The sequence below is a fragment of the Helianthus annuus genome, chromosome 5 (assembly GCF_002127325.2).
Source record: "Helianthus annuus cultivar XRQ/B chromosome 5, HanXRQr2.0-SUNRISE, whole genome shotgun sequence".
NCBI lineage: Eukaryota > Viridiplantae > Streptophyta > Magnoliopsida > Asterales > Asteraceae > Helianthus > Helianthus annuus.
In genome coordinates this window covers 177,158,949-177,230,613 of record NC_035437.2, presented here as the reverse complement: position 1 = coordinate 177,230,613, position 71,665 = coordinate 177,158,949, and the positions used below count along the sequence as shown (strand labels likewise).

At 36.9% G+C, this 71,665-nt stretch overlaps 5 protein-coding genes, 2 long non-coding RNA genes and 1 pseudogene across 13 annotated transcripts in view; 2 read left to right on the top strand and 6 right to left on the bottom strand.

Moving 5' to 3' along the window:
* The window catches only part of LOC110942416 (probable ubiquitin-like-specific protease 2B), an 11,968-nt gene extending 10,732 nt beyond the window's left edge, over positions 1-1,236 (top strand). For 4 of the 6 annotated variants that reach the window (XM_022184174.2, XM_022184173.2, XM_022184170.2 and 1 more), the window contains exon 16: positions 467-1,236. In XM_022184174.2, the coding sequence (XP_022039866.1) occupies positions 467-1,075 (609 nt within the window). In that variant the 3' untranslated portion in view covers positions 1,076-1,236. The remainder of the gene's footprint in view (positions 1-466) is intronic. The other 2 variants (XM_035990452.1, XM_022184172.2) reach the window with 1 other exon arrangement.
* Positions 1,237-2,799: 1,563 nt separating this feature from the next.
* On the bottom strand, positions 2,800-6,930 carry LOC110942415 (O-fucosyltransferase 31). Its single transcript, XM_022184168.2, has 10 exons — positions 6,697-6,930; positions 5,997-6,059; positions 5,449-5,530; positions 5,295-5,365; positions 5,137-5,225; positions 4,823-5,026; positions 4,473-4,710; positions 4,148-4,375; positions 3,205-3,402; positions 2,800-3,103 (listed from the first exon to the last, which is right to left on the bottom strand). Exons 1-10 carry the CDS (start codon positions 6,823-6,825, stop codon positions 2,891-2,893), a joined length of 1,515 nt encoding a protein of 504 aa, XP_022039860.1. The 5' UTR covers positions 6,826-6,930; the 3' UTR covers positions 2,800-2,890.
* Positions 6,931-14,645: 7,715 nt separating this feature from the next.
* On the bottom strand, positions 14,646-17,716 carry LOC110942414. The gene is made up of 3 exons (XR_002594826.2): positions 17,578-17,716; positions 16,177-16,261; positions 14,646-14,878 (listed from the first exon to the last, which is right to left on the bottom strand). It is a non-coding gene; the product is annotated as an uncharacterized LOC110942414 (long non-coding RNA).
* An 11,341-nt stretch (positions 17,717-29,057) lies between these two features.
* Positions 29,058-37,378, top strand: LOC110942413 (kinesin-like protein KIN-4C). Of its 2 annotated transcripts, none has more exons than XM_022184166.2 (28): positions 29,058-29,184; positions 29,288-29,441; positions 29,574-29,720; positions 29,893-30,039; positions 30,151-30,398; positions 30,647-30,825; positions 31,127-31,251; positions 31,338-31,374; positions 31,510-31,601; positions 31,680-31,796; positions 31,879-31,992; positions 32,072-32,155; positions 32,254-32,440; positions 32,525-32,625; positions 32,832-32,930; positions 33,006-33,119; positions 33,279-33,395; positions 33,491-33,571; positions 33,766-33,837; positions 33,921-34,014; positions 34,102-34,127; positions 34,214-34,299; positions 34,405-34,476; positions 34,713-34,931; positions 35,010-35,145; positions 35,833-35,928; positions 36,016-36,639; positions 36,730-37,378. In XM_022184166.2, the coding sequence occupies exons 2-28, from the start codon at positions 29,313-29,315 to the stop codon at positions 37,141-37,143; spliced, it is 3,957 nt and encodes a 1,318-aa protein (XP_022039858.1). In that variant the 5' UTR covers positions 29,058-29,184; positions 29,288-29,312; the 3' UTR covers positions 37,144-37,378. The 2 variants fall into 2 exon arrangements, with proteins under 2 accessions (XP_022039858.1, XP_022039857.1); XM_022184165.2 differs by having other exon boundaries at positions 36,016-36,642.
* Positions 37,379-38,513: 1,135 nt separating this feature from the next.
* On the bottom strand, positions 38,514-42,920 carry LOC110942412. The gene is made up of 6 exons (XM_022184164.2): positions 42,663-42,920; positions 41,408-41,600; positions 40,424-40,510; positions 39,956-40,333; positions 39,663-39,810; positions 38,514-39,183 (listed from the first exon to the last, which is right to left on the bottom strand). The coding sequence occupies exons 1-6, from the start codon at positions 42,716-42,718 to the stop codon at positions 38,645-38,647; spliced, it is 1,401 nt and encodes a 466-aa protein (XP_022039856.1). The 5' UTR covers positions 42,719-42,920; the 3' UTR covers positions 38,514-38,644.
* A 2,937-nt stretch (positions 42,921-45,857) lies between these two features.
* On the bottom strand, positions 45,858-47,532 carry LOC110944236 (annotated as a pseudogene).
* A 1,645-nt stretch (positions 47,533-49,177) lies between these two features.
* LOC110942411 (succinate dehydrogenase subunit 6, mitochondrial) lies at positions 49,178-52,753 on the bottom strand. The gene is made up of 3 exons (XM_022184163.2): positions 52,449-52,753; positions 51,155-51,257; positions 49,178-49,466 (listed from the first exon to the last, which is right to left on the bottom strand). Exons 1-3 carry the CDS (start codon positions 52,626-52,628, stop codon positions 49,312-49,314), a joined length of 438 nt encoding a protein of 145 aa, XP_022039855.1. The 5' UTR covers positions 52,629-52,753; the 3' UTR covers positions 49,178-49,311.
* Positions 52,754-64,211: 11,458 nt separating this feature from the next.
* LOC110942410 lies at positions 64,212-65,738 on the bottom strand. The gene is made up of 2 exons (XR_002594825.2): positions 65,343-65,738; positions 64,212-64,593 (listed from the first exon to the last, which is right to left on the bottom strand). It is a non-coding gene; the product is annotated as an uncharacterized LOC110942410 (long non-coding RNA).
* Positions 65,739-71,665: the final 5,927 nt, after the last annotated feature.

Below are 71,665 nucleotides of genomic sequence, written 5' to 3'. Positions count from 1 at the left end.
ACCCAAGCTAAAATGCTGAAAACTAAACCCCCCAAAAAACCTAAAAAAATCTAAAAAAATAAAAAAAAAAACACACAAATTATTTTATTTTATTTTTTTAACATTTTTTATTAAAAAATCGCTACTTTTAGTAGCAGCCAAAATATATATATATATATATATATATATTTTTTTTTTTTGCTAACGAAATGTAGCGATTTTTTAATAAAAAATGTTAAAAAAAATTGTGTTTTTTTAGGTATTTTTGGTTGTAACTTTGATAGTTGGTGGTAATTACAAAAATGCCACCTTGTCTTTTTGGGTTTTCCTTCAATTTGTATGTTTAGTATGTTAAGATTATTTGTATTTGATCTTTTGCCAAATAATATATAATTTCAGGTTTTTTTTATTTCCAAAGTCTTATGGAACAAACTGATGTTTGATGCATTAAAAGGTAGACTTTGGTTGACTTTTGTATTGTGGTTACTTGAAACAGGAAGATGTAGAAACTGGGGAACAATATTTTTTGTCTGCAACAGGAATCGATCTCCAGCAAGACAATGGAACATCACCTGAAATCCCATATTCCTCTTTGGATTACAAAAGCGACGAATTTTGGCTTCCGAACAGAAATTCTGAAACATCAATTTCAGGGTGTGAAGATTCATTGGAAGGTGTCAATGGAAATAATCAAACCGATCAACTAAGATTATCGTTAATGGAGCCTGTTGGGATGCTTGATGATAATGAAAATGGTAATCATATTGATCAACAAAGATCACCATTAATGGAGCCTGTTGAGAAGATAGATGATGATGATGATGATGATGATGATGATGATGATGATGATGATAATGGTAATCGAGTTGATCAACCAAGATCACCATTAATGGAGCCTGTTGGGATGCTTGATGGTAATGGTAACGATGCGGGTCTGGTATTATCTTCTAACTGCTTTGACATGCAAGCCAATGGGCCCACGGGTCTTGCATTATCTGCTGATGGGTCGTCTGTGTTGGAATCAGATGAGCAGCATCCTATGAAAAGGATGCGAATGACGGAACCCCTTCTTGAAGGCGGGCCCACCTGTAGCTGAATATAGTGTTTGTTATAACTAATTTATGTTGAAATATATGTAGTAGTTCTCGTGAACAACCCGACACATATTTTATTGGTATCGACAGTTTACTTTTGTTTCTAGTGCTCAAGTTATGGGTGGTTTATTTATTAAAGAATAAGATTGTTTAATCGTTTAAATGTTTCTAATATTCTAGTTAAAGGCTTGAAGTGGTTATGACATATAGTAATAGGCACAAATGTAATCAAAGGGATCGGAAGTCATGGTGTAATTTAGATTTGATGTAATTTTGTAGGCGGCCCCTGCTCTCTGTCTTGGAGACTAGGTGGTTTAGCGTGTGTTTAGTGAAGTTTACGTCTAGTTAAGTTCGGTTAAACTAACAGAACATTGACTAAACTCTTAACATAAAACATAACTCAAACATCAATTTTGGTCTAACATAACTTACACTCTAGACTTAATTAAGATTAATAGTAAAAACCAATAATATAAGATAAAATCAAATTATTAAAAATGTTTTTTCGATTTAAGATTAATAGTGAAAACCAATAATATAAGAATATAAGATAAAAACAAATTATTAAAAATGTTTCTTTGATAATTATTTCTTGAGTTATGGATCATTTTTCACCATTCTTCGCAGTGGCTGACCAAAATTTTCGAGGGGGCGTAAAGTGATGGGACCCAATTTTTTTTTCCCTATCGTTATGTTTTGGGTCAGGTCGGGTTGGTTATTTGATTCAAGTCGGGTCAAATAATAATAGTTCCAAATAAAACAAAGTGTATATTTACCAAACTACCCATCATTTATATACAAAGTTTATAAATATTTAGGATATACAATTTAGGAAAAATAATCGGAGGGGCGATCCTATATAATTTTAAAATTTTTGGACGAAAAATCGGAACTTATAAACTTCTAACCGAAACATTGGGGTGGGCGGGTGCACCCCTGGGCACCCACAATACTTCGCCACTGATTCTTCGGTATTCCCATCGATTCGCATACGACTTGATACGAGTCAGCCATTCGAGTTATTATGTGTCCGTATAGGGATACGGCCTTTTATACGGTTGTATAGCGCTTGTATACGCCAATAAAGCGCATGCAATGTGATGGTATACGCTCATACAAAGGTGTACGGGCATACGTTCGTATCGGTATGACTAATGGATTGATGTGATGGCTAGAGGGCGTGCACCCTGCATCCCGTCAAAGGGGGTTGCTTATGCCACCCTTACCCTATGCCATGTCACTAAATCATACAAATACATTAAAGAGTGAAAAAAAACTTAAAATTTGTGTCAATGACTCATGTTCAACAACAAACTGCAGTTAAACATTTATAATCGTTTCACTTTTTGACAAAATTTACAAATTTCAAACCTCTACTTTAAAATTTAAAAAGAAGAGTTAAATGCCATTTTAGTCCCTGTGGTTTGGGCCATTTTGCCAGTTTAGTCCAAAGGTTTTATTTTTAACCTGTGGGTCCAAAAAGGTTTCACAGGTGCCATTTTAGTCCACTTGGTTAACTTCATCCATTTTTTCTGTTAACGAGAAGGCCAATTTGGTCATTTTGTATGTAATTCTGTTAACTAAAAGGGCAATTCAGCCATACAAAATGACCGAATTGGCCTTCTCGTTAACAGAAAAAATGGATGAAGTTAACCCAATGGACTAAAATGGCAACTGTGAAACCATTTTGGACCCACAGGTTAAAAATGAAACCTTTGGACTAAACTGGCAAAATGGCCCAAACCACAGGGACTAAAATGGCATTTAACTCTAAAATTTAAAAAGAAATACAAACAAATGAAGGAAGGAAGGAAGAATTAATTTTGTTGACACATGCAATCAGGTATCGGATACGTATATACGGACTGTGTTTCTTTTCTCAACCTAATCTGACCTTGTCTATTTTTATGCCCATTTTCTACAGCCTGCTGAAACTCGGCCCACTCGATGCTTTCATTAAGAAAAAGCTGGCTCAACAGCACCATGTTTGGCTTTATAGTCTTCATGTTTCTGTATGCTCGATATCCTAGCTGGAAAACGAAAACCAACCAAACTTTTTAAATGAGAAGAAAAACGCAATTGTGTGAAGATCACTTTTCGAATTTATATTTTGGAGGTAACGCATACATACCATTGCATTGTGCATATTGCCCGGAGAAGCAGAAATGAAGATGTCGGTGTGCATACTGACATAATAATCAACAGCAGCTAATAAAGATGCCTTTTTGTCAACTTGAGCCCGTTCTTCGTCGGATGCAAGACTTTTTTTATCCTCCATAAGTGGAAACATCTTGCGCAGTGTAGATATCCTTGCTTCTCCACCATAAACCTTTAAATAAAAATACTCTTTTTTTTCAGGGACAGCGCAAGCATTTTATGCAAAAGCTTCTTCGATTGTTTTTGAGTAATTGACATGTTAAAAAAACCATCATTGGCTTTTCAATGGTAGGGAGTCGAAAACGGGTAACTTAGACCCGTAAACACTTTTTCTTCCAATTTTTTATATTTTTTTATAAAATAATGAGTGTTTCAGATATGATTAAATAATAGAATATCATTTCAATAGTAATTAGTGTTTTTCGAAAAAAAAAAACTACGAAATTTTCATGGGACAGGTTATAAATAGGGGTCCAAACGAGCTGAGCGGCTCGCGAGCTGCTCGAGATCGGCTCGAGAAAAAGCTCGAAACGAGCCAAGCCTTATCAGCCCGAGCCAAGCTTGAGCCTAAATTAAAGCTCGTTTATTTATCGAACCCAAGCTCGAGCCTGGCATGTGAAGCTAATCGAGCCTTATCGAGCCTAGTGTAATATTAGTTTTTATTAATGTTTAATAACATTTACCCGTTATTTAAAGTTGTCTAGTAAACGAGCCCGAGCTTCAGTTATCGAGCTTGTGTGCCTAAACGAGTCTATTATTTATATTATTTTATTAATATAAAAATCAATAGATAATAAACGAGCCGAGCTCGAGCTTGAGAAACTACCAACGAGCCGAGCTCGAGCTCTCATAAGTTAATCAAGCTCGAGCTCGGGCTTGGCTCGGCTCGGCTCGTTTGCCCCCGTAGTTATAAATACCTTGTGGGATGCGAGATAGAGGCGTGTATTGTTGTTGAAGCCCAAAGCTCTCAATAGCAGCCCGATCTCTTCAGGAGTAAGCGGGCAACGTCCTTGTTTTCTCAGCTCGTCATTACTGAACTGAGTTTTCATGACACGCCCCTGCCAAATTACTTGACGGTATTTTGCAAGAGCCAACTTCTCTGCTTTTCCACCACCAAAATCACAAGCTGAATGTGCAGCCATATCCTGTCGAATAATATAAACGTTGTAAAAAAACAATGAGAAATAGGATCAGGTTTACGTCCTAAAAGATGGTGATGAGAAAATACGGAAAGAAACATACTTTGTCGAAACGAAGATGTAAAACGATAAACTTTCCACTTCCCCTTTCATCCTTTGTTCGTTTGTTTGTACTAGGAGAGCTTCTAAGGCGTTGAACCAGGTTGTCACCTAGTAGCTTTATATGAGGAACAAAAGCTAACGCTTGGAAGTTAACCTTACATCTTAGAAGCTGGATCTCTTTCGGCAAGTTATCGAAAGCTAAACGGTGCGAGAACGGGGCAATAGCAACAATTCCATGACTGAAACAATAAAAAATAAAATATACCAAAATGTGAAAAAGGATAAAACAATTCAAGACACATATCCAAACACCTTTTAAATATTGTGACGAATAAAACAACAACCACAGACCTATCTAGCATAGGCAGCACATTTTCGAGATACCAATTAGCGGAAGCATGAAGAGGGGCCGTTTTGATTCTAGTAGCACGTATGCCTGTGGCATAGTACTCCCTTGTACTCCAAGAATACATGCTGGGAAGCTCTTTAACTATTGAGATTTCGTTGCGCAGCACCTCCATAAAATGATCAACATCAAATATATCCGTAAAAGTACTGCAAAGTAAAATTTAACTTTTTACCAGTGATAAAGGAGTTAACAATAAAATCAAAAAAAAAAAAAAAAAAAAAAAAACTATGATAGTGACCGACAATTCAACAAATACCTTGAATCTTGCCAAACAGGATTTACTTCAAGGTGTGGAATTACTAGCGTTGCGTTTAAGATCTTAGCGACAGCAACTGCATCACAAATCTATCCGAGAAAAGATTTAAAGAATAAAACATGATATAAAAACCAAATGGATAAAAGAAGAGCGCGTACCCCCATTCTCTGTTGGTTCAATCCTCCATCAAGAAACACCTGAATATATCCCCGAGATTTCTCTGGATTGACTTAAAAGAACAAAAATGCGATTCAATTATAATATATTAATATCACGCTTGAAAATATAAATTGTGTAGTTTAAGGGACTCACATGGAACGACAGCAGAGTCGCGACAAGGTTTCCATCCTTGGTAAACCAATGGAGACCATAGATCCGACTGCAGTTTCTCCGACTGAGCATAGAACATGTATCAGGTTACATAAACAATAAAGGTTTTTTTGCATAGTATTCCAACTAACTTTCACTTTTGTCTCGTTTCAGTCAATTCTACTTGTTTTTTTAACATACAAGTCACTAAAATACGGTTTTTGTCCCCTTTGGATCATTATAGAGTATTAAAAAAATAACCCAAAAGGGACAAAAACCTTAACATCTAGTCCACATAATGACCTAAATGGTACAAAAAGTCCTCATAATGAACCAAACTGGACAACTAATGAGTGGCTAAGGTGAGTTAGGTGCACCTCTCGACCAGTGGAGAGTACATAGAAATGACTCAAATGTACAAAAAATCCAATGACTAAAACAGTACATGAGTAAAAGTACATTCTTTTATTTCTTTTTCTTTTTTTGTTTTTTTAAAAAAGCCCTATAATAAATGCGAAGGTGAGTTCCATATAAATACATTCCTAACTCACAATTTCTTGATGCAGCGCACCCTCTAATAGACGAATGTGCTTGGCACTCGGAGCAATCCATTCCTGCAATAAGAAAGAAGTCGCATAAAACACTTGCAACCTTGACTTCACATGAAAGTCGTATAATGATCATCTAACCAGTTGCACTTTATCTGAATAATGAAAAGAGACTATAAAACTTTCATGTAAATGAACATGAAGTTCATATATATATATAATGTACCACCTAAAAATGCGAGTAAAGCCTATCCGAATGTTGCCATACGAAGCTACCCAATCATGAGGTTTACATCCTTTACTACTCATTTTCCATTATTTTTTTCTCCAGTGAGCATACACTGTCACTCACAATAGAGAAAATTGAAATGAAGGTATGTTATTGTTGTTGTTATTCATTATTGCAATTTGAGCATCACATAAATGGCCAAAGCTCTCATCATCACTCTCTCCATAGTTTGCAAGAAGTAGAAGATCAAATCATCCTTTGTTGACAAAGATTTGTGGTAACTGCTCATCACGCATTTACACTTGTTCTTCACAAATCACAGTAACCATACCCAATCAGTTATAAAATCTCAACTTTTGTTAACCCTACCTACCTAATAGAACATACATACATACTCCGTCAGTTAAATTAGATTGTTGTGGAAATGAAATGAAAAGTAAACCCTAATAAAGGAAAGGAAATTAGAAATCTTACGGAAAAGAGAGAAGGATAAGCACGACCTAGCGGATGAAAGAGATTGGGGAAAAAATTGGGAACAAGGATGAGGAAAATTCCGGCCAAGGCAGCTCGGTGTGATTGGCTTTGGAAGTAGTGGAGCTTCATCTTCTTCTTCTGTGCATATGTATGTATGACACTCGATCGATCTGGGTAAGTAGACTTACTTACTTTGAGTGATTGATTTGATAAATCTTACCGATGCAACATCTGTCGGCCAAATGCCTTTTTTCCTCTTTACTTAATCGGATCCTGTGGTTTTGTTTTGTTTTGTTTTGTTTTTTAACGGCAAGCAGTGCGTGCAACTGGTTGGACTTTCAACGGGACACCCGGAGTACATCATTTAGATTTGAGATGTGTTTTTTGTGACGTGGCAAATTTTTTGGTGTTTTTATTTTTTTTTTTTTTTTTGAACGGCAAATTTGGATCACTGACGGACCACTGGAGTATCATCGTGCCACCAGCAGAACCACCCGATCATATCCATCTCCACTAGGCAATAATGCCTATACACCAATTCAGGAGGAAACCCAATAAATCTGGGAAAACCCCCTTTGTGAGAATCGAACTCATGACCTAATGGTCATAAGCCTTATCCCACCACCAAGATACCACTAGGCTATAATGCCATGGGTTTTTTGGTGTTTTTATTATTGGGTGAAGTTGTTTTTAAGAAGAGAGAGTGTGTTTTAGATTGTGGTGAAAAACTAGAAAATATGAGTTATCTGAGTGTATGGAGGAGAGAGGAAAGAGAGTGGTGTTTTACTGTTTTTAAAGAGAGAATTTGTTGTGAGTGAGCATGAGAGAGAAATGAGTTGGGCAGGTGCCATGTCACTCATTTTTTCTCCCCTTATTGTGGATGCTCTTAGGGCAGTATCATCCAGCCCTTCAATCCATCTATTGTCAAATGCATACAGCAATGGATATCATTAGGCTCGAAAGTCAAACGCAAACTAGTGGCTTGTGTAAAACCAGGACGCTTAAAAATTGCACTGAGATTGTTAAGATATCTAAAACAAGTTCCTGGTAAGGGTGTCTTAATTGGCAAAGGTGTGTCTTTGAATTTAAAGGCTTATACCGACTTTGACTAGGCTAAGTGTCTTGATACAAGAAAGTCAGTTACTGGGTACTGTGTGTTAGGGGTGTGCATGGGTCGGTTTGGGTCGGTTTTTACTATTAACCATAACCATAACCGCTAGTTCGGTTATGGAGTTTTGGTAACCATAACCATAACCAAACTTCGGTTACGGTTAATCGGTTATGAAGTCAGTTATGGTTCGATTTTGGTTAATTTCGGTTAAGTAACCAACCAAGGTTTGAAATAAATAGGGTTGTGCACGATTTGAACTTAGCTTGAGCCTATTTTATAAGATAACGGAGACTAAGGTGCTGTTTGTTTTTTTGTTAGAAGCTCTTCTGAGCACTTATGTCTGCGTCGCGCAGACACGCGCAGACCTTCAGATCCTGCAGCTTGTTTGTTTTCTTGAAGAGTTTCTCACCAAAAACATCTTCCCCACCTCTTCCCCAAGTAGACATGAACCCAAGTCTGCAAACCTCTTCAAACATCTTCTCCTCTTCTCCCACCAGCTGACACCACCTCCTCTGCCAAAACCTCCATCTCCGACACCACCTCCACCTCCGCCCACCTCCACTCCGCCACCACCTCCACCTCCGACACCCACCTCCTCCGACACACCACCTCCTCCGACACCCACCAACCAACCATCATCTTCGTTTGCAAACAAAACCCCCAAATCGAAACTTCTAAGAACTGAAAACCAATCCAAAACATCATCATCTTCAACATTTCGGGAAACAAAACGACATCATCTTCAGCAAATAAAAGACATAAACAGGAGGGAGGGGTTTACCGTCGTCGGAGACACCATCAACATCACCGAGCCTTCCTGAGACCACCGTTGCCGCCCTCCGACGCCGGCTCCATCTTCGTCTTCAGTCTCTCTCTCTCTCTCTCTCCATGATTTCTCCTCTCTCTCCTGTATTCTCCCTCTCTCTCCTCCTCGTTATACCATCGCCGCCGCCACCAGACAGTGGTGGTGGTCGGCCGTCCAGTAGCTCGAGGGGAGATGGGGGTGTGGCTGAGGGTTAGGTTTTGTTTGTGAAGATGGTGATTTTTCTGTGTTTGTTCTAGGTAATAGAAAGAGAGAGTGTGGAGAAGATAATGTATGTGTTTCATTTGTGTGTGTGGGTTTGGTTGTAGATAAGATGCAGACAATGAGAGAGAGAGAGGAGTAAAAAAACAAATCCTCTTCCCCTTGCAGACTGCAGACCTTTGGTCCACCTCTTCTTCTGCAGATGCCTGCAGATGTGGTCCGCAGACTGCAGACCTTTTCCTACAGAAAAAACAAACACCACCTAAACTTTTTGGTTAAACTACCGATTTAGAGTTCTTTATAATAAGCTAATTCTCAAACAAAAACAATTATGGCCATAACACCTTAGTTCTTTATCAAAACAAATGGCATCTACATCAAGATCATTTTGTTACTAACATACTTTCATATTAGTAAAAACCCTCTATATGGTTTTGTAAAACACAAATCTATTAAATAAAGTTAACATCACAACTTCGGTTCGGTTTCAGTTATATTTGGTTAACCAAAGCTCCATAACTATAACCATAACCGATTGAGCGGTTATACAAAGTTTCACAACCATAACCATTGGTTATATTGGTTATCGGTTATTAGTGGTTCAGTTATGTTGGTTATGGTTCGGTTATCGGTTATGGTGGTTAATTTGCTCACCCCTACTATGTGTTATTGAGAAATTTAATGATATATTGGAAAAGTAGAAAACAAAGTACCATATCTAAGTCTTCAGCAGAAACTGGATATAGATCTATGTGTGTTGTTACTTGTGAAGTTATGTGGCTCTTAAATGTGTTGAAAGAATTGCAAGTGCATGTGGACTTACATGTGCCACTTTGTTGTGATAATACAGTTATTATTGCTATAGCAGCTAATCCAGTATTCCATGAAAGAACATAATACTTTGAATTGAACTTTTTTTTCAAAATGTAAACAATTAAACGGTGTTATAAAAAACTGTGGATGTTGAGTCTATAAATAAACTCGCAGATATTTCTACAAAGGGACTTCTCATAACTCAACATGTTGAATTATGTGAGAAGTTGAGATTATATGATGCCTTTGGTTATTGAATTGTAGGGGGTGTTGAAAAAATAATATATCATATACAATTCAATAACTAAAGTTGTTAATATATGTGACTAATGTTGAGTTTTATTTATTGTGACAGAATAACAGGTTTGGATGTTGTTGAGTTGTTGTGTTGCGGCACGAAAATGTTGCCAATACAAGCCCAGGATAAGATAAGGCCCACAAGAGAATAGAAAGCCCATGAGCATTGTAATTCGGGTTTAGTGGACTCGGGTTATGGGTGGTTATAAAAGAACAGGTGTTAAGACTTCTCAATCATTCAGTTCGGTCTCACACCTAATCACACACACACACACACACACACACTTTCTCTCAGTAAGATCTTAACACTCATCCATCGTGTTGATTAGTGCAAAGGTGTTCATGATCTTTGTTAGTCATAGTAGATTATCGTTTTGATAATTAGTAGGTGTTCTAGTGTCTGTTGATCAGAAGTATTTAGAGTTGTTTAGGGTTTGTTATCAATAAAATAGTAGACTCGTTTCAATCTGTATCAAATATTGTTGTTCTAAGTTGACTACCATACTGTGACAAATAAATAATCCGATGACATGATCAAACATAAAAGAAACTAAGTAGAAACAACCTTTTTCTAACATAAGCTATATTGCGTGTCGACAATGTACCGGTGTCATGACGAACCAAATTGATTTTGTAAGAACATTGGTACTATCAGTACCATTGCTGATAATCGTTTTTATGGTTTCGATCTGTGTCGATATTTTTGTTATGATGTATCCAACAATAAAGAAAAAAAAAAGGCAAAACACCTAAAATATAAAATAAAGACAATAAAAACAGTATCAAAATTGATGATGTTGTACTAGTGCGTAATTCTTGCCTTTTTAGTTCAATGATACCATAGCATAACATTTTTCCTTCTGGAGAGGACTATCACTTTGAATGGTTGTTTAAGTACATTAATGTCGCTTTTTAGCCTCAACACGCGCTAATGTTACTTCTTAGCCTTAAACTGGGATATTTTTTATCGGGTTATAGTATATAGACAGACACGTAATAATTTGAAACCCTAATGTGGGCTATATCTTTTGCAAATCGATCAAATCACTTTTTAGGTAAACACTAAATGGCCATTCTCGTGATTTCAATTTATAAAAGCAATTTACATCGAATCCTAAATGTAGTAACCAAGCGTAAACGAACATTAAGATGATGGAAACCATTTTTAGCACATCAAGTTGGTGGTTGCATTTTGGATCAAACAACTTCACCTTGATGGTGTGGCAACTACAATTGATAATAGTGCAAGGATTGAGTTCAAACAATGTAGCGTATATCTAATATGTCACAAGAAGATAGGTGCAAGTTTAGGGTGAGCAACCGAGCATGTGTAGAACTCAGTTTGGTTAGGCCAAAAAATGAACATATTATCAGCCCCTTTGGTTTTTAGATTTTCACAACTTAGCGTTTCGGCTACTGATGGAGGGTGTGAAACACGAGCCTTAAGTGTGTTATAATAAGTGTTTTATTGTGTTTTAAGTAATTATGCGCGTCGAATGTGATAACTACGAGTTCTTGTGGTTTTACAGGTTAACCGTCTAAATCGGTGAAGTTAGAGGATTTAGCGATGAAGCGGAACAAGCGAGGATGATAATGAAGACACAAGATGCTATTCGGGAGCCGTTTCGAGTCAAAAGGTAGTTCGGAGGTTTAAGAAACACAAAGGAATAAAGTTGAGGGACATGTGGGTAATTAACTGAAAGTTGGAACTGAACGTATGGAATACATGTGTAAGCTACGGTTTGCAGAGCATAAGTGGTTTACAGAAGTTACGAAACGTAACCTACGGTAATACACCGTAGGCTACGGTGAATGATAAAGGCAGTGCACATGTTATTTTAATGTGGTGGAAAGAATTAAAGAAAAAAAAAGCCATACATATACACGCATACAAGGGGGCGGCGGACTTCTTTGTGGATTACACATGGTAGATCAATTGGAGGCAGCCCTTGATTGGACGAATTGTTGGCAGATTCTTAGAGGAACAATATTAATTAAGTCAACAACATCAAGTGATCTCGTCAAAACATCATCATCATACATCGAGTGAAGGAACATGACATCATTGGCAGATATATTCACGTGCACATTTGGGCTTTTGGTGGCAGATTAAACATATAATTGAAGTTAACTGCAATTCCAAAGTCCGGAGGAACCATTGTTCTCTCCCATTGTTTACAACTTTTTATTTTTGTAATTCGCTAGTTAATCAAACAATCAAACCATCAATTGAGTTTTACTTTTCAGCAGTAGTTAATCAATACTTAGCATAATAACACTTTCCACAATCCTCCTCTGGTTCGATATCCGACTTACCCTAGCTATAGAGTTAGTTGGTTTTTGCATGTCCTTAACGACAGACATCAAAATGGCGCCGTTGCCGGGGAGGCGTGCACAAAGTGTTTAGTGTTAAGTTTTAGTTTAAAAAAAATAAAAAAATAAAAATCCAAAAATAGTGTCAGTTTTGTTTTGTTTTGTTTTGTTTTGTTCAGATTTATGCGTGGTGCTTGTGTTTTTGTGTTTGTGCAAGATGAAAGATCTTACAATATTCTGCGGCTCTTCTAGATGCATTTTGTGTAGGGAACCACTTCACCCGTGTGTCGGTTGCCACGAGGCCCGATTTAGACGGGAAAGAGCGAAATTGGCAGAACCACCGATGCCTTGCTATGATAATCCTTCCCCTCCACCGTATTTCTATGACTCTGATACAATGGTGGAGGATGGTTATTACTCTGACGGATGGGATCGAGACGAGGATGCTTATTATGAACCAAGGACGGATGGACAATGTTTCTGTTGCGATCGTTATCATACTTCTGTTTATGATGATGTGTGCGCGGTGTATTTGAAAAATCCAGAGTATTGGAATAGAAAGATGATGGATGCGTACATCTCAACACCTATCAGGGATACCGACAGTATCATCCCGAGGAATATCCTAAGCCCGAGGGTGTGTATGCTTATCAGATCGAGGAGGAGAAAAAGCTTGCTATGTTGGAAGCGAGTTTGTCCAAACTCGAGCAATATTTATTAGCACCCAACCTTTCCGATGAAGATCGAATCAGCTGCCTAGTTTCCAAGTGTCAGAAGTTAAAAATGAAGATAGAAATAGAAGAGCGTCTCTCACCATTACCTGTTGATATTAGAGATTATTCTCACATGGAGGAGGAGGTTGTGGAGGATAATACCACACCAATGAATCCTTTATCTGATGAAGAGTCACTGGTGGATCAGATGGTGTGTGAGGATGATGAGGCAGAGCAGTCTGATGAGATGAATGTGTGTACCGAACCTCTTCCCATATCAATCATTCCAATTAACAAGTGTGGGGAAGAGGGTTCGAGGAAGAAGAAGAGAAGGGTGAAGCTACATGACATCGGTGTATATCGCGTGAAGTGGATTAGCGAAACCCGCAGGTGCAGTCTGAACATGCAAATTATACTGACGAATTTATGGAGATGGCATGTAAATTTCCGAGCATTTGTTGGAAATGTTTTGGGTAAGTGTGCACTAAGACCAAAATAGCGGAAATCAGGTACGGTCTGGCTGAAGACCTTTAAACTTAGCGCTCTCGGGAGGCAGCCCGAGGATGTAGAGTATTGTATTGTATTTGTTCTTTTGTGTTGTTTTGTTTTGTTTTGGTGTTTGTGCTTTGGCAGGTTTCTACGTTCCATCTTCACGGATGCAAGGATTCAAGTGTGGGGATGTTTGGCAACATCCCCGATGAGATATCAGAGAATCCAAAAGATGTTTACGTTCCTGTCCGATCACAGCAGCTGCACCACTACAGACACTTGCTGATTTACTGATCAGGTCAATGTGTTTATCTATCCTGTGTTTTATTTGTTCTTGTGTACTTGGTGGTGTGAAATTTTTGTGTTGGGAGTGGTTTCTTTGTGTTGCGTCGAGTAGGTTATTAGCCGTTCATGGTTTGTGGGTGGTATCTCTCGAGTCTAGATTATAAATTGTACCATACATTGGGGACAATGTATCCCAAGTGTGGGGATGCGGTAACTCGATAGAGGGTTGGTATGATTGTTGATCTTAAATGCTTGAAGGGTTGAAATTGGGCTAAAATTGAAAAATTTTGAAAATTTTTGTCACATGTATGCTTGAACTACATGAAAACCAACATTTTCAATCGCTAATGGGTTCCTTGCTGATATTAAACTAACTTAGATCCCTAGTCATGGTTGTCTCTTTAAGTTTCATGAGAGTATTTCTGACAAGTTTTTAGAAAATAGTTGAGAAGAGATGCCTAACTAGGGGTAACATGCTTTAGGAATTACACATGCTACGTGTCGGCAACCCATATTCCTTTTATTCAGTGAGATATTTGAGCCTACTAGATTGTTAGTTGAATTGCAATAAATGTTCAATTGCTGAGTGTAGGCCATATGTTGATTTGTGTTAGAACTTGTGTGGTTTGATACGTGCTGAGACTGTGGTTTAGCGTATGCACATAGATGATAAAGGCATTAGGATCCCTTCATTGTGTTATTTGTTGATTGTTTATCCATCTTACCCTAGTAAACCATGTTGAGCTTTTTACCCTTCGTCTGTGACACCTTGTTTGACCCGTTTGATTACCAACCATGAATGACAAATATGTATAGAAATATGTTATGAAAAAAAAATGAAAAGAGAAAAAAAAAGAAAAGAATGAAAAAAAAATCATTATTATGTTCATTGTAACACCCTTGCTTGTTAAATACAATATTATATATATCAGTTTCGTAAAAATGCATGTTTGTACGATTACACGTAAGTATGTCAATACGAGTTTACTAAAACTTTTACAATAAAAGTAAAAGAACTTAATGTAATTGAATTCGTCGTTTAAAAGATACGACGAAACGCCGCGCGGAAGCTTTTAACTTTATCGTGGTCGATTCTTTTTCGAGCTTGATCTTCATCCGGGCACTCTTGGCAATCACCTATGATCAAAACCAACTTAAAAGTTAGTTTTGATAGTTAAATAACAAGTTTAAACAAGTTATATGAGATTAGAAATCAAGGCATTTGAACAAAATAATTTAATACAAGAAATTATATATTTTGTTTTCAGCCCCTTCACCCGGCCGTGTCAAAAGATCACCCGACCGTGTCAGCTTAACATATATTTTTCACAGCCCCTTCACCCGGCCGTGTCAAAAGTTCACCCGCCCGTGTCAACTCTGCAGGTTTATTTTTCATCAAATTTGCATCCAAACCTATCCAAACTCATTTTAATTGCTTGGGGTTCGTTTCTTAACATGTCTAAGGTATCATCCATTACCCGGATCCATTATTCATATAGTTTACGCTCCCGTTACCCGGTTTACGTTTTTCTTATTACACTTAAGCCAACATTTTACCACCTACTTTATTTTGACCCGTTTAGAAGTTTTCATGCATTTAAGCATCAACTCGCATTTCTCTTTGTACACTTCGTATTTCCATTTTTTATAATAGCCTCTAATATTCCACAACAACTATTTTGTAGTGGATTTAACATAACAGACCGTTATTCTAAATTTTACCCTTGGATAGTCATTCTACGTAATTTACCCGTTCTTAGGCATTTGACTCTCAAGGTTTATACTTACAACTCTTACATATATCTAGGAGTTGCATAATCATAATACTAGTATCTAAACGACCTCTAAGGGTCATTTGCCCGATTTACAAATCATGGGCGTTTTGGTCAATTTTTAGTCCCTCATTTACGACGAAGGACTCTCGCTAATTATTTGACCCATATTTGCATGTTTATCTAGCAACTTAACTATGCGTACCTGGCTCGGGTCAAGGTATTGACCCGTTTACATAACTTTTTGCTTTAAATCTTTCTAGTTAAAACAACGCACGTTTATGTTGTTTCCTGTGATTACAACACTCAACAAGCAATTGTCAAATGAAATTGTCAAATGGTGTTAACAACACCATTTGACCCATTTAGCCTAAATGACCATTTATCCGTATGAGATGGTATTTAGTTACCATTTCATCCCTTTAAACCTATCCCGGTTTTCCCTTAAACTCGTTTTACTCAAAACCATTTTTATTTGTTCGTCATTACATGACTAATTAACCTTTTTACCCCTTTTACCATAATTCATAGTTTCTTACCTTTTTACATATTCCGACTTGCATTGTATCTTGCCGGAACATCATATTCCAATTACTTACCATTATTCACAATCAATATTCACAAGTTTATTGTAATTAAAAAAAGAGTGTAAGCTTAACTTACCTCGCGTCCGCGCAAACATTCTTTGCATCCATGATCCGTTTGACCCGTTCCTTTCCAAGCTCCCACCTAGCTTGTTTAGAGTCAACTATATCATAACATCCATAAGATGGTTAGATTGGTCATTCTATATAATGGCCATCACCCTATGTAACCCTTCTTTTTACACACTTATCAATCAAAGCATGCCGTATATTCAACAACTAGTTTGATACCATATTTCTTTTCATTCACTAACCGTTTGACCCGTTAGTGAAGTTACTTATACAACTAGTTAGTAAGTGATTTTAAACACTTTAAGCATGTCACATAAAGTGCTATTTGTTCCCAACAATCTATAATTCATGCCTAAAGCAAGTATATACAATCCTATGCCTTTTTCTTGGTTAATAAGAACATTATTTATGTGCAGCGATTTTCTATTCAGCTGCTGTAATTGACCATTTTGACCCATTTAACATCTGAATTAGATCAACATGTTCAAAGATGGATCGTAGAACGGTCCAATACCTTCGCAAGCATATAAGGTACACCTTCTAACGAATTTTCTATGATTTTATATGATTTTTATAAAATCAGCTCAGCAACTATATTTTCATTTTTCAACATCTTTCAAGTTCTGAACAACAGTTTTAATTCGCCTATTTGGCCTATTTAACAACCACATTTGTTTCTTATGATTGAAAACAGTAAAAATTTACTTCATAAGCTTTCCGAAAAGGTATGGAACACCCAAATCGGATAAACGGTTGATTTTATATGATTTTTTTAAGATTAGTCAAAATACATATAAAAAGCTACGAAAATCATGTTTAGGGTCCTTTCAAATTCGACCCAAACCATCAATTGCAACCCATTTCCATGGCTAATAAACTAGTTTAAACGATTATCTTAACTAGTTTATTCATTTATTTTTGTAAGAACTAAGGGTTCCTCATACACGAGTGAAACCCGTTTCATCATATCACTAGCATTTATCCCAACACTTAATATAATCAAGTTCTACTTATCAATTGGTAGACAATATGATTTCATACACCTAGTTCCAAGAATATATTTACCAAATTTCATCTTAACATTCAAAACCTATTTCAAGTCATTTATGATCATGTACCCAAATTCATGATTTAATCAAACACCTTCTTAACATCATCATGCATGATGATTCTAAACCTAGTTAGACCATCAATTTCATCATAACATTAAAACCCACTTATCTAAGTGTGGTAATTCATCTAAGTTTTCAAATCATAGCAATATATGCAGAATTTTCACTTAGGGTTTTGCTCCTAAGCAAGTATACATCTCTAATCTAGCCATAACTTCTACAATTCATACCTAAATTGCATCTTGTAAAGTTAATCGACTTTTCACAACTTCACGAATGTCAAAAATTCGACATACCTTTCGATCCCCTTGACTTGGTGATCGTTTATGTATATTCCAATCCGAATTTGGCCTTCGTTTGATCCTCCAATTTGAAGGTTTTGTTGAGTTAGGGTTTCACCCCTTTCTCCCTGCTCCTCTGTCGATCGAACACACCTGTGTGTGTTTTTTTTCTTTTTTTTTTAATATAAGTGTTTTAATTAAATCACTTTTCTAATTACCCACCTTTAGCCCCTCATGATTTGGTTTGTTACAAGTAGGCCTTAACCTTTTTATTTCTAGAAATATTTTCCTTTAATTAACTAGGTTAATTACTCCTAGTTAACTTAGTGGGTTCCAGGAGATTACCACCCGTTTTGTTTTTAAGTCCCGTTAGCTCGGGTCTCTTATAAACATTATTTCATTAAACCCTTTTATTCTCTTTTTATTCGATATTAGGTTTATTTATTTACTTCCTAATATTCACCGGATTTATTTTCACCAGTAACGGTATTTACCCGTTCATTATTATTTACATGGCTTAATTACCAAATCATGTTACATTCATGTTAAATATATGGGTCGAAGAATAACCCATGTGTTAGTAGTATTGTGAATAAGTTGTCATGGTTTGGTTTATTCATTTTGTTTGCCATATAAACATAAAAACCCAAAAATATATCCCTACCTTTACCCTTAACTCAAAACCCGAAAGTCCTTTTGATATGTGTTACGTTATTTGATACAGTGGAGGTGTGATTGCTATACCAGCTTATGATTGCAAGGTACCATATTTGGTTTTGAGCGAAACATATACTAGCACATTACACGCTAGACTTGATAAAACCGAGAGGAGTGAATATTGTGAGGGGCGTGTGGCATGTGTTAAGTATCATAAGCATGTTAGTTTTAGTTAGGCAAGTCTTAAAGTTTATATATTTGTCAGATTGTCAATCTCGATTGTGTTAGTCTATGGGAAGGGTATGACTTGGGACCTTAAATTGCTAATTCGGTAAGGGATTTAATGGTGATTTGTTAACAAGGTGAGTAATGTGTATGATGGTTGCATGAGGACAATCAAGGTTAAGTGTGGGGATGTGATGGAAGGTGTGAAACACGAGCCTTAAGTGTGTTATAATAAGTGTTTTATTGTGTTTTAAGTAATTATGCGCGTCGAATGTGATAACTACGAGTTCTTGTGGTTTTACAGGTTAACCGTCTAAATCGGTGAAGTTAGAGGATTTGGCAATGAAGCGGAACAAGCGAGGATGATAATGAAGACACAAGATGCTATTCGGGAGCCGTTTCGAGTCAAAAGGTAGTTCGGAGGTTTAAGAAACACAAAGGAATAAAGTTGAGGGACATGTGGGTAATTAACTGAAAGTTGGAACGGAACGTATTGAATACATGTGTAAGTTACGGTTTGCAGAGCATAAGTGGTTTACAGAAGTTACGAAACGTAACCTACGGTAATACACCGTAGGCTACGGTGAATGATAAAGGCAGTGCACATGTTATTTTAATGTGGTGGAAAGAATTAAAGAAAAAAAACCATACATATACACGCATACAAGGGGGCGGCGGACTTCTTTGTGGATTACACATGGTAGATCAATTGGAGGCAGCCCTTGATTGGACGAATTGTTGGCAGATTCTTAGAGGAACAATATTAATTAAGTCAACAACATCAAGTGATCTCGTCAAAACATCATCATCATACATCGAGTGAAGGAACATGACATCATTGGCAGATATATTCACGTGCACATTTGGGCTTTTGGTGGCAGATACACGTGAATTATTTAGACAAGAGGATCACTTATCAAACGTAAATTATGGACTCTTGGAGTATTGTTATTGAGCCGCACATGAGGCTGGAACCCAAATTCACGGCACATGGGCTGACATCACCACATCAAAACATCACGTGTTTGGGGGATAGTTATAATCAATTTTCAACACACAAATTGAAAGGAACACAGCTCGACGGCACACAATTTTTTTTCAACGATGGTTCGACTGTGTGAAGATCATCCCACCAAGATGAGCGGCTAGTCTTTTTAATGGTTTCCTCCGGATGGAGGGTTTTTGTAAGTTAACAGATTTTATGTGTTTGGTAACAATCGTTTGACTCAGTGATCTAAGCATTCGATGCTTTTCACTTATGATTTGGTTAATTAATTGTAATCGATTGTATTTGCTTAACCTTATTCTTTGATCATTCAGTTCCCGAGAGTTCTAGTAATTGCGATATATTTGTTATGGGATTAGGGTTGGTAATTGTGATTGGTAACCACTAGATAACCTCCCGTTATGTATTGACCGGAGTACTTAGTCTTTGGTTATCACAATTAGTTGATTAGGTTAGTCCACTTATGTCTATGTAAGTGTTCGATTAAACATATAATTGAAGTTAACCGCAATTCCAAAGTTCGGAGGAACCATTGTTCTCTCCCATTGTTTACAACTTTTTATTTTTGTAATTCGCTAGTTAATCAAACAATCAAACCATCAATTGAGTTTTACTTTTCAGCAGTAGTTAATCAATACTTAGCATAATAACACTTTCCACAATCCTCCTCTGGTTCGATATCCGACTTACCCTAGCTATAGAGTTAGTTGGTTTTTGCATGTCCTTAACGACAGACATCAAAATGGCGCCGTTGCCGGGGATGCGTGCGCAAAGTGTTTAGTGTTAAGTTTTAGTTTAAAAAAAATAAAAAAATAAAAATCCAAAAATAGTGTTAGTTTTGTTTTGTTTTGTTTTGTTCAGATTTATGCGTGGTGCTTGTGTTTTTGTGTTTGTGCAAGATGAAAGATCTTACAATATTATGCGGCTCTTCTAGATGCATTTTGTGTAGGGAACCACTTAACCCGTGTATCGGTTGCCATGAGGCCCGATTTAGACGGGAAAGAGCGAAATTGGCAGAACCACCGATGCTTTGCTATGATAATCCTTCCCCTCCACCGTATTTCTATGACTCTGATACAATGGTGGAGGATGGTTATTACTCTGACGGATGGGATCGGGACGAGGATGCTTATTATGAACCAAGGATGGATGGACAATGTTTCTGTTGCGGTCGTTATCATACTTCTGTTTATGATGATGTGTGCGCGGTGTATTTGAAAAATCCAGAGTATTGGAATAGAAAGATGATGGATGCGTACATCTCAACACCTATCAGGGATACCGACAGTATCATCCTGAGGAATATCCTGAGCCCGAGGGTGTGTATGCTTATCAGATCGAGGAGGAGAAAAAGCTTGCTATGTTGGAAGCGAGTTTGTCCAAACTCGAGCAATATTTATTAGCACCCAACCTTTCCGATGAAGATCGAATCAGCTGCCTAGTTTCTAAGTGTCAGAAGTTAAAAATGAAGATAGAAATAGAAGAGCGTCTCTCACCATTACCTGTTGATATTAGAGATTATTCTCACATGGAGGAGGAGGTTGTGGAGGATAATACCACACCAATGAATCCTTTATCTGATGAAGAGTCACTGGTGGATCAGATGGTGTGTGAGGATGATGAGGCAGAGCAGTCTGATGAGATGAATGTGTGTACCGAACCTCTTCCCATATCAATCATTCCAATTAACAAGTGTGGGGAAGAGGGTTCGAGGAAGAAGAAGAGAAGGGTGAAGCTACATGACATCGGTGTATATCGCGTGAAGTGGATTAGCGAAACCCGCAGGTGCAGTCTGAACATGCAAATTATACTGACGAATTTATGGAGATGGCATGTAAATTTCCGAGCATTTGTTGGAAATGTTTTGGGTAAGTGTGCACTAAGACCAAAATAGCGGAAATCAGGTACGGTCTGGCTGAAGACCTTTAAACTTAGCGCTCTCGGGAGGCAGCCCGAGGATGTAGAGTATTGTATTGTATTTGTTCTTTTGTGTTGTTTTGTTTTGTTTTGGTGTTTGTGCTTTGGCAGGTTTCTACGTTCCATCTTCACGGATGCAAGGATTCAAGTGTGGGGATGTTTGGCAACTTCCCCGATGAGATATCAGAGAATCCAAAAGATGTTTACGTTCCTGTCCGATCACAGCAGCTGCACCACTACAGACACTTGCTGATTTACTGATCAGGTCAATGTGTTTATCTATCCTGTGTTTTATTTGTTCTTGTGTACTTGGTGGTGTGAAATTTTTGTGTTGGGAGTGGTTTCTTTGTGTTGCGTCGAGTAGGTTATTAGCCGTTCATGGTTTGTGGGTGGTATCTCTCGAGTCTAGATTATAAATTGTACCATACATTGGGGACAATGTATCCCAAGTGTGGGGATGCGGTAACTCGATAGAGGGTTGGTATGATTGTTGATCTTAAATGCTTGAAGGGTTGAAATTGGGCTAAAATTGAAAAAAATTGAAAATTTTTGTCACAAGTATGCTTGAACTACATGAAAACCAACATTTTCAATCGCTAATGGGTTCCTTGCTGATATTAAAATAAGTTAGATCCCTAGTCATGGTTGTCTCTTTAAGTTTCATGAGAGTATTTCTAACAAGTTTTTAGAAAATAGTTGAGAAGAGATGCCTAACTAGGGGTAACATGCTTTAGGAATTACACATGCTACGTGTCGGCAACCCATATTCCTTTTATTCGGTGAGATATTTGAGCCTACTAGATTGTTAGTTGAATTGCAATAAATGTTCAATTGCTGAGTGTAGGCCATATGTTGCTTTGTGTTAGAACTTGTGTGGTTTGATACGTGCTGAGACTGTGGTTTAGCGTATGCACATAGATGATAAAGGCATTAGGATCCCTTCATTGTGTTATTTGTTGATTGTTTATCCATCTTACCCTAGTAAACCATGTTGAGCTTTTTACCCTTCGTCTGTGACACCTTGTTTGACCCGTTTGATTACCAACCATGAATGACAAGTATGTTTAGAAATATGTTATGAAAAAAAAAAAAATGAAAAGAGAAAAAAAAAAGAAAAGCATGAAAAAAAAATCATTATTATGTTCATGTTAAATAAATGGGTCGAAGAATAACCCATGTGTTAGTAGTATTGTGAATAAGTTGTCATGGTTTGGTTTATTCATTGTGTTCGCCATATAAACATAAAAACCCAAAAATATATCCCTACATTTACCCTTAACTCAAAACCCGAAAGTCCTTTTGATATGTGTTACGTTATTTGATACAGTGGAGGTGTGATTGCTATACCAGCTTATGATTGCAAGGTACCATATTTGGTTTTGAGCGAAACATATACTAGCACATTACACGCTAGACTTGATAAAACCGAGAGGAGTGATTATTGTGAGGGGCGTGTGGCATGTGTTTAGTATCATAAGCATGTTAGTTTTAGTTAGGCAAGTCTTAAAGTTTATATATTTGTCAGATTGTTAATCTCGATTGTGTCAGTCTATGGGAAGGGTATGACTTGGGACCTTAAATTGCTAATTCGGTAAGGGATTTAATGGTGATTTGTTAACAAGGTGAGTAATGTGTATGATGGTTGCATGAGGACAATCAAGGTTAAGTGTGGGGATGTGATGGAGGGTGTGAAACACGAGCCTTAAGTGTGTTATAATAAGTGTTTTATTGTGTTTTAAGTAATTATGCGCGTCGAATGTGATAACTACGAGTTCTTGTGGTTTTACAGGTTAACCGTCTAAATCGGTGAAGTTAGAGGATTTGGCGATGAAGCGGAACAAGCGAGGATGATAATGAAGACACAAGATGCTATTCGGGAGCCGTTTCGAGTCAAAAGGTAGTTCGGAGGTTTAAGAAACACAAAGGAATAAAGTTGAGGGACATGTGGGTAATTAACTGAAAGTTGGAACAGAACGTATTGAATACATGTGTAAGCTACGGTTTGCAGAGCATAAGTGGTTTACAGAAGTTACGAAACGTAACCTACGGTAATACACCGTAGGCTACGGTGAATGATAAAGGCAGTGCACATGTTATTTTAATGTGGTGGAAAGAATTAAAGAAAAAAAAACCATACATATACACGCATACAAGGGGGCGGCGGACTTCTTTGTGGATTACACATGGTAGATCAATTGGAGGCAGCCCTTGATTGGACGAATTGTTGGCAGATTCTTAGAGGAACAATATTAATTAAGTCAACAACATCAAGTGATCTCGTCAAAACATCATCATCATACATCGAGTGAAGGAACATGACATCATTGGCAGATATATTCACGTGCACATTTGGGCTTTTGGTGGCAGATACACGTGAATTATTTAGACAAGAGGATCACTTATCAAACGTAAATTATGAACTCTTGGAGTATTGTTATTGGGCCGCACATGAGGCTGGAACCCAAATTCACGGCACATGGGCTGACATCACCACATCAAAACATCACGTGTTTGGGGGATAATTATAATCAATTTTCAACACACAAATTGAAAGGAACACAGCTCGACGGCACACAATTTTTTTTCAACGATGGTTCGACTGTGTGAAGATCATCCCACCAAGATGAGCGGCTAGTCTTTTTAATGGTTTCCTCCGGATGGAGGGTTTTTGTAAGTTAACAGATTTTATGTGTTTGGTAACAATCGTTTGACTCAGTGATCTAAGTATTCGATGCTTTTCACTTATGATTTAGTTAATTAATTGTAATCGATTGCATTTGCTTAACCTTATTCTTTGATCATTCAGTTCCCGAGAGTTCTAGTAATTGCGATATATTTGTTATGGGATTAGGGTTGGTAATTGTGATTGGTAACCACTAGATAACCTCCCGTTATGTATTGACCAGAGTACTTAGTCTTTGGTTATCACAATTAGTTGATTAGGTTAGTCCATTTATGTCTATGTAAGTGTTCAATTAAACATATAATTGAAGTTAACTGCAATTCCAAAGTCCGGAGGAACCATTGTTCTCTCCCATTGTTTACAACTTTTTATTTTTGTAATTCGCTAGTTAATCAAACAATCAAACCATCAATTGAGTTTTACTTTTCAGCAGTAGTTAATCAATACTTAGCATAATAACACTTTCCACAATCCTCCTCTGGTTCGATATCCGACTTACCCTAGCTATAGAGTTAGTTGGTTTTTGCATGTCCTTAACGACATACATCAGCTACAAACGATTTAGTTATTGGGAATGCAGTTAAGTTAACTAAATTACTTGACATGGGCTATATAAGTTCATTTCTCATTAACCAATGGAGTGGTGGTCCATTGACAAAGACAAAGCCTTTAAAACACCAAGGTTGGGAATGGGGAGGTCTTGGGTTCAAGTCCCACAGACGATAGGGGATTAAAGAAATTAGTCGTTCAAAAAAAAGTTCATTTCTCATTTGATATTTCTAGTAATACTTTTGGTCAAATAATAATTAAAAAAAGAGTAAATTACAACCGGTGTCCTTTATGTTTGCATCAAATTACAATCGGTGTCCTTTAACTAACGAAATTACGGGCTCTGTCCTTTATGTTACCAGTTTTTAACACGTTATGTCCTTTAGACCTAACCTAGTTAAGTTTTTTTTGGTTAAGTATTACTATGTGCCTCTCACGTGAGGGCAACATGGTCTTTTCATCTCAATTTTATATCAAAAAACGAACTAAATAAATCTCTTTTGTCCCCTCCATTTTTTCAAACCAATAAATAAATAAACAAACAATATTTTGGAATTAGTCTTTGTTTTTTTTTTTATCAAAGCAATCAAAAGAACTAACTACGATGATGTTGGAAGCTTACCATAAATTTCATCGATGTCGTTTTATTCTAGTGCTTGTTGTATGTAGAAGGCACCCATTGCAAGGTTTCATTCACGTTTCTTTTTTCTCTAGTGTTTTTTATCGAAGTTTTTAGAGGACATATACGATAGCTATGGTTTTTGAGACCGAATATGAACAATCAGATGTTATCAGATGCAAGGGGGATATCATAATTACTACGTTACATGACTTGTATCCATATAAATAACCTACCGTATTAAGCTCCCCGCGTTGCTACGGGCGTGTAAAACCGTGACCACACTATAGCCAACGGCCACCAACATTGAAGTTGTGGCGTCTTAACGTGGAAAAATTAGACCGACATATAAAAATAGAAAATAATAACTAACTCGATTTAGGACTCGCACGTTGTGACGAACTTATTAAACGGGAAAAAAATAGAGGACGTAAACACACTGAACCACACACGTACGTTTCCCCATGTTAACTCACAAAATTTAGAACGAAGCGTATAACAAACGTAAAATCGTTGAACCACACACACACATTGTGTCGTGTTAAGTCGCAAAATTTATATCTAAACGTAAAACGAAAAAATTTGCAAAATATGAAAAACATAGGGGATCAAAGTTGAAAGTAAAAAGGCTGTGAGGTTAAATTGGAAAAAATAAAAACTTTTGGGTTAAAACTACAAAATCAAGTAGTTTTGGGTTTAAACTGAAACATCAATTTTTAATATTTTTTTTTTTTGAAAAACCCCCAAAACACGTGGTACAACACCACTAAGCATCATGTACAACACAGCTATGCACAAAAAACTCATTAAGCATCATGTACAAACCACTATGCACAAACATCTTTCAAATTAATAGTATATAAATTATTGTTATTATTTACACAAATAAAAAATAATTAAACCATAAAACTCGGTTATTGAGAAAAAAGAGTTAATTACACAGTTAGTCCCTGTGGTTTGTACAAAATAACATACTTAGGTACTAATAGTTTAAAATCACCTTATAGGGTATTAACTTTTCAATTTGTAACGTTTGGAGGTGTTAACTTCTAGTGTATTAACAGAGTTGGTCCCTGTGGTTTGTACAAAATAACATACTTAGGTACTAATAGAATGTGATTTTAAACCTACAAATAACGTTAATACCTCCAAACATTACAAAATGAAAAGTTAATACCCTATAATGTGATTTTAAATTATTAGTACTTAAATATGTTACTTTGTGCAAACCACATGGACTAACTATGTAATTAACTCATAAAAAATAACAAAAGTTAATTAACAAATTAACCCAGTACCATATATCAATCAAAATGTAAACTACTTACTTAACAAAACCTAAAGAGCTAATTGCTAAAATCATCCCTGAGATTTGGGCACGTTTGGTATTTTCGTCCAAAATGACTTTTTTGTACCATTTTGCCCCCCACGTTTGGCATTTTTTGCCATTTTCATCCAAATGACCAACTTAGTTAAAAAAAACACCGTTTAATGAGGGGTATGTTTGAAATTTTACATTTATAAGCAAGGGTATTTTGGTCTTTTAGCTTTATCATTTTATATATTATATAAAAATGTATATGTGATTATTTATTTCCATTTATATATTATATTCAAACCAAAAAAATCTGATCATCATGCTTTGTATAAATGTTCATCATCGTAGACAGTACTTCTCCACCCAACTTACCTCTGACAACTACCACGCCATCAACCATCAACTACCACCCCCGCCACGACCTCCATCATCGTCATCAGCCACCACCCCCACCCCCATCACCTCCACCTCCACCAACCGCCTGGCATCACCGGATTCCTCTCTACCACTGCCCAAAGTTGTTGACGAAGCCGATGATGACAGATCTGGTGCGTGCATTCAACTCTCTAAACTCCGACGACTCTGCGGGGGTCATCATACTGTCCGGGTTGGGTCAGTTGTTCTGTTCGGGTGTGGATCTGACTTCTGGTAAAGATGTGTTCAAGGAGACGTGAAGGAGGTAGAAACTGACCCAATTGTTATGGATATATGAAGAACATGTATAGTTACTAACACTGTCGATGGTATAATTATCAAGTAAACTATAACTAAATATCGCTTGTTAAAACTTAAAAGAATGCAATAAGTTCATAACCAAAAAAACAGTTATAATTATCAAGTAAAATAAACATAGATATACTAAAATAAATGATAAAAGTAATAGCTAAGAGAACAAAGTCATGAAACACGTGAAATTAACATTCAACACTCAACAAAAACGGGCTAAACGTTACAAAGTTTATGTTATCCGAATAACTTAAATGAATGTGTGCAGGTCTTCTAAAATTTAAGGCAACATTTCAATTGTGAAAGTGGTTTCAATTAGAAGAACCAAAATACCCCTACTTATAAATGTAAAATTTCAAATATACCTATCCTTCATTAAACGGTGTTTTTTAGAGGGGGCAATCTTGACCCAAAGCCTTCCAAATGGGTCAATTTGGGTTGCTTTTAAAACTATATGGGTTGGTTTGGGTAAGATATTTTAACTAAATGGGTCACAACGGGTCACTTGAAATTCCATCTTGTTATTTTCGGGTCAAAGCGGGTCGAAAACATTAAAGAAATGGGTCGATGTGGGTTAGTGTCTTAAAGAAACGGGGCATGTTTCGGATCGGAATGGGTTTCGAGCCGGCACAAGTATCCGCACGAGACGGATTATGACACGAAACGGGTTTAGGGTCGGGACGAGTTCCGTACCATTTCGACCCGTAGCATTTCGAATCGAACCATTTCGACCCGAACCGTTCGCGAACCGTTTCGGTGCAAACCGTTTCGACGCGAACCGTTTTGGCGCGAACTGTTTCGACGCGAACCGTTTCGACGCAAACTGTTTCGACGCGAACCGTTTCGACGCGTACCGTTTCGACGCGAACCGTTTCGACCCGTACCGTTTCGACCCGTACCGTTTCGACGCGAACCGTTTCACAATGAATCGGTTTTCTAGGATGAATGTTCTTCAGAAGGTGTTTTTTTTTTCTTTTATATATTCTTCGTTCACGAATTCCCATCTTTCGGGATCGATCTTTCTGAAACCCCGTAAAACAACATTCAACTTTGTTAACTATAACTTATATAGGATGTGTTTGATTGTAATTTGTAAATCCATTAAGATACACTATATCTATTAACATAATGTATCTGAATTTTTATATTTGATGCCTAAATCTACATATCATAGTAATATTACGTTAATGAATCGACCCCAATACATATATTCATGTGTAACCTGCACTATATCATGATGATAACTACCATCAAACTCCAAACATTTCCATCTCAATTTTAGTAACAATCCCCCACACTTCAATTTAAATCACCAACACTTACACTAACTAAGCTCTTTAATCAACCCAAACCGACTCGGACCCGTTTCACCCCGACAAAATTGCCCCTTATGTACAATCTCTCTTTTTTTTTTCAAAAAAAAAGCATTTTTTTTAACAAAACCGACCTGACCCGACCCGACACCCGTTCTGACCAGGACCCGTTTCAACCCGAACCCGTTCCGACCCAAACCAAAACAACCCTTTTTTTAATTGACCCGTTTTGACCCATGACCCAATCCGACCCGTTTGCCAGGTCTAGTGTTTTTTAACTAAGTTAGTCATTTGGATGAAAATGACAAAAAATGTCAAACGTGAGGGACAAAATGGTACAAAGATCATTTTGAACAAAAATGATAAACGTGCCCAAACCTCAGAGACGATTTTAGCAATTAACTCAAACCTAAATAAAACAAACTTTATATATTAGCCCCTCATGCCGCTCACGTGACAAATATTTCGGAACCTTATTTGAAATTCAAATCTGAAAGCACCGTTCCACCCCATTCTCCCTCTTTCCCATTTTCAAAATCTCTATTCACTCTCTCTCCCTCACACACACACACACACACACACAAAAACACACAGTTGAAACCCTATCAGGTAATCCATTTCTATTTCCACCATTACATTATTATCTAATTCGAATAATCGCACACACAAGCACCAGAAAATGTATGTCTAATTCGAATTTGTTCGTTTCTAGGGTTTGCAATCTGAATCTGTTCGAGATGGAGAATCCCGATGCGAAGAACGGATCTCAATCTGTTCGAGTTGCTGTCAACATTCGACCGTTAGTCACCCCCGAGCTTCTCGTCGGATGCTCCGACTGTATCAGTGTCACTCCTGGTGAACCTCAGGTAATTCATTACTCTTAACCTTAACCTAGTAGCTAGTTTTGAAGTTTGTTAGGGTTTAGTGAGGCTGTTGTGTATGATAATTGTTTAATTTCGTGTAAATTGATTTGTATTTGTACCGGATCTGTTGTTTAGGTACAAATTGGTTCACATTCGTTTACCTTTGATTATGTTTACGGGAGTACCGGTTCTCCGTCTACTAGAATTTTCGATGACTGTGTTGATCCTCTTGTGGATGCGCTTTTCCATGGGTATAATGCTACGGTTTTAGCTTATGGACAGGTATATCTTTTTAGAGTCTCAGTCACATGTTTTTTTTAACAATTTGTTGTGCATTATCTGTTTTATTATGGTCAATTATGTAGGTTAAGCTGTTTAGCATTTTTATTACTAGATGAGTACTTGTGTTACAGAATTGAAGATTGTTTTTTCTACTGTTTATTTGTTTTTATAGACTGGATCCGGTAAAACTTATACAATGGGCACAAACTACAATGGGGAATGCAACGGGATAATTCCTAAGGTTATGCACACAATTTTCAAACGGGTAGAGGAGACTAAAGCCACTACAGAGTTCTTGATTAGAGTGTCTTTCATCGAGGTAATAAATATTGCGGTTTTACTTTGTTTTGGAAATAACGGTGAATTCCTCACTCACATGTGCTCGCTTGTATATGTAACTGTTTGCTGAAACAATTTTTTTTTGTTTCAGATATTTAAGGAGGAGGTTTTTGATCTATTGGAATCGTCTCCAATTGTTTGTCCTAAAGCTGATGGGAATGTAAAACCTGTAGGGCCTTCTAGGGCCCCTATTCAAATCAGGGAAACTGCTAATGGTGGGATCTCTTTAGCTGGCGTTACAGAAGCTGAAGTTACCTCGCAGGAAGAGATGGCTTCATATCTTTTGCGTGGATCTGTGTGTCGTGCAACTGGGAGCACAAATATGAATAGTCAATCAAGGTTTATTTATTTTGTTTTTTACATTCATAAAAGTTTGTTACTTCACATCTTTACCATCTGTTCTTCATTCCAAGTTATATCCAGTACAATACTTTTGACTGTGTATCAGTTAGTTAGCATCATGCTTATAAGGTCATCCTAATTATAAAATGTGTGCTATATGTTCAAATTATTTTGTGTGATAGTTTTACAATTTACATACACCAAAAGATGTATCAACTTTGTTTCTTACATTTCCATTGTTTCAGCCGATCGCATGCCATTTTTACAATTACAATGGAGCAAAAGAAGTTATCGGGCGCAACAAGTGTAAGGGTTCAAGATGATGCTGGAGATGATATACTGTGTGCTAAGCTTCATTTGGTTGATCTTGCTGGTTCAGAACGGGCCAAAAAAACGGGAGCCGATGGGATGCGCTTACGGGAAGGTAGGTTTTTATTATCACACAGTTCATCATGGCATAATATCATATCATATCATATGCATTATTTCACCAGTTTTCTAAATACAAGTGTTCAGTTAGTATATTGAATTTATTCCAGTTGCTCTTTGTGTTATTGTATCAATGGTTGATCCATTGGGTCAATTTAGCCTGTTCATTTTTGGTTACAACAGCTATCATCTATAAGTTTACTTTATAGTGAAGTATTTAACAAAAAGAATTGAACTTGTTGTGATTGTACATTGATGATTTACTTAAGAGATATAAATGCTCTCTGTTGTTTCAGGAATTCATATCAACAAGGGCTTATTGGCTCTTGGTAATGTGATAAGTGCATTGGGTGATGACAAGAAGAGGAAAGAAGGGGGTCATGTTCCTTATAGAGATAGCAAGTTAACCCGCCTTTTACAAGTATGGAAGACCGAAAACATTTTTTGTATATATGACATTGCCTTTTAATTGACTCATAAGTTTATTTTAAATGAATTTTCTTTCAGGATTCTCTTGGGGGAAACAGCAAAACTGTTATGATAGGTACGATGCTATGAAACTTTATCATGTTTGACTATTAGAATTAGTGAAGGCTATTTAACATATGAGATTATGATCTATTGCATTGCATATTGTAATTAATTAACTTTTATTACTTTCTTTTTTTGTTTGATGTAGCTTGTGTAAGTCCAGCTGATACCAACGCAGAAGAAACACTAAACACCTTGAAGTATGCCAATCGAGCTCGTAACATACAAAATAAAGCTATTGTAAGACTAATTTTTTTTACAGTGCAAGAACTCTCTCTTAATTTGCATTCATGTTGATTAGGCTCCTTCAATATGTAGGTGAATCGTGATCCAGTTACAGCTCAAATGCAAAGAATGAAGAATCAAATCGAGCAATTGCAAGCTGAGCTTCTTTATGTGAAGGGGGACTCTTCTGCACCATTTGAAGAACTTCAGGTGAGACTTTATATTTTCGAAAATTGTCAGTAAGTGTTCTTAATGTAGAAAGGTGCTAAATTTGAAATTATATTGTTATCAGATATTGAAACAGAAGATAGCACTGCTTGAAACAAGTAATGCAAATTTACAAAGCCAACTTCAAGAACAACAAGTCAACTTTGAAAAGTTGACTAAACAAGCAATCGATGCTCAGGTAAGTTAGACCTTTCTAGCTTTTGCAAAGTTAAAATATGAATTTATATGTTGCATCACAACTGACATGTTGATTTCAGTTTGAGAAAGACAAGTTACTGCTTAAAATTGAATCTGCACGTGATGGCAAACCATGGGATGAAATAGACTGTGACTCGAATAAGGTTAAATGAGTTTTTTTTTTTCTTTTTTTTTCAGATTTCTTTGATGTTATGATTCACTAAAACCAATATAAGATTCCTGACCACGTAAAATGTTTCAGGATGTGGATTTGTTGAAAACTTATGTGTCAAAAGTTCAAGAATTAGAGGGAGAACTGCTGCGTTTGAGAAGATTGAATACTTCAAAACGCAGTGAGCTTATTGATTACATGGATTTGGATGACACTGTTCTTAATCCAAAAAGTAATTTGTTCCCAGAATCGGATCTTAAATCTACGGAAGTTGCTGGTAAGCTGTTTTAGACTCTTTTGTAATGTGACAAACAGAACCACAAAAAAACACATTTATTAGAACATTTCTATCTGCCTGTAGGTGATTCTGAAGATGAAGTGAAGGAGCTTGAACATTGTTCTTTGCAAGAGAAACTTGATAACGAGCTTAAAGAACTGGACAAAAGGCTTGAACAAAAGGAGGTAAATCTTTTATAAATTAAAATTGTGAAATTCAAAGTTATAGCAAACCTTCCTCAAGTCTGTTCTTATATATATGTATGTATGTATGGATATATATATATATATATATGTGTATGTGTATACACACACACGAGTGTCTCTGTAGGTGCAAGTTATTAGGTTATAAGGAGCTAATTTTTTTTTCAATATCTGTAAATACATGAAAGGCTGAAATGAAGCGGGTTGCGGGTGGTGATACCTCAGTTCTTAAGCAACATTACGAGAAGAAAGTGCAAGAATTGGAACAAGAAAAGAAAAGTTTGCAGGTCTTTCCCCATCTTTAGTTCTTGGTTCTCTTTAACTTGTATAAATTTGCTGACGTTTCTTTGATTAATTGACAGAAAGAGATTGACCAACTTAGGTGCAATCTTGCAAATATTTCTTCCACCTCTGATGACAGTACTCAAAAGTTGAAAGAAAGTTATCTTCAGAAGTTAAATTTTTTGGAATCCCAGGTAAGTTCACTTTACGCCAGTTTGGATTTAACATGAAAAGTAACGTGTGCTTTCTAAAAAATATCTTCATATAATATATGGAGCAACTGAAATTTTGATATGTAATTGTGAGAGTAATAGGTTTAAATATGCCATTGAATAACAATATTTGAATTTTAGGTTGTGGAGTTGAAGAAGAAGCAAGATGCACAAGCACAATTGCTAAGACAAAAACAAAGGAGTGATGAGGCAGCGAAAAAACTTCAAGATGAAATTCATAGAATCAAAACACAAAAGGTCCTTTTTTTTTCTGTTCGAAAGTTTATAAGCAGCGTTTTAAGGTAACTTTTTACTAAATCTGTGTGTGTACTTTTGTGATTGTGGATATACAGGTTCAATTACAACAAAAAATAAAGCAAGAATCTGAGCAATTCAGATTATGGAAGGCCTCACGGGAAAAAGAAGTACTTCAGGTATCGATATTTGACAAGTCATTTACTATCTTCATATATAACATGGATCTTCTTTTCATGTTGATTTATCAATTTATGTATGATTTCATACATTATCATGATGTTTTTGTGGGAAAATGTATATTTATTGAAGAAGGGCAAAAAATCTATTTTGTTGTTAGACGTTAACATGCTTATAATACGTGTATTGACAGCTTAAGAAAGAGGGAAGAAGGAATGAATATGAGATGCATAAATTACTAGCTCTAAATCAAAGGCAGAAAATGGTATGTTTAAAATACCCTGTTTTTGTTTATTTGTTTCTCTTTTGTGTCCTAAATCTCATGTAAATATTTTTATATTCCTTAAGGTTTTACAACGGAAGACAGAAGAAGCTTCTATGGCTACAAAACGATTAAAAGAGTTATTGGAATCACGAAAGGCTTCTTCAAGGGATACATTTGGTAAAACTTCCTTTAAAATTACACATTCAGTTCATGTGTTATCTTACCTTTTAAAATTTAACCATATGATGGTGCACACCTCTGCAGGAAATGGCAGCGGACCTGGATTTCAGGTATATAAAGTGTACATGATTTTAATTATGTTACTATAATCATGCAAATAATGGGTTTGTACTTAGTAACTTTAATTGCATTACAGGCACTTATGCAGGCAATTGAACATGAACTCGAGGTTACGGTTCGCGTGCATGAAGTACGTTGTGAACATGAGCGTCAGAAGGAAGAGTAAGTGTCATTTATAATTTCTACACAATCTAGTGAGTAGGCATGTTCTTTTCCAGTAAATTATACTCCTTTTGCTGAATTAATGTTCTGACTTTGCAATTTCAGGAGGGTTAAAATGGCCAAAGAGGTAGCGGAACTCAAAGCTGAAGCAAATTTCGCCAAGCAATCAACTTTAAGGTTCTGCTGAATTTACTTTCTTCCATAGTTGTCAATAGCGATCGCTACGCTCGCTATAGCGAATAGCTAAGTGTATAGGTCTAGTCTCGCTATAGCCTCTGTAGCGATAGATAGCGATGGTAGCGGCCTTTAAATTTTTTTTTGTTTTTTTAATATAAATTGCAATTAAATATAGCTATAAAATAGCTAGTTTTTAGGATATTTGCTCATTGAATATTTGATTTTCCTTATTGTAGTCAAACAATGTCACCGGGTGCAAGAAATTCAAGGATATTTGCTCTTGAGAATATGCTCGATACTTCATCCAAGACTATTGTTTCAATGGCTTCACAACTATCAGAAGCAGAAGAAAGAGAACGTGCCTTTAGTGGAAGAGGTCGCTGGAATCAAGTTCGGTCGCTTGCTGAAGCCAAAAATGTCATGAACCATTTGTTCAACCTGGCTTCCTCTTCGAGGTATGCGTTTATATTTTTTCTTAATGGATAATTGCTTCAGAATTATTCACTCTAAATAATAAATTTATGTTTATAAAGGTGTCAACTATGGGATAAGGAGGTTGATTGTAGAGAAAAGGATTCCGAGATAAGGAATTTGAAGGAAAAGATAGTTACGTTAATAAGACAAGTTGAGATGCAGAAGGTGGAGCTTATTCGCATGGAAAAGATCAAGGTTTGTTCCTCTTTTCCTTTGTGCGAAATTTCAGTTTTTTCACTTGTTTGAAACAGAAAAAGTTTGTATAGTAACCAACCTGAGCATGAACCGGTTAAAGTTGAATCTTAACCTGTCCGAATGCAACATGTGAAACCTGATTTTGTATAGATCAAACTGGTTGGCAGGTTAAATGAGTCGTACATGGGTTGGTCAGGAAAATGTGTTAATTTTAGAGTAAATTACACGGATAGTTCCTGTGATTTGCACCTTGTAACGTATTTGGTGGTCTTTTGCCAAAAGTACGTGGATGGTCCCTGTGGTATGCACTTTGTAACGCATTTAGTCACTAAACGTTGGGGACTAAATCCGTTACAAAGTGCAAACCACATGGACCATCCGTGTATGTTTGAAAAATTAGGGACTAAATTCAAAGTTTTGGTTACCCACAAGGACCATCCATCCGTGTACTTTACTCTTAACTTTATAATTTGTTAGTTTTGAATACCTAATTCAAATCTTAAACAAGTTGGCGCATTGGAAATGGGTCAGCCATGTTGACCCTTGTACCCCGACCGTAGCTTGTTTATTATGTGTCGTGTTTGTATTGGAAATATCCACCCCTAGACCCTAGTTAGAACTTAGAAGTTGTGTTTTTTTTTTTTTTTTTTTTTTTCTAACATCCTGATATTCACTTGTTTTTAACAGAAGCTTTACAAGTCAAAACGCTTCAAGAAGTCAACAAATTTGGATTCTACTGCCATAGATGATGGTGAAGGACACATTTATGATTTGAGACCCAAGGTATTTTTGTTAACTCATTCTCTATATATTTTCTAATAGTCTATGTGCTCGAAAAAATAGTTTGTTTAATTATCGTTTGTTTTAAAGGGACTTCGAAACTCTATAGCTTACACAAATAGCGGAGATATTCACGAGTTACTGGAAGACATGGAAATCTCTGAATCGGAACATTCTGATTTGGATGAAACGGATGCTGAGTGGTTGCATTCCGAAGATTCCGAAGATTTGGATGAAACGGACGCTGAAGGCGGCAACAGAAGAAGACAAAATGCTAAAAAACGAAATTCAAAAGTTGTTATCGATAGCAACCCCGCCACTAAAACATCTCCAGTTGAAGGTGGCGATGGCGACTCAAACACGATTCAAAAAGCGCCATCTGGCGTGTGTTGTTCCTGCAGCAAATACTCATCTTGTAAAACTAATAAATGCGAGTGTCGGGTTGCTGAAGGTTCTTGCTCCAGCTCTTGTAACTGCCACCCTAAGAAATGTAGCAACCGTGTGGCGGTTTTGGTCCAATCTGATTCGGGACCACCAGTTACAGAGGACGGGATGGTAAATATACAATCTGATGGTGGGGAACTCGAGAAAAACAGTAGTGAGCTGGCGAGTCATGGTGCGATGCTGCTTCAGGCGGCTTTATCTGATAAGCCCGCTGAGATAAAAGATACCGAGGATACAAAAAGAAAACCACTTTCGGACATTGGGAATAAGGTTGTAAGTTCTTTCTAATATTGTTTTTGGTAAAAATAACTAACGCCTTACATATTATGTGAAGATAACAAACTTGATGAACTTTTGCAGGCCAAACCGAACGCACCGAAGCCTCCTGCCGCTAGAAAGAAATGGAAAAAATCTGTAGCCATCCAACTCGTTCCTGTGCCATCGGACCAAGCTTCCACTCAAACAGAAGAAACTGAACCCCCGACAAAACAAGAAAGTAGCACGGTGGAGCCCACTAAACCAAGGTTACAACAAGAAAGTAGCACAGTCGAGCCCACGAAACCAAGGTTACAACAAGAAAATAGCACGGTGGAGCCCACTAAACTAAGGTTACCTCGAGCCATGCGGTCTGCAATTTCTAATAACTCCAACCCTCTAAGAGACAGAAACTCCGAACCATCAAATGATTCCACCATCAATAAGGACGCCGAGCCAAAGAGTCCACGTCACCTTCCGAGACCAACAACAAAGGAAAAAGAGAATCATGGACAATAAGGTAATTTCAGCTTTCTTGATTGATCATCAATAGTAGGTCAAAGATGATGGTTAACCAATCCTCCATTGGTGACGGGTCAGCTATTATGTTCCTCCAAGTTACTACTGTGTACATGTAAACTCATCTTAACTTGTTTGGTGTGATATGTTGGTGTTCGAATGTTGGTTTTACGGAATGTTTAAAAGCTGACAGCTTGATTATTATTTCAACTGATTATTTGATTTTAACATTGAATGGCATGTTCAAACAATACTATTTGTTTATCAAAAAAAAAAAAAAAAGACAATGGTTAGACTTTTGAGGGTGAGTATGCTGTGAGAGTTTGTTTATATCAGATCTAAAAATTGATCATTAATTTAAAGTTTCACAAATTCTGAAAACAGGTCTAAGCTAATTCAAAAACAGATCACGTATATGATACATAGGGTTTTAAACAAATAACTAATGGAATTAGAATGCTTTTGAAGAAAGAAGCATTCTTCACCACATTCAAAAGACAAGTTAAACGCAAAACTAGACTATATGAAAGAATGGCATAAACTATATAGATCATTGTTAATAAAAAAATGTTAACACCAACAAACGAGGCTAAAACGGGTTTGGAGCAAAATTAATTCGGGTTGAAACAATTAATCTAATCAAGGTAAAAAGGGTACTCATTGAAATTGAACTGGGTTGTGCAGGGTGAAGTTGGTGGCGACAATGTAGGTCGATCACTGCTATACTGGTTAAAAAACAAGTAATGATTGGTAAATGGTTTTTAAGTTGTGGGCAATTTAGTATTCTTTTGTCTTTCATTTATTAGCACAGTTATGAATAGTAACTTTATTTTTATAATAATATATAGTTTTTCTTCTTCATATTTTTATTTTTTTAATATTACAATAACTTCTATTACACATACTATTATTTTCATTTAACTGTACCGCTATCGTACTAAAAAAGAACCGAAACCTACCGAATACTATATGTATCGGTACCATAATTTATTTATATTGTTTTTGCTTTCGACAAAACGGTATTTATTTATATTGTTTTCACTTTCGATAAACTGACATTGTATTGCTACTATATCGTACTGAACAACATCAATACCTATACATGTACTCATTTGTATGGTTTATGTTTGGTAATGAATTTTGTGCCACAACCGTAGTCAACCAAACCGAAACCTAACTAACAACATCGGTATAGGTACCGGAACTTATTTTTAGTGTTTTTACCTGATAAACTGACGTATCCTGCCGAACAACATTGTTACATGTACCTGTCTACATTACAGTTTTAGTCCTTAAGTTTCATTTATTACATTTTTGGTCCCACTATTTGCTAATGGGTAATATAAAAGTAGATGTCAAACACCACCAACAGCCATAATCTTCATCTTCATTAATCTATAAACCAGAATATTGACACCAAAAACAAATCCTAATATTTGCTCGAAAAAGTACCTATCAAAACCACAAGACTAAAAACCAAAGAAAAACATGTACCAGGTTATCATCGTCCCTCTGGTTCAAGATTCATATTTGGTGGATTAGTATCTTGACATTGATCTTTCGAACCCAAATTCGCAACTAGATTGCTGGAAACCGCCACTTGATCTTCTTGAATGGGCTCGAGCTCGGGTGAGTTGGCTGAGCACCAAGGTTTAACTTCAGACTGATTCAATGGAACCACAGGTCCCACTTTTGGTGTGTTTGGCGAGACTCTAGAACAGGGTGCACGGAAATAGTCTGGACCCATGTGAGCCCCCGGTGCAGGCGGTGATCTAGTTGTTTTAATATGGATTGCACTCTTCAGCTGTTGCTTCAATATTGCTGCAGCAGCTGATTGGGTAGCAATTCGAGCACCAGCAGCAACTGCAGCTGCTTTTACCGCGTCTGAGCCCGATGCAAGTGGTCGGTTTGGGAACGGTTGAGGTCTTGGAAATTGTCTTTTCGGTCCTGTCAGGGTAGAATCGTAATTTTGTGCAAGTGTGGTGGACGGTGGGTCAGCCACGGTTGGTTGAACCGAGGTATTTCCAGGACATGTCCTGCCTGTTACATTGGAACTGGAGTTAGTGCCGTAGAGGTAGTGACCGCTTACATATATAAAAGAGTAAATTGCCATTTTAGTCCCTATGGTTTAGTCCAAAATGCCACTTTAGCCCAAATAGTTTTTTTTTTTCTCCTCTGGTCCTGACGTTTCCATTTTTTTTGTCATTTTCATCCAACAGCCTAACTCTGTCCAAAAAACTCAGTTAAGTCAGTTTGGTCAATTTAAATGACCAAACTGCCCCTGACTAAACTCAGTTTTTTGGACGGAGGTAGGCTGTTGGATGGAAATGACAAGAAAACAGAAACGTCGGGGCCCAGAGGAGAAAAAAAACTATTTGGGCTAAAGTGGCATTTTGGACTGAACCACAGGGACTAAAATCACAATTTACTCTATATAAAATATTACACAGTTTTACGAAACCCATTTTGACCCGTTACCCAACCGCCTGTTTTACAAACCCTATGAGAGAGATTAGTACCAAGGGAAGAAGCTGGCTTTGGGATATCGAGTCCGGGCTTATCAAGGGCCATGTTAAGGGCCCGCCGGGCCGCTAATTGCGCCTCCGAAAGATGTGAGCCGGTTTTCATAAGCGGGTGATTTTGACGTTTCTTGATGATATTCCACCTCTGCAAAAATTAATTATATCATAAATATCAGTAGAAAACGTGGTAAAATTTCATAAAAACGTACTGCTAAGATGTATTATATGACTTTATAAAAACACAGAGACTGAAAAATCGACTACGGACTCAGATAAAGTCATAAAACAACCTGAGACAGTTGTGAAGCGGTTCTGTCACCCTTAAAATCCGATTTCACAATGTGGGTCCAATTCCCTTCGCCGTATTTCTGCACAGCGGCAAACAGCTCCCGGTCTTCTGCTGCAGACCACGGTTTTCGCTTCCGCCTAGGTGGCAAGTTAATATTATTTGTACCACCATTTGCATTATCCAATCCTTCAGCAGAAGGAACTGTTGGGAGCAGTTGAGTTGGAACAAAAACCGGAACTGAAATACTGACCCCACTCACTGAGTTGGCAACTTGCGGATTTTCTAACGGATGTTTCGTTCTCGGTATATTTATAGTCAACGGTGCCTCGATGACCGAGCCTCGTTCTATGTCATTTGGTGAACTAGAAGCCATGAGTACCTGAAAAGATTTCAGGAATTTTAACAACTTCATTGGGATATTACCTTGTGATAAATCGCAAGTCAAACTTCGACACGCGAATTTGTTTACCTTCACGCAAGCTGCAGCCTCTGCTGAAGCCTCATTGCTAACAGTTGGAAAAGCTTCACGTTCGCATTCTAAATCACTATCGTCATCCTGCCATTTTCGGTTTAATAAATTGTTATATTCGTGTAAACATAACAAAATTTGATAAATTTATGTTTGTTTAACACATGATAGTATTCATCCAGCTTGAATCAAAGAGTTAAATGTGTATTATATTTTGGTCGAAATTGCCATCTCTATTTCAACGAAAGAGATGTATGAGAATCTATGTTGTCGTTATGTACCATCATCGTCGTCATACTCAGTAAATCCCACCAATAGCAAAGCTAAGGCAGGGTCTGAGCAGGGTAAGATGTAGATAGCCTTACCTCTACCCCATTGGAATAGAGAGGCTGCTTCCAGTGAGACCCCCGGCTCGATAGTAGTTTTGTATCAACCCTTGGATGTAAGGCACATGACACTCATCAATCGGGACAAAGGCCGATTAGCGTGTGTACCCTTTCGTCTTTTGGCCATCAACGCCACCACATGAAGGATGATTAACCATTCGCCGCTTTTAACATTATTTTCACGAAATTAGTAAAATAACGTTAAAATTAGTGCAATTCCACTTTTGCCGCCCAATGGCCCACACAGATATACATGAGTAAACTTTCGTTTTGCTCCCTGTGGTTTGGTCACTTTAACGGTTTTGCCCCAAACCTTTAAAAATAGCCATTTTACTCCCTGATGTTTTGGTTTTGTTGCCAGTTTGCTCCCTGTGGGGAGCAAAATGGAAAAACAAACAATTTGGATGGAGTTTGAGGCGGGGAGCAAACTGGCAAAAAAACCGAAACATCAGGGAGTAAAATGGCTATTTTTAAAGGTTTGGAGCAAAACCGTTAAAGTGACCAAACCACAGGTAGCAAAATAGAAGTTTACTCTATATACATTATATTCACTATTGCATTATGTATACAAATACATATAAGACTATCAGACACTTACTACGGGCTGAGTATCCTTTTCCAACGTCTCAAGTAACGGGTCACAATACGCCAAATGGCGCCACAAGATTTGGTATTCCCTAGGGTTTGTTATGCCGGTTTTGGTATGCTTTATCAACGCATTCCAATCTATCTTCACGTCTTGAACTTGAGCCACTTCATGAAGCAAAGTTAGAATAGTCGTGGGCGAGTACCTTCAATTTCACAACAATATAAGTCAACATTCACACATTGTTCAATCACATTATCTTTTTCAAAATAATAAAGAGACACATTTAGTAAAATGTTTTTGTGTATGTAGGGGGGGGGGGGGGGGATAGTGCACGGTCCTCCCAACAGCCGGAAAGATCTCACTCCGGGAGCCGCTACCTGACCAAGCTAGCTCCGCGGTGACTTCCCCATGTCGAGTTCTTACCCTGGGCGACATATGTCACTCCCAAGACTCGAACCCGGTACCTCTGGGAAGAGGTGGGTGTCGGTGGCCAACTGGGCACCGAATGCACCAATCTTGACCATCTACTTCAAAAACACGAAAAAAAAAGCGAAATAAACAGCAAAACAGTCTCACTTCATTCTTAATCTGACCAAAAACAAATCATTAGCAAAAACCATCCAAACCTCTAAATTTTTTTTTTTTACATATAATTTTATCTTATAATTTACATCGAGATAGTTGATAAACGGGCAACAAGCTGCGCCGCTACCCCTTTTTTAATAGCAAAACTAAGCCTTTTAAAAACTACGTCTATAGATCTCGGGGTCATAACATTACTATGCATGACCCTTTGAACTCGACTAAGTAGCTCCACAGCGCCAGAAAACCAAAAGTATCAAAAGCAAATGGGATAAACAGCTCTAAATCCATAATAAAAAATTATAGAACTACAAGGGCTTTTTTTTTTCTTTTATAAACATCCAATATAATTAACTGAAAATGAAGTCAATACAGGCTTCACCTTTTTATCTCAATAAACAGAGAAATAATAATAAAAAAAATCATTTTTTTTAAATATTATAATCCAAAACCCAAATGGGTGAAAAGTGAAAAGTGAACAAGCATGTGTGTGTGTGTGTTTTTTCCCAAAATCGCAATGGCAACCCTGTAAAACAAAGCAGAAAAATTGACAAAAGTAGAGATTTTGATGAGATAAGAGGGATGAAATCTGCAAAATTTCTGCAATTGGGTCTGTTTCTGAGTGAAATAAAAATAAAAAGAAGCAAGATTTGTTGTTATGATTAAAAAAAAAAAAAAAAACCTTTGCAAGGTAAGGGAAAGGTGTTGTTCAGTGATTGAGGCTCCCTGTTTCTGCATGATGAATTGGTTGCATAAATAAACCCTAAATTAAATGGGAGATGATATGAGATAAACCCCCCCTCCCCTCCCTACCAAATTGGGGTTCTGTTGTTGGTTGGGGAATTATAGAATATGATGATTGTGATTGAAAACCAAGATTCTGCTCACCGAATCATTTTCAAATCATTAATTCTCATTTATACTTTACTTGCTTTTTCATACTTTTATTTATGTCCCTTTTTTCTTTATTCATCTTAACTAGGATTAATACCCGCCCGCGTTGCGGCGCGAATACATCGTAAACATTGAATGGATTAGTCCAAACGTTATATGATGCATTAACCATATGAAAATACACATTTGACGTATCCAGTTGAACTCAATGTAACCTGTATAAGCATTGTGATTGGATCAAACGTAAAGTAAATCAAATTCATATCGAACAATCATAACATATTATATGTGACCCAATTCATACATAGAAAACGTAACGGGTATGAAGGAAAATCTACACATGTAATCAAAAGGGATTAATTAGAGCTTTCGAAAAAAGGGGAGAAACAGAAACCATAATTTGACTCCACTCGATTCGAAACAAACTTTACGAAACATATATAAAACAAACACGAAAACATATTATATTTTACCAGAATCATTTCCCAAAAAAAGTTTACGTCGAAACGTAGAACAACTTGAATTTATACCGAAACGTACATAAAAATATGCACATAAAAATGGTGTCTTTAAACGAAAACATATTATATTTGAGCTGACTCGTCTATAAAAAAAGTTTACGTCGGAATGTAGAACAAATCATATTTATACGTACCGGTACATAAAATATGCACGTAAAAATAGTTTTTAAGTAAAGGAAATATAGGGGTAAACCGAAACAAAATATTAGTAAAAAATTTAATAGGTTAAAAACGTTCGTAAAACCGTGCCAAGTAGCACCAATGCTACAACGGCATCGACTCTCAACATCATAAAAATAAAATAGATAAAATGGGAAAATTACACTGAACGAAAAGCAGACTTAAAATCGTTGAACCACGCACACCCCTTACAGTGTGTTAATTCGAAGAAATTAACCAGAAACGTAAAAAGTAGAAAATAATAACTTAGTCGATCTAGGACTCACCCATTGCGGCGAACTTGTCAAACGGGAAAAAATGGACATGTTGCGACGGGTCTGTCAAATATGAAAAAATAGAGCAAAAAAGGTTGAACCTCACATGCATGCTACGACATGTTAACTCGCAAAATTTAGAATGAAACGTAAAACGAAAAACTTGCGAAAGATAAAAAGTATGAGGGACCAAAGTTGTAAATAATAAAGTGTTGTATTAAATTATAAAAGATGGAAAAATTTGGGTTAAAAGTGAAAAAATTAAAAGGGTTAAACTACAAAATATGAAAATATTTGAACTAAAAGTAAAAAATCAAAATTTTTCTTGAAACACTCCCCAAGCATAGGGTACTACACACAGTGCAACAAGAAGTTGCTAATTTATAATATATAACTAGATGGATTTCCCCGCGCGATGCGGCGGGAATTCCGTCAATTTTGTTCAATTCGTTATGGTACCGACACTCTGTTTAAAGTCATGATATGTTCAAAATAATGTGTTTTACATTGAAAATCATAAAAAACGAATACAGATGTCGGTTCCCATAATAACTATAGCAATACCGATGTCATTGTCGGTTTTGGTGGCGAATTTTTTTTATACACAGTATTGTATTCTACTTTATAAAAAAGACATTGGACGTGAGATATCGGATGGAAATCAAACTAAATAAAAACAGATGGGCTAAAAGCGTATATTTTTGTAAGTATATACCGATATTGGTTATCAACGTGGTTCAGTCGGTGTTGGTTTCGTTCATCATGGAACCGTTGTGACACCGGCACTTGATATAGCACATGATACCAAAAAAAACCTATATTTCAAACACAACTGCGTTTTTAACAAAATTCATATAGAAATGTCAAGAAAAAAAATCAAACATAACTTCGTATTTAGTTTTTCTTAAGCAAAAGAATGCAAGTAATCAGAGAAAAATCAAATTATTAAAAAGTTAAACGGGTTAGAAAGGTATAATATATATATATATATATATAGTAAAGAGATAAAATAAATTAATTATTATAATAATCAGTTATAACAATATACTAATAATAAATATAATAAAAACTAATGTTAAATACTACTAATAAATATAATAAAAAAAATAATGTAAAATAATAATAAAATAGACTAAAGTGTTATTGTTCATGGGAACTTTAAATTAATATATATAATAATATATACACTTTTTTTATATATTTTTACCGAAATATTGAAATCTATCCATCTATCGTAGTTAATAATATTATAGAACGGAGATCTACCTTCAATCAAAATAAAAGTGCCTTCCTTGAATTTTTTTGTTTTTTTCTAACAATCTTGTTCTCGGAATATTTATACTATGGAAGTCCTTTTCATTTCTAGCCTTCCAAATCCACCACATAGAAGAAAATAGTCTAACATCAATAATCTCTTTACATCCCTTCGAACCAGCTTGCTTTCAGCCTCATCAAAGCATATCACGAAAGCTACAGAAAGTTCTCGAAATTAGTAATTTAAGCCAAACCAAGATGTTCTAGAACATGGATCCAAGGGCGTACCCACCCCAAGCCAAGGGTGGGCGGGTGCATCCCCTGAAAAAAAAAAAAATTTAGTGTTATCATATTTGGTCCTCAACTTTTGCCAAAAGTACATGGATGGTCCCTGTGGTTTGCACTTTGTAATGCATTTAGTCCCCGACGTTTAGTGACTAAATGCGTTACAAAGTGCATACCACAGGGACCATCCGTGTACTTTTGGCAAAAGTTGGGGACTAGATACGTTACAAAGTGCAAACTGCAGTGACCATTAGTGTACTTTAAAAAAGCTAGGGACTAAATCCAAAATTTTGGTTAACCACAGGGACCATCCGTGTACTTTACTCTTATAAAGTAGAAAAGATTGGAGTGTCAAAGTTGCCGACCAACAAAAATTAGAAGTGAATGTGTAACTTAAAGATGATGGTTAATAGCGTTTCATGTCAAAAGTGGTGTGAAGTGAAAAAACTTGAAAGTGTAGGGGTGTTACCGACCTTTGCATTTAAGATATTATAAATGCGTCTTTTGACTAAAACCATCAGATTAGAAAAAGAAACGCTTCACTATCACCAAAAAAACTACCTTCAAAATATTCATGCGATCCGTCACGTTTATCTGAGCCACCAAGGATAACGCACTGCTCATAATGTCTATCACAGCGTTCGCCTTATCAAGACGGGCCTTCCCATGATGAAGAGGTATGGTCCCAATTCCCTGCCTACATGGCAGGGACCACACCACTTTTGAGCATACAAGGCGTCCATATCAGCAAAGCAATCCAGAAGCTTCTAGAAACTTCTGGAAGACTCGCAACTGGCGTCAAAGATGCTCTATCCGACATAAAGGACAACACGTGTCGCCACTCGCAGAAAGCCACATAGGCCTGCGACAAATCAAGGAGCAGGGCTGACAACGCCAGTACGAGGTATCCAGCGTGGGCAAATGTAAGAACGCCACGTGTACCACTACACCTGCCGTGACAGAGCAGACCAAGAGGATATTCCCCTTGGTCGGACAGCTGGCACAGCTGCTCCTTCCTTCTTCACCCCCCGGCTATAAATAGGACCCTTCATCATTCAGGTTCAGGATCTTTTACTCTCCATTTTCACTCTATACACACACTGTTTATTTCTCTCAGAACAGTACTTATTCTCACGCCGGAGCCTGGTTAAGAGGGAAATCCCCTTTTTCCCCCTCTTAACGAGACTAACGGGTTGCAGATCTCAAGCCATTGATACGAGCAAGAAAAGATGTTGAACCCCATAGACGAAATAACCCCATCGATAAACCTTGGGTTAATCGATGTTTCATCAGATGAGTTTCACTGCTAACCGAATGCTGTAATTCATTCTCATCTAATAAAAACTTGCAGCGCTCTCGAGAACAAAAAGAAAACCCCATCGTATAAGATTATTTTTAGATTTAATTAAGAAGCCCGCACATAAGCCAAGCCAAATGGGTAGTGGAATATCTAACTCAGGAACTGAAGCAAGCGTAATTCGTTTCTGTAAATTCTTTATGTTTGACCGACCATATGGAATCCCCGTCATCGTTTATTTCTGCTATAAGCAGCAGATCACCCAACCATACATAACCGTTTTCACGAATCGGCCCACGCAAGTTTCACTTTCAAACCGTAACTGTTTCTTAAAACTCCTCCATCTTCAAAGCTCTCTAAATACTTGTAGGATTTTGTTAATTCTGTCATATGACTGACTGAATTCTTTGTCCAAGTGATCTTAAAAGTGCATCAAATTTCTCCATGATCTTTTCCAAAAGCTGCAAAAAAAGAACATAAACATGCATAATGAATGAGAAAAAAACTAACATTTTAATCAGTCCAAGGAGCCACAGAATCATAAACATGAGCGCTAGAGGTAGAAATTTTGACCCGTTTACTTATGTACGGGTTGATTTATGTTATATCCAACGTTTAACAAGTCAAACGGGTTGAAAGTCTCCTAAAGTGTTTTTGTCCTAAATCATTTTATTTAATAAATATTAAGTAATTATTGTTGGAACTAAAATTTTGACGTGAGCTGTGTGTTGCAGCAGCAACATCGCATTTGTAACTTCGTTACACGTGTAACGACGATGACATTAACGTGTAGTGCGCGCACATGACATTACGCGTGTTTTACTTTGTTACACACGTTACGTTGGTGACATTAACGTCATTAGACATAGATAAAAAGTGTATCTCGGAAGTTGCGGTGTAAAGTCGTAAAATTAATGTAGATAGTGGTGTAAAGGCGTAAACGCAATTCATATATTAACGTGGTTAGACATAGATAAAAAAAAGGTATACCAATGTGTCCTTTTCAAATCATTAATTCTCTCTCATTTATATTTTCATACTTTTATTTATGTCCTTTTTTTCTTTATTCATCTTAATATATACACTTTTTTTTATATATTTTTACCAAAATATTGAAATCAATCCATCTATCGTAGTTAACATGGGAGGCTTTGATGGTGTGCGGGGAGGACCTCCGCACATGGCCCACGATTTCGAGGGGCATGCAATTTAAAAAAAAAAATCCGATACGTATATGCTACTTTTTTAAAATAGTAAACACATACCACTTCTAATATAGGCACATTTACAAATCATCTTTTATGGTTTAGAATTTAGCCCAAATTGGAATTAGCTTTATTGAACCCAATACTAATTTGATCTTTTTTAAATAATAACAAAACATAACGGAAGGAGAAGGACACATTTTTTCAAGCTCGAACAGGGTATATGAATTCTCAGAGACGCCTCTGGTAGTTAATATTATAGAATGGAGATCTACCTTTAATCAAAATAAAAGTGCCTTCCTTGAATTTTTTTATTTACTTTTTTTTTCTAACAATCTTGTTCTCGGAATATTTATACTATGGAAGTCCTTTTCATTTCTAGCCTTCCAAATCCACCACATAGAAGAAAATAGTCTGACATCAATAATCTCTTTCCATCCCTTTGAACCAGCTTGCTTTCAGCCCCATCGAAGCATATCACGAAAGCTACAGAAAGTTCTCGAAATTAGTAATTTAAGCCAAACCAAGATGTTCTAGCACATGGATCCAAGGCGTACCCACCCCAAGTCAAGGGTGGACGGGCGCACCCGTTGAAAAAATAAATTTTAGTGTTATTTTTCGCCAAAAAATTTCAACCGCACCCCTTGGAATCAAAAGGTGGCCCGTCGTTCACTCTCGAATACACAACTACAACAAATGTCACTGATAATAGGGATCTTTCGCTGGACTAATATGCCTTTTTAGAGGGGTCCTGTTTGAAACTTCGCACCAGACAAACAAGTTAACTTTGAGGAGAACCCGGTTGTTCAAACGAAATTTAAAGTTCTGATTTAGCTCAAGAATCCTCCATATAATTTATTCTAAAAATTATATATAAAATTACAATAAAAAGAACCATAACATAAACTTAGTATTTTGAACATACATAAAAAAAAAAAACAGTAACTAAACATTTTAAAACAAAACAAGCCTGATTGAGTAGGCTTAACATTTGTTATGAACCAATCTCAAAACTTCCGACATGCGGCTCGAGCTGAGCTATAGCCCTCTTAAATTACGAGCTTTAGCCGGTTGCACACCACGAGAATTGAACCATGACCTCATCCTATCATAAACGCTATCTAACTCACCAACACAACTGGGCTATTCCCAAGTGAGGCGCCAGTTTTGTTTTCTAACTTGTTCACGTCCCTAAATTTGCTAGTTAAAAAGCTCATTAAGTGGTGAATGATGAATAATTCAACATAACTACTTACTAATAGTTGATTAACGTTAATATCATTGTATCATAGTGTGCTTCCGGCACAAAAGCGAAGAAATGGATGCTGCATTATGTAAATTCTGGGATGTTTAAGTTTCAAAACATGCAAACCGAGTTTATAGCTTATTTCAGAGACAAAAACCTAGTCGATCTTTGAAGTTTTCATAAAATAACAAAGGTTTAAAAGTGTCCTTGAGTCTTCTTCTGCCACCATTCCATGAACTTGACCTGGGCCGCCATGGTGTCTAGCTTGTAAAGTTGAAGCGAATGATTTGCAATTTCTTGACCAAAACTCATCCCAAACACTGCTCCTGCTCCCAGCGAAAGTGCAGCACCTGCAAGTCGCACAATTACCCATTTGTAAATCAAAACGGGTCAAATAAAGCCAAACGGGTCACAAGTCTCCTTAAAGGTATAGTTAATGCTAGAAACTTTCAAATCATCTTTAGACAGTCATCATAACGAAATGATTTATGTATCATATTTGACTAATCGATTATGTAAAGATAATAGAAAATGAAAGTTAAAAGGTACAGAATAAAAAGTGTTAACCAGCCCGTTTAGCCACCTGTGGCAACTATGAATTTAATTTGTGTGGCTATATACCTAGTTCATAATGTGGCAGCCCATCTTAAACAAGCATACCACTTAAGTAAACCTCACAGAAGTTTCACTTTCCACATTAGCACTAAAAGTGATAGGCACCCGGTTATGGTAACGGAGAGTATTTTGAAATTAACTGAAAAAAGGGGAGAAACGGATAGATCTAACGCTCGTTTATGATACAGTACAGACACACCACACAAACAAACGATAGAGCAGCCTAAGTTAAGGGGGGTCGAGGCGCCGCGTTGTGGCCCAAAGACCATGCGTGGATTAACGTGATACACCGCCGCTGCTAAAGACCATCACGCTCGAACTTGATAACTCGTTATAGCCACCACGCGTTGAAATTGAAAATTGTTACCGTTATGTTACCGTTGTTTGGACGAGATTTATAAAAAAATACCATCTGATCTGATGATATATATATACACTCTACATTCTTTCAACCCACAAAAAATTACAATCTTTCAACCCACAAAAATACATCTCTACACTCTACATTCTAAACCGAAAAAATGGAAGGTTCATGCAAACGCGAAATATGTGAAAAGTGGGGTTGGGCAATGCCGTAGATTTTTTAGTTTTTTTTTTTAATTTGCAATGTTTAATTTTTTTTTACTTTGTAATTTAGGATTTTTTAATGTAATATTTATTTAAATGAAATTGTTATTGTTAATTTATTATTTAAAAACAAAAAAAAATCATCACTAGTGAAGGGCACCCCTACTAAAATCCATCACTAGTGATAATATCAAGTTCAATGACGTGCCGGACAATAATTGGGTGTGGTGAGTGATGGAAAGTGGAGCACCCCTACCCCCTAATACTAGATACAGACTCACCACTAGTATCGATTTAGGATCCAAAGAACACCGTTCAGGATGCCACACTTGAACTAGCAATGGAGGGATCAGTTAACTCATAATCCAATGAGATAATATAACCAAAATAATACTCATAAACTCACCGATTTTCATTACTGTCGAAACTCAATACATAAAAGAAAGAAAAAAAAAACTGACCACTTACTATATCCTAATCTTTAGGAGAAATGGTAATTAAAATACTAGTCATAATGCAAAGTGTACGACTAAGTAAACATGCTAATTAAACTAAAAGAAACAAAGTGCTAGACTAATTTAGATGAAGATGGGAACATGGCTTGCATGGGAGTTATTGTTGATCCGATCGACCCAAGTTAATATTGACCCGTTTGTCGGACCCAACCCATATGATTATTGTCTCTGACCCGATGAAACCAACGGCTAATAATTTCAGGTCTTCCGGGTCACGATTGCTATCAGAAAGGTTGGAAGTTTCTAGGCAGTTACAATTTAAAACTAATTGAAGATTATGATAGTTGATTTTTACATTCAGCGACAAAAAAGAATAGCAAACATATAAGTTAACTGCTTACCGTGGGGGCTTTTTGAATATTTCCACGCAAAGGCGGCAGTTGACAGACCTCCTACTATACCTCCAACAGCTAGAAACTTCACAGCATCACGAGTCTTCTTCAGCTGTAAAATGAAAAACATTTTCATATTTTGAAATAATGATAAAACGGAGTCACAAAGAAAGAACATTAATCACATAGTCATCATTACAGAAACCCTTTATATATGGACTTCCTCTATAAATACTCATGTTGTATTGTACAACCATCTATAAGTAAAGAGAATGACCTTAGGTCTTTTGTTGCATCATACACAATAAATCATTATAACAAAGGTGCTAGATGCCCAATGATTTTATGTTTTCCATTATAATTTAACAAGTCCCATTCGACGTGTCATTCATGCAACTACAGTGTAGGCACCCACCCGAATCATACAATGCATAAACAGACTACAGGCGAGCACATTAACAGAGTACAAAAGAATAATAGTTGGGGGAGACTATTTGCATACTTGGTATGTAGATAGTCAGCCCAAAAAGGGCTTTTTTGTCCTATATGCACACCCTGCAGTGTCGAGCTGTGGCCAAAGCGCAGCGTTTTGGTCCGGTCAACCAGACAAAGACTGACGGGTGTCTGACGGGTCTGTTGACCGGACCAAAACGCCGAGCTTTGGCCGCGTTTTGGTCCTGTCAACCAGACACCCGGTCAGTCTTTTGTCTGGTTGACAGGACCAAAACGCGGCCAAAGCTCGGCGTTTTGATCCGGTCAACAGACCCGTCAGACACCCGTCAGTCTTTTGTCTGGTTGACCGGACCAAAACGCCGCGCTTTGGCCACAGCTGGGTGTGCATATAGGACAAAAAAGCCCTTTTTGGTGTGAATATAGACATTTGGGTGTGCCAATAGGTACACCCTAATAGTTAAGCAACGTTATATGAGGTATCGCAAAGAATTTACGAAAAATTAATTTGGTGATGGATCAACTTAACGAATAATAGCTAAGCAACTACACACTTATTTAAAAAAAAATCAAACCCTAGAGATCAAAAGAACCCCAAATTACCAAAAAAACCTAGCTAGCTAGGGCTTCATACAATTCAAAAAATAGCTTCTTATATGAATGAATCAGTAAGCCAATAATGATGTGTAACATGCAATCATCTTTCAAATACAGACTCGTTTCAGATTTAATTTCAACAAAATAAGTAATCACGAAACAGCTAAATAACACAAACAGATTCATCGATTGATTGATCAATTAAATAAGATAAGGAGATAACAAAAGGTGTATAAATAGAGAAGATTGATCATACAACTGGTCCGTGAACGGGATCTGAAGCGATGAATTCTTGCACATCGGCGGCGGACCATGACGGAAGAGGGGTTTCGCGGCGGAGGTAAGGGTGATAACTATCCAAGATCCTGAATCTCTCGCTCCAGAAATCTTTGATTCCTTGAAATAGCGATTGCTCTGAAGCTCCTTCTGTCGCCATTTTTCCTGATCTATCTCCAAACTCAAAACGCACTTTCTTTCTTGCTTTTTTATATTATATTTCGCGATTGTTTGTTTGATTTAATAGGGTTTTTTATTTACTTTGTATTTTTGTATCTATAGGGCTGCCAAAGAACACGAGTAAAAGTTTCTTTTATTACTTGAATGAACGAACATGAACGTATGTTGCGTTCGTTCATTTATCTTAGTGAACGTTTGATAACGTGTGTATTTGTGTTTCACAGTTCATTAGTGTTTTTAATTTATATTTAATTACTTTAAAATTCTAACAAATAAAATATTTGATAAGTGTTAGTATATTATATATTATTATGTTTATTAACGCTTGTTTGTGTTCGCTTATTTCCATTTGTGTTGATAAACATTAGTTTGTGCCCATTTGTGTTTGTCAATGTTCGTTACTTAAAATTAACAAACGAACACGAACAAGTTCATTTTCTTAACAAACGAATACGAACATAAAATCTCGTTAATGAACAGTTCGTGAACACGTATATTTCTAAACAAACGAACATGAACAAGGTTTTGTTCGTGTTCGTTCAATTCGTTTGCAGCCCTATGTAAGGGTGTTTGGTTCCTATATTTTTAATTTAAAATAATTTATGGATTTTAAAAGAATATAACTACTCATGGAAATTTTATATTTTATTATAGTGCTATATATCGAATAACATGTATATAGCTTACAATACAGATAATATATTTACAATAGTGTTAGATTTAGTTACACATCGAATAACATGTATATAGTTCACAATATAGAAAATATATTTACAATAGTGTTAGATTTAGTTACATAAAAGTTGTTTCGTAAAAGGATACAGATATATGTTTTAAATCGATCGAAAATCATAAACTGAATACAGATGTTATTCGGACAGCATTGGTTGTACGTAGATTGGGTTGAAAATAATTAAGTCGATCCGCTACCCCGTTTAAGCCTTTAAGGTTAGAACTATAACAGGTTAGAACAAGCAACCAATAAGCTCCACCTACCAGCCTGTTTACAAATCATTTAACCCGATCACAACCATTTACGTCCCGCCAACCCGTTTGACCTGTTCATATAAACATGTTACATGAATTGTGAATTGCGTCCAGGTTATAGTGTTTTAAGCAAGCCATGTTTAGGGTGGTTGTTTTTTATAGATATACTAGATTTTTGACCCGTGCCGCGCGTTGCAGCGGCATCGTTGTGTTAGGCGCGTCGTTACACGTGTTACGATGATGACTTAAACTTGTGATATCCGCGCGTGACGTGACTTTTTTTTTTACTTTGTCACACACGTTACGTTCGTCACATTAACGTGGTTAGGCATAGATAAAGAAGAGTATAATGTCTCGCACGTTGTGGTGTGAATTCGTAAAAGTAATTTAAACAAAAGAATTTGAAATGTTGGAGAAGATGAGGTGTGAAGTTATTAAGTAGAAATTAACGTGTAATGCTTGCGCGTGACGTGACATTTATGTGGTTATGCATTACTAAAGAAAAGTATAATGTCTCGCACGTTGTGGTATCAAGTCGTAAAAGTAATTTTAAATAAAAGAATTGAAATATTGAAGAAGATGAGGTGTGAAGTTATTAAGTTGAAAAAAATAGGACGAATCAAAGTTGTTAATTATCAAAAGTTAAGTGTTAAGGTGTCACTTACCAAAAAATGAGGGGTGAATTAGAAAATCTATAAAGTTAAAGGACAAATAGAAAATCTCTAAAGTTCGTGGTGAATTTGAAATCTTTAAAGTTGGGGATGAATTAGAAAATCTATAAAGTTTGAGATGCATTGGAAAATCTTTAAAGTTAGGGGATGAATTAAAAAAAATGCATGGTCAAAACCACCGACCATGCATTTTAAGATTATATACAATATGGGTCATGCGTGAGTTCATCATTTTCAACCCACCAACCCGATACAGTTGCTACAATGACACCTGTGACAACCCGAACTTTCGAGGCAAGTAACGCTCCATCTTTCGATTCTTACCCTTCGATGTCTTCGTTTAATACGTTAAAACTCCGTTAGATGGATCGGTGCACTAACTTAATAGCTAAAACAATGGGCCACTGTGGAACTATTGCAACTGGCCCAATACCCCATAGTTCGAATAACAAGCCCAACTGTTAACACCTCTCTATGCTATCATTCGGTCAGCCCACATAGATATAACTAAACCATTAATTAATTAAATGAGCCCACTTAACTACCGGCCCAACACCCTAATCCTTTTGGATATGGTATACGTATTGTAATCAGAATCAAATCTGATCTAGCTTAAAACCATAACAAACTTTACTCCATATCTTTCTCTCTCAAATCTACGTGCGGCAGACGACCCCCCTTCCATCGAGACGATCTTGTAATTCCGAGACATCAGTGTATCTAGTCCAGCCCCTCTTGGTTAGTAGATTTACATTATGTTAATCCTTAATTGTTCGATCTTGTTATGATGATATGGTTGCTTGGTTAGTGTATATGGGTGCATGATGGTAGAGTCTTGATGATATATAACGCAACTGTTAAGTCTAAGAATTTGACTACTGTTAGCGATTAATAATATAGGATTTTATGTGACACAATTTCATAACATGCTAAGTCGATGCTAAAACAGGTTGGTTGTTTTATGTGTAATGTTCGGACAGATTTGTGATTATATGTGATTTGCAAGTGTATGGTAATTGTAACCGAACCAAGAACAAGGGTTAAACATATGTACAGAACATATGAAATTGTCACATACACCCTGAACTAATCTGGACCGGGCTTCAAGGATTTAGCTTCTGGGCCGAAAAACAACATCAATATTGTAGTTAGACTGTTTAGGTTAATGGGCTTGGCTTTCATTTAAATTATGTAATCAGAACCAAAGCTTAAGCGGGCTGGGTATTGTATTAGTGTGAACTGGCCGGGGGGGGGGGTTTCAAGGGTCTATCGTATGGGCCGGGTATCAATAGTTAACGACTTGGGCTGCTGGCCGAACATTTGGACAGACCGCATGTTTGTAATTGGGTCATTATATGGTAGATGGGCTGCTGGGATTAAAGGGATAAAAATAATTGTGTTTGGGCCGAGTATGTTGGGCCTGCTGTGAGGATAGGCTTCGGCCGGACTAGATTAAATTAGGGGCTGCACTTAAACTGATTGGGTTTAATGGATTGGGCTGGGCCGAACAGGTTATTTAATGAGTTACCTCATAACGAACATTTTAGTAAATGATAGGATGTTTGGATTAGATATTAACCGGATGGACTTGGGCCATCCGGATCGGTTGTATAGCGTAAGGGTGGTCCGGTTAGGGTTGATAATCGGATTGGGAACTTGCTTTTTGATTCGAACTTTGTAACTTGATTGAGCTACGCAATACTGTGTACTATCGGAGCAACTGTGTGTGTAATCATTGTTCTTGCCTGAATTGTGGTTTTACTGTTATACATGCCATACGTGACAACCATTGATGTGATCTATGTGTAAACGAACTGTAAAACTAACCACTATCAAATACTCATCTAGGTCGTGAGTATTGAACGTATTTAACAAGTAATTTGTCTAACCGAGCAAACCTAAGGTGAGTTCATTGCACTTTTCTCAAGCATGCGTCCCGGTGGGTTGGGACAACTGGTAAACATTTGGAAGGGAAACATTGGGTAAATAACTTAATCGGTTTTGGTTATTGCCTGGAGGGCAATGGGGGTGATTAGTTGATAGCGCTATTAGGTGGGAAACCTCACACCGGGCGGTAAGGACGGGCGTGAACTAATTATCTGGGTATGGCTATGGATGTTAGAGGCACACTCCTCGGATACATATGGGCACTCTCCCTAGGGTATCTAACGAAGGCAACATAGCAATCGGTCGTTAAGGGGTACCCATTCCCCGGATACTTATGGGCACACTCCCTAGGGTATCTAACATGAGCAACATCGTGACGCAACATTAAATCGCATTAACATACATACGGTAACATAACTTGTTAACAAAACCTTGAACTCACCAGCGTAGTCTGACACACTTGTTTACATGCTTGTAGGTGATTACTGAAGGAACTTGGGAGCTTGCTGTCTGATGCTGCTGGAGTAGTTGTGGTCATAATAAACCGTTATCTTAATTTGCTTTTGATACATTACACATTGATACTTTTATGCTTCCGCTCAGTACTTGGTTTTGATTTAACTTTTCAGACGTTACATTAATTTTAATTGGGTATTTTATTACATTATGACTTATGTTTGATATGATTGGTGGCTCTTTGTTGAATGGTTGCACCTCCAATAGGGACACGCCCTAGGTGGTAATTTGGGGGTGTGACAGTTTGGTATCAGAGCCACTGGTTATAGAGAACTCGGTTTTAAAAATGTTTTCATAAAACCAGACTATAACCGAATTGATCCAAACGATGACCATGACACTCAGCTTCAGACTGCAAGGTTCGTTCCTCCTTAGCTTATGCTCTCTATGCCTAGTAAACGTGACTATATTTATAGCATGCACGATACGACATGGTAGGCATCATGACACATTGAAAGTGTAACATAACACTTGCATCTAGTAAATTTTAATCTTGTTGGTAGTGCTTATTTTGTGTTAATTGGGGCGGGAGAAACTTCAAGCATAAGTTAAGAAGCATTGAGAGGAGCATGCAAACCGCCTTATTATCATGGGTGCACACATAATAATAACGCGTGGTGCATGCAAATCCCAATGAAGCTCAACGAGTGTAAGAGGGGTTCTTCCCTGTTTGTGCATGGATATGGTAGTTAATCGTTCTTAGCGTGATAAACCTGAATACTTTCCTCGTTCTCGACTCCTAAATTCGTTCCCTTCCCCTAATATAGAACCATGAGTGGACGAGGACACGGTCGCGGTAGCATCAACATGACTCAGGCTGAGTTAACAAATCTGATAAACACACGTGTGGCTGAGGCTCTGGCAGCCTACCAAGCTGGTATGAACTGTACCAAATACTTTTTAAATCCTGTATCGTGAACCCAACTCTTACTCTTGTGTCGTATTTTCTTTCACCCAGCGCACCCAAACAACCAGCCTGTCTGTACGTTCAAAATGTTTATGGATTGCAAGCCACAGACCTTCAGCGGGACGGAAGGGGCTGTGGGACTTATAAGGTGGTTCGAGAAAGCTGAGTCAGTGTTTGCTATGTGCAACTGTCCTGTGGGGGATCGCGTGAAGTATGCAACAGGCACGCTTGAGGATGGTGCCTTGACCTGGTGGAATGCCCAGGTCCAACTGCTAGGTATTGAGGCGGCGAACGCCACTACGTGGGATGATTTTAAAGAACTGATGAGAGAGGAATACTGTCCTCGAGATGAAATAGCGAAGTTAGAGAATGAGTACTATCATCTGACAATGGCGGGGTCTGAAATCGAGGCGTATGTGAAGCGGTCGTATGAATTAGCTGATTTGTGTCCGAACTTGTCCCGACCCATGTCCCGAAGAATCGAGTTGTTTATTAAGGGGTTACCTCCACGGGTGAAGGGTTTAGTTACAGCAGCGAACCTAAATAACCTAACCCAGATTGTTAGATTGGCACATAAAATCGTTGACCAGGAGGTGGAGAGCGACTCACTGCCACCACGTATTTCTAAAGCTACTACTGCCGCCACCACCGCCACTACTCCTGTCACTGATAGTAAACGCAAGTGGGGTGATATGGACAAAGCGTCCAACTCGGTTCATCCCCAAAAGAAGACAGACACTGGCAGTACTCGCAGCTTTAGCCAGTCATCCTCAGTGAATCAAAGTCAGAGGTCTTATGCAGGAAAGAAGCCTCAGTGTGGCAAGTGCGGCTATCATCACTTCGGGCAGTGTGGACGAACATGTAACAGGTGTGGTAAAGCAGGCCACGAAGCCAAAGATTGTAGAGCCCCACAGCCCGGACATCAGCAACAACAGAACCAGCAGCAGCAGCAAGAGCAAGTCAACAGGGGATGCTTTCAGTGTGGTGCGGAAGACCATTTCAAAAGAGACTGCCCCCAGCTGAATCAGAATCAGAACAACAACAACCAAGGAAATGGGAACAACAATGGGGGTAACAACGACGACAATGGTGCTAGGGGACGTGTCTTCGTGATCGGTCAGGGTGAGTTTCTACTTGACGACTTTTAGGTTACTGTTTTAATTTATTCGAGTGCCGATACTAGTTTCGAGTCTTTAAAAGTAAGTCAAATGCTTAATCGTACCCCAACACTTTTGAACACCAAGCACATAGTAGAACTAGCAAGCGGTAAAAGTCGAGAGGCCACACAACATAACTAGCTTCCTTAGTAATTACGTGCTAAATTTCGGGACGAAATCCCTTTCAAGTTGGGGATGATGTCACAACTGAGCAGCAGAACCCGCAACAATCCTGATTTCTCACTTCGTCTCTCTCACACTTGACGCTTGCCAATTTCGGGACGAAATTTCCTTCAAGTTGGGGATGATGTGACAACCCGAACTTTCGAGGCAAGTAACGCTCCATCTTTCGATTCTTACCCTTCGATGTCTTCGTTTAATACGTTAAAACTCCGTTAGATGGATCGGTGCACTAACTTAATAGCTAAAACAATGGGCCACTGTGGAACTATTGCAACTGGCCCAATACCCCATAGTTCGAATAACAAGCCCAACTGTTAACACCTCTCTATGCTATCATTCGGTCAGCCCACATAGATATAACTAAACCATTAATTAATTAAATGAGCCCACTTAACTACCGGCCCAACACCCTAATCCTTTTGGATATGGTATACGTATTGTAATCAGAATCAAATCTGATCTAGCTTAAAACCATAACAAACTTTACTCCATATCTTTCTCTCTCAAATCTACGTGCGGCAGACGACCCCCCTTCCATCGAGACGATCTTGTAATTCCGAGACATCAGTGTATCTAGTCCAGCCCCTCTTGGTTAGTAGATTTACATTATGTTAATCCTTAATTGTTCGATCTTGTTATGATGATATGGTTGCTTGGTTAGTGTATATGGGTGCATGATGGTAGAGTCTTGATGATATATAACGCAACTGTTAAGTCTAAGAATTTGACTACTGTTAGCGATTAATAATATAGGATTTTATGTGACACAATTTCATAACATGCTAAGTCGATGCTAAAACAGGTTGGTTGTTTTATGTGTAATGTTCGGACAGATTTGTGATTATATGTGATTTGCAAGTGTATGGTAATTGTAACCGAACCAAGAACAAGGGTTAAACATATGTACAGAACATATGAAATTGTCACATACACCCTGAACTAATCTGGACCGGGCTTCAAGGATTTAGCTTCTGGGCCGAAAAACAACATCAATATTGTAGTTAGACTGTTTAGGTTAATGGGCTTGGCTTTCATTTAAATTATGTAATCAGAACCAAAGCTTAAGCGGGCTGGGTATTGTATTAGTGTGAACTGGCCGGGGGGGGGGGGGGGGTTTCAAGGGTCTATCGTATGGGCCGGGTATCAATAGTTAACGACTTGGGCTGCTGGCCGAACATTTGGACAGACCGCATGTTTGTAATTGGGTCATTATATGGTAGATGGGCTGCTGGGATTAAAGGGATAAAAATAATTGTGTTTGGGCCGAGTATGTTGGGCCTGCTGTGAGGATAGGCTTCGGCCGGACTAGATTAAATTAGGGGCTGCACTTAAACTGATTGGGTTTAATGGATTGGGCTGGGCCGAACAGGTTATTTAATGAGTTACCTCATAACGAACATTTTAGTAAATGATAGGATGTTTGGATTAGATATTAACCGGATGGACTTGGGCCATCCGGATCGGTTGTATAGCGTAAGGGTGGTCCGGTTAGGGTTGATAATCGGATTGGGAACTTGCTTTTTGATTCGAACTTTGTAACTTGATTGAGCTACGCAATACTGTGTACTATCGGAGCAACTGTGTGTGTAATCATTGTTCTTGCCTGAATTGTGGTTTTACTGTTATACATGCCATACGTGACAACCATTGATGTGATCTATGTGTAAACGAACTGTAAAACTAACCACTATCAAATACTCATCTAGGTCGTGAGTATTGAACGTATTTAACAAGTAATTTGTCTAACCGAGCAAACCTAAGGTGAGTTCATTGCACTTTTCTCAAGCATGCGTCCCGGTGGGTTGGGACAACTGGTAAACATTTGGAAGGGAAACATTGGGTAAATAACTTAATCGGTTTTGGTTATTGCCTGGAGGGCAATGGGGGTGATTAGTTGATAGCGCTATTAGGTGGGAAACCTCACACCGGGCGGTAAGGACGGGCGTGAACTAATTATCTGGGTATGGCTATGGATGTTAGAGGCACACTCCTCGGATACATATGGGCACTCTCCCTAGGGTATCTAACGAAGGCAACATAGCAATCGGTCGTTAAGGGGTACCCATTCCCCGGATACTTATGGGCACACTCCCTAGGGTATCTAACATGAGCAACATCGTGACGCAACATTAAATCGCATTAACATACATACGGTAACATAACTTGTTAACAAAACCTTGAACTCACCAGCGTAGTCTGACACACTTGTTTACATGCTTGTAGGTGATTACTGAAGGAACTTGGGAGCTTGCTGTCTGATGCTGCTGGAGTAGTTGTGGTCATAATAAACCGTTATCTTAATTTGCTTTTGATACATTACACATTGATACTTTTATGCTTCCGCTCAGTACTTGGTTTTGATTTAACTTTTCAGACGTTACATTAATTTTAATTGGGTATTTTATTACATTATGACTTATGTTTGATATGATTGGTGGCTCTTTGTTGAATGGTTGCACCTCCAATAGGGACACGCCCTAGGTGGTAATTTGGGGGTGTGACAACACCACTAGTCATGAGGGTTTAACTTATATGTAAACCTTTTGCTTTTGTATACACCCACTTTAAAATAAGATTTATCGATGATCAACGCAGATTTGGGGCCATATCATTTCTAATTTCTGGATTTTCAAAACATTTCTCTCTATATGAGTATAATAATATTGTGTTTTTCTTATGTGTGAAGCACACACTCTTATTAAGTAACTATTGAGGGATAGTTGAACTCCATAAACTTCTAATGTACAAGTTACTTTCTTCTTGAACTCTCTTATGTGCACACACACGACCAACCAAGGTCACAAAATGGATGCATCAGGTAACTAGGTTGGTGCTAACATGTGTAAATTACATTTGTTCTAACTGTTTTGCAATAAATAAGCTTAGATGTGCACGTACACTTCTCTACGTTTAAAGAAAATATGGCACACTAACTACTAGCTAGGAAGTTGTAAGTATTGCTTTCTAAACTGTAACTTGATAATTTGAACCAGTTATTTCATTTTAAAATAATAGGATAATTTGTTTTACACTAACAATAAAAACTAATCATCCACGGATTTAAATGGTGTGGTCAACTATAGCTGCCATTTTATCTTTGAAGTTGTCAATAGTCATTCCAAGGAAAGGCATTAGGCAGTCCACTAAGACTGAAGGGAGTGGGGCGTTCTCCCCCTCCAAGCCGCCTAATGCCGCCCTGCACACCATTCCCCTTAGGCGTTCCATGGGGGCGTCCCCCTTTGGGCATCCTCTGCAAGACGCCTGGCTTCCCCCCTTTGACCAATTATTATTATTTTTTTTTAACCAAATCAAAATTAAATGGGTGCCACGTGTCGCAAGACGCCCTACCCAGCAAAGTTGCCCCACTCCCCCTTTTTGCTCAAAATCCTCTAATCTGACGTGGCGTCACGTGTCGCAAGACGCCCTCTCAAAAGGATGCCCCACTCCCTTCAGTCTAATGTACCAAAAACCATAATGAAACAAGCAGTTTCTAAGATCGGCCACCATAGTTCAGTCACGGATGAATGTTTCACTCGCAGATAAAGCCAAGCTGAGAATTTTGTAGTGTAAAAAGCGACCTTTAGAAAATCTAACCAAAATAACTTTGTTCCGATCTTTAGTAAAAGAACCACTAACAAAATAATACCCAAAATAACTTCATTTCATGCTCATCATAAATAAATTATAAATTCAATTGAAAATACATAATTTCTATATTATATTACTAGTATTTTCTAACTTGGCCCGAACCGGGTCAAAAAGTTTATGTCCGTTTGTATGAAATTGAAACATATGAAAACAGTGATTCCATAAGAATAAAATTCTTGGATCCATCACTGAACACACTACAATTTTCATGTGTACTAGGTTTTTTACCCGCCGCGCGTTGCGGCGGCGCCGACTCGTTTTCGAAGTAAATTTACGTTGAAACGTAGAGCAATCCAAATTCATACCGTTTAATGAAAAATGTATTATATCTGTCTCGACTTGTTTCCAAACAAAATTTACAACAAAACAAAGTGCAACTCAAAACGTAGATAAAAACAAAACTTTATATTGTTGACTCGCCTTGTTTCCAAACAAAAATTACACTAAAGTGTATTCAATAAAAACCTTTTCGAGTACATCAGATTATGAAATAGTTTTGAATAAGTTTATGTTTCGAGTACATAAACTTAGATTATGAAATGCATGTATTTAAAGGTAAAAATATATGGTTGGTTAAATTTAGTTGTTTATGTTTTCTTAGCGTGACGTGGCAGAAATAAATGGATGTGTGTATTTAAAGGAAAAGTATATAGTTGATTAAATTTAGTTGTTTATGTTTTCTTAGTTGGTATCGTTTTGGTTTACTATGTTACCAGTACTTGATATAGTTTATGGTGTCAAATTTGAATTTTAACTTCAATTATAATAGAATTTATATGAGAATACCGATACGGTTACATATTCATCTTTTTTTAGAGCTAACGGAGTTACTGAGAGTTAAATGAGCTAAAATTACATATTAGTTTATTAAAGATTGAAATTGGAATTTAGAAAAAAAACAAACAAACATTGTTCATAGTCCATGCTTTTTAACAATAATAATAATAATATTGTAATTGAAGTTAATATTTGAATATTCTTAAAAAATTATAAGATGGATGTATATATAGATAAAGTGGTGTGAGAGATATTTTGTAAAGCTCATCTAGTATATATACAATGTGAAAAAAACTTTTGTCTTTACTTGAGCCCAAACATCAACTATTAATATCACATAAGACAAAACAAAATGAGAGAAGGGTTGGTGGCATGTAGCCACCGACCTTTCTCTTTAATATATAACTAGGATTTTGACCCGCCGCGCGTTGCGGCGGCGTCAAAAGTTAAAGTAACTCGTATTTATACTGTATATTTGAGCCGACTCTTTACTTAAATAAATGACATTATCATTGAATGAAAACGAATTATATTTGATCTGACTTGCTTTCAAATACAGTTTACGAATGTACACAAACTAAGTATAAAACATATTAGTTTTTACCAGACTCGCTTGAGGAAAATGTTTATGTCAAAACGTGAGCCATTTACGTTCGATTTGGGTTGGAATTGTGTTGTAGCTCAAAAGGATCATAAAAAAAAGCTAAAACATGAACGGGTCAAAAGGGTCAGGTTGAAAGTCACCCATTTTAATCAATTAATATTGCAATAATATTGTTTTTTTGTAATATCAGTTATTTGTAGAAGCATAAAAAAAAAAAGAAAAGAAATGGATTAGAAATTGTTTGTGAATCACCCCAACCAAACACCCAGCCAAAAAGCATATAAATACTGCCCAGGGACCTAAGGAAACCAAAAAGAAAAGCTGAATGGCCATGAGAAAAAACAGCAGGGACCATACACGTTAAAATAACCGGAATTTCTATTTAAGTTGCACTTAAGATTTGATATTCATTCAAGATCAAAATACTCCATCTTTGCTACGACGATATCAAAACACTACCTTTAATAATTATGGGATTCAACTTTAGATAGCACTGCAATTTCTTGCCCATGACATCCTGTAATGTTTGCAATTTCTCTTGTGGAATCACCTTTATTTATAATTTAATCGTAACGTTTTGGTTTCTGTATGAACAAATGTATACAATCCTGAAAGAAAACTGAATCAGTTTGAATGCAGCACAAAAAAAATTACAATCTTTAGGGAATTTTAGATCAAAATAACTAAAATGGGATTTCATAATGGCGGTTACGAATATTACATTTTATTTAATGTCGATCTTCAAATTACGAAAATCACTTTTAAACAACATTCAAACAACTTATTAGGCAACATATACTATCAAATATCATATTATCAAATATCATGAACCAATAAAAGCCCATCTTCCGGTTGACGCAAACCACCACATTAACATGACATTAAATCAAGAACTTATTTGCCATCATATACTTTGGCATATGCATCTCCAATCTTTGGGCCAAAAAAATGCTTCCGATCAATCAACAACTTGCTTCAAAACAAAACCCCCATACCCGAGTAAACCCAATTCTGGAACCTACCATCCCTACTCTCTATCTTCAAACCCTCACTGAGGACTTAACACAACACACATTTAGGACAAACTTTCAAACCCACATCTTTAACTTAAAACCACAAAATATTCAAAGTTTATTTCAGATAAACCTTACATGAAACAAAACCCCAAATATTCAATTTTTATTTCCACTGCAACAAATCCATCAAAATCAAAGAAACCCATTGCAAAGCTTCACTTAATGAATCACCGCCCTATAGTAACGTACTATCTCGGGAACTCTTCATAAAATTCCACTAACGCAAACCGTATCTAGACCAGAATCATGTAAAAAGCAAAAAAGTTAAGCGGCAATCTTACCTAGCCTGAAGCTGTTACAAAGGTTTGGCTGAAGGAAAAAGGCAAGCTTAGGAGTTGAGCAGCCGGCAGTGGCGGAATCGAGCCACCAACACCTCCAGTCCCCAGCGGTGCTAGCGGCGGTCCTCCGTTGTTGTTCCACATCTCCAGTCCGGAATTGTTCCACATCGTTCGCTCGTTCCTAAACTCTAACCATAAAACCCTAGGTTTGGAACAGTTTACACCGGTGTGATTGATCGTTTGTGTGATGGTTGTGATTGATGAGATGATTGTTTGAAGTGAAATTGGTTGAGATGTAGGGTTTTGGATCTGAGTTATATGTTTCAGTCGATTGGAAACGAAGGGGGAAATAGAAGTGGGGAGAAATAAGGAGGTGTGTATATGATGAAGGGTGAGGCGGTGTAAAAGTTGAGGAGGTAAAAGACAAAGGTCCACCGACCTTTGTCTTTAATATTATATAAATTTGTTCATATTCATGGGTTTTAATGTATTTTCACAAAAGTAATGAGTCTTAATAACAAGACAGATCTCACTTAAGCAAACCTTGTTGAAGAAGCCACGAGGAAAACAAAAGCTTATCAAATTGGTCTCTGATTCCAAATACATTACAAGCCAAATTAAACACGACTCAATCAAGAACCAAAACTTTTGAGTTAGTTCTATTGCCTTCTTTCTAGCCGGCTATAAACCTTGTTTGTTGGATAAACAACCAGTATTTTATGACAAACTATGCAACTATCATCATCTGTCATTATTCAATGCAACTTAACGAGTACTATTCATTAATTTAAGAGATATAATCTTGTCTTGAGCCGAAAGTATGATGTAAAACATGCATGGGGAACTGAAAAACCAAACAACAGCCGAACCGAAACACTCGAAACAAATTTAGAAACTGATTGGTTCGGTTATGATTTAATGATAACTAACTTTTATGGGATATATGTGTATAGACAAACGAATTAGACTGAACCGTAGCTGAAATAACAGAAAAAACCAAATAGACATAACTGACTAAATTGAGAAAACTATGAGTTTTTATCAACTACGAGTTTCGTTTGATTTATAAATAATAACCAAATCAACCGAGCCTACACTAAAACCGGTCTTTGTGTTTTTTTTTTTTTTTTTATTTGTTGATTGAAATCAGCTTAAATTCAATCCAAAGTTGGTGTTTGACTTATGGTAATCCAAATTCACCGAATCGTCTTTTTAATAAATCGAACTAACCGAACGTTCACAAGCGAAGCCAACCAGTCACTCATTGAAATCTAAAAACCGAAATATCAACTACGAGTTTCGTTTGATTCCAAACCAAACTAATCCACATACATAGCCAGACTATGTATAATATGCGTTCGTGTGGTGTTCTCATAAATAATTCCTAAAGTAGATCCAACATATCTTGCATTTTATATATTGTAATCTGAGATCAAGACATAGCATAAGCCGAAGAAAACGGGCTTCCCACCCACAATTGAATATTATTGATTTAATCATATGATTGTATTATTACTCAACTAACTTATAATTTAATTTTTTAATATAAAGAGCTGAATAAATTATAGTATATGTTCTTGTGGTATAGAAAAACATAAATTACGTCCTAAACTTCATCAATTACAATAATTATTATTTACTTTTAACTAACAGGACATAACCTAAACGGTACCAAATATGTCACGTTTCGAAGCTTGTAAATTGAATAGATCCGCAATCTTTATACACCACACAAGATACATTAAATTATAAATTATCGTATTATCTATACATATAATAAAAGAAACCATGTCAGGGACACATGGGAGGCAATCTTAATTATTTTTCTAAATATTTATTATGGAAAGCCAATTATTGATAATATTAAATTTTAAATTTTGTATAAGAGATTTTATGATAAAGACAAAGATAACTGATAATAATATATTAATTATTATAATCATATATTAATTATTAAAATTTAAAAAATTATATTAGCGTTTTAAATATTTATAAAGATAAATATTTTATTTAATTGATAGTTTTAATTGTTTTTAGATTTTGATGATAAGAACAAAGATAACTGATAATCACATGTTAAAATAAAAATATTTATTTTAATCAACCGTTTCGTTAAAATGATTTATTCAATACATGTAAAACATATATATTATATATATTTTTATACATCATATATTTAGAATCATATTTCTAATAAAGGATCTCATTATCTCGTTTTACACTCCAATGAAATAATAGTATTAAATCATAATATCCAGCTTATCTCTTGTATATTTAATATTTTTACTAAAATATTTTTCTTCTTTTTTTATGCTGATCATCCAACATCAGGTAATACTTAAGTTTCTAACCTAATAATAAATAAAAAAACAAAGTAAAATGTTATAAACCATGTAATACACAACTCTCTAACCTAATAACTATTTTATTACTTAGTATATAAAATTATATTTATTCAACCCGTGTAATACCCGGGGTTCTAATATATAGTTATTAAGAGTGTTGATTTATGAAAACTAAATCACTTTTAATAACTATGCTACCGAATCAACTCAACTCTGTTTTAGTCGTATTTACATTAGTAAATAATTTATTTAATCATATGTTTGTTTGAATTGAGAATACAATAATGTTAAATGTTTTTAAAACATCCCTATTAATAATTCATATGGTTTAATGGTTTAATACCGCACAACTGGCTTTGCTTAAGATTCCATATTTATCCTGGTGGACGACAAAGAGTAATATATGACTGATTTTTGGGATTTTTACGTACAAACTATAATTTTAGATAATATTTTTGTGTTAAATTTAATAATTTATTATTCTTTTGGCACTTTCCCTTTGTGTTTTGGTTTTGATAGTAGTATGGGATCTTTTCTTTTTTACGTCTGCACGTACTTTTTTTTCTTACACGTCTAAATCTACTTACAAATCCAAAAAAAAAAAAAAAAAAAGTATGAATGCAATCAATATTGAACAAAAACACTTGAATCAAAACCATTTACATATTTGAACGGCAAGGAGAACTCGAATAGAACAAAATAAAAAAAAATATATATATATGATCGAAATCAAAATCCAACGAGTTGGATCTAAATTGGACCCGTCCAACCAGCACTACTGCTTCACGTCACCATTCACCCTCCCCTTCACGCCAGTGAGATCCTTGACGCCACTCCCTTCACGCCCATTCAACCCCACAGTTTTTTAATCTTGAAAGGAAAATCTGACTCTGCTGATGTGACTGACACGTGACGCTTCATGCCCCTCCACACCGACTACTCTTAAAGTTTTACATAAATTAATGTTTGAAATTTGTGTTTAGATGATTAATGTCTGAAATTCCTTTAATTTCTTATACTATTTATATATGAAATTTAATTATCTATTCCGATAGGTTTTTGTCCGGTTTTTAAAAATCACAATGTTAAATTATTTTAATAAGTATGATTAATTAAAAAAAATAGAGTAAAAGGATAAAGAAAAAAAAATATTTGATTAGGGTGGATGGTAAGGGTAAGCAAATTAACCATCATAACCAGTGATTGTATCATAGTTGACATATCCAAGCCGCTATTAACGGATAATCGACATAACCGACAATTATGAAGCTTTGTTTAACTGACCAATCGGTTATGGTTATGATTATGAAGCCTCGGTTATTGCTGCATGATGAACAATCGTGCAAAAGACAGAAGTACACAAGGACACATACGTGGCACCAATCAGCTTGCGCCGGCCACTACCCGATGATCTCCACTTAGCTGTTGATAACAGACTAGACAATAAGGACAACTTTCAGGACACGTGGATCCATTCAGCGTGCGCCAACTATCCTCTCGCCTAGAATCACCAACGATCGTGGCAGAGGAAGCAGGATGAATATTCCTTGTTGTCGATCTCAGACCCAAGGCCCATCAGCCCATCTCTTTCAGAAATCAATTCGGCTATAAATAGAGAACTTCACCTCCAGGTTTAAGTATCGCTATTTTGCTCTCTCACTTATTACACACACTTTATACTCAAAGCAAGTTCTTATTCTCACGCCGGATGGTGGTTACAAGGAGAACCCCCTATCCTCCTTGTAACGAGCTTCACGATGTGTTGATTGTTTTGAGGATTGACGTAGCTGTTTATCGAGTTCAGAAGAAGACTAACCCTATTTGAACGAGACATTAACACAAACTAATTCTCAGATTCACTTTGTGTTTCTAGAGTAGGTGATAAATTTAGTTGTTTATATGGTTTAAGCATATGCAAACCGAACATTGGGATGGAGAACATATATAAAATAAGGATAGTGGTTTTTGAATGACACTTTGTAAGTAGATCTCAACACTAAATATTCCTATACCAACTCTTTTGACCACGCTTTTCACTTTATATATATGCGTGTTATGTATACTATATTTGGCATTTTATTTATTCGTAAATATATATAATTTTGACAACATTTAATTGATTTTGTGATTCTATTAAAAAACCACGAGTTAAAATTTGTAGCTTTGATTTTAATATGTTAATATTACCACCTCTCACCAAGAGGTACCGGGTTCGATTATTGGGGCGAACATAGTGTTGGAAATTTAGTGAAAATGAGTTTTTCACTAAATATTTGGACATTAATAATATTTATATATGTGTTGTATAAATAATTATTTATGGGTTTGTGTTCAAACTATGTCCAAATAGAGCTAAGATGAATGAGATATCGAAGCTTGAAGTTGTATGTTTGGAACAAACAAAGATGAGAAAAATGGATTGAGATTTGTCACCTTGTCCCACATAGGTGGAATGACAAAACTTAAAGTGGTATATAAGGAGGAGCACTCCTTGAAGGCAAACACTAGTGGGGACTCAAAGGGTGCATCGCACCTGCACACATGCGCGCGTGACGTGGGCTATAAGCCCAATGTGGTGCGCTTTGTACTTCGCACACCGCCTTTGTATTTTTGCCCATGAGCGCATGGTCAGATACATGGCGGGTCCGCTTATGGCGCACCCTTGGGTGGCGTAGGCGGATGCCTTGGCATGACACATGTCGATGCGGCGCGAGCTCCTTAGGCGCATGGTACACGTCATTGGCTATGATGAAGACTGCAAGCGGCGCACGAGTTTGGATGGCGCATGACCAGGTGGCGTCCTGGTATGCGTAGTGGCATCTATGTGACGCGCGACTCCATCCTTGAAGCGTGGCGCGCGGACTGGCAGGGCAGTTCAAGCACGCGCAGGTTTGCAGTAGTAACTAGACGCACTGGTCTGCATACCGTGCGCATACGCGGGTTCCATACAGTGTGGCAACGGTAACAGAGCAATTGGTTGGACCTGGTCAAACTAGCTGTTACAACTCGTTTAATTCGTGTCATAAATGAAAATGACAGTTTTGACTAACCACTTAAATCCATTTAATTAGAGATTAAAAACTATATTAATTATCTTGTTTATTACAAGATTAATGGTTATAGTTACGACAAGATTAATGTCTTGTTTATAGCTAGTTTAATTAAATTAATCTCTATATGTGTGTATATATATGATCCATGGGATTTCATAGAAATATACACAGAAAATTTATCTTTGATCCATAGAAATTTAGAGAAGAGTATTCTCTAAATTGTCTTTTTACACAACTCAGTATTTTCCTACAAAATGAAGAACACCAAAGTACCCGGTGTAACCTTGGGCACGAGTGCCATCTCCGGCAGTACAACTACTGCTTCGGTTGTTGTACCCTGGGAGACAGAACCGTCTGAGAGGAGGCGCGGAATCTGTTTTAAGGGAAACGTGTTGAACACGTGCCTCAACCAAAACCGTCAACAATTTTGCTTGTCTTGCAGCGGAGTTTCGATCCCGTAGGTGCGGTTGAAGTTCTTCCAAAGATGCTGGCTTGAATCAAGATTGGTACAATTATATTGTATTTATATTCGTTTATTCAGTTTTGTAACCGGTATTGTACTAGTCGAATTTCCCACAAATAACGAGAGTCTCGTTATTATTTATTTTATTAATATTTTTTTAATAAAAAGTGAACCTAGTTCCTACACATAGTACCCTCAAGCGTCAGCTCGGCAAGGGTATTTACTGCCAGGCTCAAGCTTGTCGGGTGGCGGCCTGGGAGGGGTTATCCTCTCCGCGGTCAGGAGTACCGTGCATTACCCTTTCTAATTATTAATTAATTAATTAATTAATTTCAATTACAAACATTTGAAATAGTAAACACAATAAAAGTGTTTCCCATTGTCTTTAATGGTAATGTCTTTTCTTTCTTTTTATTAACTTGGATGTTCTTTTGGATTTGCTTGACCACTAATGGAATATTATTA

Bases quoted from the DNA above. Each gene is read 5' to 3' on its own strand.
- LOC110942411 (XM_022184163.2), bottom strand. From the start codon at position 52,628: ATGGCGACAGAAGGAGCTTCAGAGCAATCGCTATTTCAAGGAATCAAA. The intron at 51,258-52,448 runs GTATGATCAATC...TTCATTTTACAG, and splicing joins ATCCCGTTCACGGACCAGTT to CTGAAGAAGACTCGTGATGC. The intron at 49,467-51,154 runs GTAAGCAGTTAA...TGCGACTTGCAG, and splicing joins ATATTCAAAAAGCCCCCACG to GTGCTGCACTTTCGCTGGGA.
- LOC110942415 (XM_022184168.2), bottom strand. From the start codon at position 6,825: ATGAAGCTCCACTACTTCCAAAGCCAATCACACCGAGCTGCCTTGGCC. The intron at 6,060-6,696 runs GTAAGATTTCTA...TTCTTATTGCAG, and splicing joins CTTATCCTTCTCTCTTTTCC to GAATGGATTGCTCCGAGTGC. The intron at 4,711-4,822 runs GTCTGTGGTTGT...TTATTGTTTCAG, and splicing joins GTGCTGCCTATGCTAGATAG to TCATGGAATTGTTGCTATTG.
- LOC110942412 (XM_022184164.2), bottom strand. From the start codon at position 42,718: ATGCAGAAACAGGGAGCCTCAATCACTGAACAACACCTTTCCCTTACC. The intron at 40,334-40,423 runs GTAAACAAATTC...AAATCTTTTCAG, and splicing joins AGGCTGCAGCTTGCGTGAAG to GTACTCATGGCTTCTAGTTC. The intron at 39,184-39,662 runs GTACTAATCTCT...CCAATGTAACAG, and splicing joins AAAGCCAGCTTCTTCCCTTG to GCAGGACATGTCCTGGAAAT.
- LOC110942413 (XM_022184165.2), top strand. From the start codon at position 29,313: ATGGAGAATCCCGATGCGAAGAACGGATCTCAATCTGTTCGAGTTGCT. The intron at 29,721-29,892 runs GTATATCTTTTT...TTGTTTTTATAG, and splicing joins CGGTTTTAGCTTATGGACAG to ACTGGATCCGGTAAAACTTA. The intron at 30,826-31,126 runs GTAGGTTTTTAT...CTGTTGTTTCAG, and splicing joins TGGGATGCGCTTACGGGAAG to GAATTCATATCAACAAGGGC.